Here is a 56,976-nt window from a genome sequence, read left to right as displayed (position 1 = left end):
CGGACATCTGCCCAGCAACTGCCTGTTCAACCTAGAACTGGAGTCACCCTTATTATTGATCCTTGTAGCCAAGTATAATAATTTCAAAGCAATTATTTAATCCTCCTCATTTTTTCTTTGTCTTCCTTTACCTTCCTGAATACACACAGAGTTTACTGTGGCATGTGTATTCCCATTGCAATGCCCTATTCTTAAATGAATGTCTTTTTCTTTTAGAGATCCTATTATTTAGATTGACAGCTTTAAAATAAAGCTTGTTTTTGTTTTGTTTTGTTTTTGAGGAAGAGGCTTGCTGTTGCCCAGGCTGGAGTGCAGTGGCACAATTATGGCTCATTGCAGCCTCCACCTCCTCGGCTCAAAGTGATCCTCCTGCCCCAGCCTCTTGAGTAGCTGGGACTATAGGTTCATGCCATCACAACTGGCTGACTTTGGTTTTTTTTTTTTTTTTTTTGGGTACAGATGGAGTTTTGCCATGTTGCCCAGACTGGTCTTGAACTCCAGGCTCAAGCAATCCACTTGCCTCAGCCTCCTGAAGTGCTGGGATCATAGGCATGGGCCACCGTGCCTAGTCTATAATAAAGCTTGTTATCTGGTAGCACAAGTTTTCCTCCTCCCACTCCTTCTCCTCTTCTTTTTTTTTCTTCCTCCTCTTCCTCATGAATGCTTGTCTTTGCTCTTCCATAAACATTTTAAATTAGCTTGTCAAGTTTCTCACACATACACAGAAATTTATTGAGATTTTGTTGGGAATTGCACTGGCCCTGTAATTAGGTTTGGAGAGACTTGGCATTTTTCAGTATTGACTCTTCCAATTTATGAACATGTTATATCTTTAGGTCTTCTTCAGTGTCTTTCAACGTTTTCTTCAGGCAGGTTTTGCATTTCTTTGATCGATTTATTCCTAGGTACTCGATATTTGTTTGGAGCTGTTGTAAATGGTATCTTTAAAAAACTTATCTTTTTTACTAGCATATATAAATAAATCTTGATTTTTTAAAATATGATTTTTGTATCTATTAACCTTGTTAAACTCTTTTATTGTTAAGTTTATCTGCAGATTGTTTTGAAGTGCCACAAACATAATTTTTTTTTTTTTTTTTGAGACAGAGTTCTGCTCTTGTTGCCCAGGCTGGAGTGCAGTGGCGCGATATCAGCTCACTGCAACCTCCGACTCTTGGGTTCAAGCAATTATCCCGCCTTAGCCCCCGGAGACGCTGGAATTACAGGCGTCTGCCACCTCGCCCTGCTAAATTCGTATCTGTAGTAGAGACGGGGTTTCATCATGTTGTCCAGGGTGGTCTCGAATTCCCGACCTCAGGTATCCTCCCGTCTTGGCCTCTCAAAGTGCTGGGATTACAGGCATGAGCAAACGGCGCCCGGCCTCCACGTACATAATTATATAATCTATGAAAAAATAATTTTGTTTCTTCCTATTTAATCTTCAATCCTTTTATTTTTCTTGCCTCACTCCACTGGCTAAGGACCTTCGGCTGCAATAATCGGTAGTCTCATCTGTAGAACACTTAATCATCACTAAGCTTTCCCAGCCTCAGGTCAATAGTATTAGGAGGTTGGTTCCCCCCTGGAGGGTCGGGAACAAGACGCCAGAGCCCTTCTTCCAGCGCCTGCAGCGAGTTAAGGCCGAGGGTATGCCTCTGGCGGGCTCATCTTCCAACACAGAAGTGCCCGCCGCCCTCTCTGGTTGCCGCGCAACGGCGTCATTCTGACCCAGGGTAGGTGCAGGGCGGCTGGAAGCACGTGCCGCCGCTTCCTCATTCTGGGACTACATCCTCCACAATGCCGCGCGCCGCGGGCGGCTGGCCCCAGAGTGCGGGAAGGGCCGGCCGGGAGGCGGAGCGGAAGCCGAGTGCGAGGGACGAGCGGAGTAAAATCTCCACAGGCTGGGAACAAACCTCGTCCCGACTCCCACCCACCGGCCTTTCTCCAGTCCCATCTGGAGGCTGCTTCGCCAGTGCGGGACGCAGCTGACGCCCGCTTATCAGCTCTCGCTGCGTCGCCCCGGCTCAGAAGCTCCGTGGCGGCGGCGACCGTGACGGGAAGCCCACGGCAAGGTAATGAGTAGGGGGCGAGTCCGCCAGCCGGGCCCGCACCTCTCGCGCAGCCCCTCAGCCTCCGCGGCCGCTCCTCCCCCGCCGCGCCTCTGTCCCCGGTCCCCGCCCCGCTAGGGCCGCTGCTGCGGAAACCCGGCTTAGAAACGGGCCGGCAGCCTCCGGCCGCGGCCGGGAAGGCTCTTTGTCCCTTCCTTTGGGCCGCGTCTCTGCCTCTCCGCTTCTGACAGCCGCGGCGTCTCGGCTCGGGCGGAGAACCGAGCGTGGCTGGGGCTGCGCGAGTCGAGCGGGGCGGGCTCGGTCCGGAGCTGCGGGATGGAGATCCCGGGCGGCACCGCACTCACTTCTTTTTCTGTTTTTGACAGCTCAGTTCTCTTCTACTTTGGGAGAGAGAGAAAGTCAGATGCCCCTTTTAAACTCCCTCTTCAAAACTCATCTCCTGGGTGACTGGTAAGGATGAACTTAAACTGCCGTGTTGATTGTTGACTGTGACGGCAATGAGAATGGCTCATCCAGCCAGGGTTCGAATCCTGCCTGGGTTTCTCTCACTGCCTGCCTTGGTGATCTTGGTTACTTAAAGGCTCTAAGCTTGAGTTTTCTCATCCATCAAAACACACACCTGTAAGTGGTTAGAATTAGGAATATAGACTTATAACGTCATTAGTTCTTCATTTGATGAAAAGATCCTTTGTGATACTTTCATTAGCTGTGACTGAAGTGACCGAAGTGGCCTCTGGACTTGAGTTTTGTGCTTTTGTTTGTTTAATCATCCTGGGTTGTGTGTTCTTCACTTTATCTTAAACCTAACCAAAGGATTCATTAAAATATGCCGTCTTCCTAATTTCTGCTGTTTTAAGATGGCTGAGAATGTTCTTAGGAAATTGATGACTCTGCTTTTCTGTGGATCAGCTTCAGAGATACAAGTATTTATTCACTTCTCCCCTCCCCCTCAGGTGTGTCCTTTGGGGATCCTTAGAGGCGCTTAAGTGTTTGTTTCGTCAGAGTAGGCATCCAGTTATTCTACAGTCCTGCCTCTGGGCTTCACCATGTTTAACCTGGGTCAACTTTTTTCTACTTCTGTCTGCATCTTCTCACTGATTAATAATTTCCCCAGTTTGGGATTTGTGTTTACGAGTTGTAGTTTTTGTTCACAAGACACCCTGAATGAACGCAATAAATTTCATCAGGAATGACTTGATAAATTTCACATTAGTACCTTTTCAGTTTCAGTTGTTCTTGCACTATTTTCTCCTGAATTTTACTGACGTTGGTTATGAGTTTTTCTTCAAGGAAATCTCTATGATCCTTAATTGAAGTTTATTTTTCACTTAAAATGTCTGCCCTGTACTACTTTGAGTTCAAACACTATTACACAATATGTGCAATAACAATCCTGAGTAAATGCTGTTTTAAAATACGCAGTTGTAGGGGGGAAAAGCCAGTGGGCCTGATGAATTGCTGGTGTTATTTCTTTAGTGACAGATTAATTTTTAAAATATATGTGAGGAAGAAAAGGAGAAATCTAATGATGTATTTTATAAGTATAACAGAGAGCCAGAGAATAAATAAGTGGAAAACTTATTTAAACTGTGGAAAAAGGCATATGCACATAAAATTTCTGACTCACTCTAAAATGTGTTGCAAAAATATTTATTTTGAGGAAAATGTTTCTATGTTGGTGTTATTTAGTGCAGTGTAGGACAGAGAGTAATGGCTACGGAAATAGGAGTCCTTAGTTTTGTCCTTGCTCTGTCACTGTCTGTGTAACCTTAGATTACTTTGTGGTCCTCAATTTCCTCATCTCTAAAATAGTGAATTGGTCTCATTCCAAGGACTCTTCTAGCTCAGACTCTCAATGATAAAGGTTTTTAGAGGTTTTTTAAATGTGGAAACAAAATTCGTGTAAACCCTTTTAGTCATTTGTGTTCTTAGTGTTTCTTCCTACTTCAGGTCATATGATTCTTTCAAACTACCTTGAAGGAAGGAATACATTTAAGAGAAACAAGAAAGCTGCCAGAAATCAGAATCTGTACCGGCCAGTTATCACTCTCGTGAGCTGCAGTTTCTCTGCATTTTTGACATGCTTTGTTCTCTTTCTCCCTACTCTGTATCTTTTGCTCATAGCCTCTATACCTATTGTGCCTGATTCTTCATAACTTTAGCTTGTCAGTCCCCTCACCCAACTTCATTATTTATTTTCATGACTTCTCCTTCAGCTCCTTCTGCCAACTGCCTGGTTTTCCCTGGGGCCTCTTTGTTTGAGGCCAGAGATGCTAGCCTAGTTGGCTTTGGAAGGGGAGGTGGGGTCATGTGGCACAAAACATGATTGGCCACGGCTGTGACAGGTCAAGCTCTGTGATTAAAGTATCTAGTGCTGCATAGTGTGTGTCTATGTATATGTATATATATAGATTTTTTTTTTTTTTTTTTTGAGACAGAGTCTCGCTCTGTCACCCAGGATGGAGTGCAGTGGTGCTGGCTCACTGCAACCTCTACCTGTTGGGTTCAAGCAATTCTTGTACCTTATGCCCGGCTAATTTTTGTAGTTTTAGTAGAGACAGGGTCTCAACATGTTGGCCAGGCTGGTCTTGAACTTCTGACCTCAAGTGATCTGCCTATGTCAGCTTCCCAAATGGTGGGATTATAGGTGTGAGCCATGGAGCCCGGCCTGCATAGTTTATTTTATTGCATATTTTAGTTTAGTTAGTTTAGTTTGAGACAGCCTTGCTCTTTCACTCAGCTTGGAGTGCAGTGGTGCGATCTCTGCACACTGCAACCTCTACCTCCCAGGTTCAAGCGATTCTTGTACCTCAGCCACCCAAGTAACTGGGTTTACAGGCATGCACCACCATGCCTGGCTAATTTTTGTATTTTTAGTAGAGATGGAGTTTCACCATGTTGACCAGGCTGGTCTCGAACGCCCAACCTCAAGTGATCTGCCCTCTTCAGTCTCCCAAGGTGCTGGGATCACAGGCATGAGCCACCACGCCAGGCCATATTTTAGATTAAACTTTTACTGTAACATAATGGTTAGTTTTCTTTTTGCCTTAACATTTTCTGTTTTTATCCCTGCCTCACTTTACCATTTTTCTTTTATCTGTTTTTGTAATATTCAGTGCTATTGTCTTCTCTTCCATCTCCCAAATGTGCCATCTAAAAATGATCTGATATCTTGACACTCATTTCCATATCTTAGCTGGAATTTTAGTGTAGCTTCTGTCAAGGCAGTGCATTTTAAATCTTAGACCTTATTATGGAGCGAATGGGCTGTGTTCTGTGTTAATCCCGCCCCCTGCCCCCCACCATATTAGCCTCAGGCAGTATTACATAGAGAAAATATTTTAGGAATGCCCCCTTTTTCCCTGAAATTACATTCTGGGATCAAGTCTGTGGAGGATTTTTTTTTGGTTCGTTTTTGGAGAGAACTATTTGAACCTCTGAGCTGTGGTGAACATACTGTGTCTTTTTGTAGTAAATCTATGCCTCTCTAGCTGAAATTCCTTTGGAGACTAATAGGCAGTAGTTCTTCTAGTACCTTTGGCTGAGTGAAAGCTTCTCTGCCTGCTAGTTGCTGCTATTGCTGTTGATAGTTACTTTAGCTACAGTTATAATGGCACAAAATGTAGAGCACTGAATAGATGCAAAAATGAGATTTGAATGAGAGATTTTAAGGTAGGATAGCCATCTATTTGTGTTTTTAATGTTGCTGTTGCTATGTTTGCATACAATACAAGGAATTACTTCATGACAGATGACAGGGATTGTGAAATGCAGTATTTTTTAAACTTTTTTGTTACAATTCATAGTAAGAGATCTTTTTGTAGCAAGACTCCATAGATGGCTGGGTATGGTTGTGTGTGCCTGCAGTCAGTCCTAGCTACTAGGGAGGTTGAGGTGGGAGAATCACGTGGGCCCAGGAGTTTGAGACTGGCCTGGGCAACATAGTTAGATCTCCTATCAATAATTAAAAAAAAAAAAAAAGACTCCATACATGTATAACTGTGTGTGCATAGGCTGGGCTCAGTGGCTCATGCCTGTAATCCCAGCACTTTGGGAAGCTGAGGCAGGAAGATTGCATGAGCTCAGGAGTTTGAGACCAGCCTGGGCAACATAGTGAGACCTTGTCGCTGCTAAAAATAAAATTTGTCAAGTGCAGTGGCACACACCTGTAGTCCCAGCTGCTTAGGAGGCTGAGGCAGGGGCAAGGGTGGGGGACCTCTTCAGTCTGGGAGATCAAGGCTTAGTGAGCTATGGCCACTGCATTCTATCCTGGGCAACAGAGCCAGACCTTATCTCAAACAGCAACAACTGTGTATGCATGCATGTGTCTGTATATGTAAAAATAAACTGGAAATTTAACAAATTTGGTAGTGTGTACAGTCTACTCTGATGGTTTCTATTTTGTCTTGTGTTTTGAAAAAGTGCTCATTGCAAACTGTTGGTTTTGTTCCCTGCTTTTGAAAAACAGTAGAGTCCTGCGCTGAAAATTTGGATGCCTAACGTTTCTCTGTATGTTTGACTTTGAGTAGTTATTAGTTCTCTTTGTGCTTCATTTTTCTTATCTTTATAATGAAGGTGTTCTAGTTTAAATATTTGCTGATTCTTTGTTTAATTAATTAATTAAATTTTGAGATAGAGTCTCACTCTGTCACCCATAGCTCATTGAAACCTGGCACTCCTGGGCTTGTGTAGTAGTCCTCCTGCTTGTGTAGTAGCCTCCAGAGTAGCTGGGACTACAGGTGCGCATCACCATGCCTGGCTAATTTTTAATTTTTTTTTTGTAGTGACTGCATCTTGCAGTGTTGCCCAGGATGGTCTTGTACTTCTGGCTTCAAGAAGTCCTCCCACCTCAACCTTGTAAAGTGCTGGGATTACAAGTGTGAACCACCATGCCCAGCCTGTTTTACTTTTCTCTGGAAATAATGTTGGACTAAAGACAAGCACATATCTTTATGTCTATGGCTAGGGAGAAACCACTGAAAAATGGCTTAAATATTTGGTTTACATATACATAGTGTGCTGTTTGGCAAGTAGCATAATAGAGCTTGGAATAGCACTTTTCTCCAAAGATCTTGTAAAGTGGAGTGCACATGTTAATGCCTGTAATAAATATAAAAATTTAGAAAACAAATTTATCCGTTTTCCTACTTTTGTGTTTCTTAACAGGGAATATTTTGGAGTTTGAAAAATTGTATTTAAAATGCTTAATACAAGTTTTAAGTAAATGCACTGACAGATTGCTACCTAGACCTTATTTCATACCTGATCTTGCCACTGCCCCTTTCAGATTAGAGAACACCAATAAGAATATATTTTTCTTTCTAAACACCACCGTATCAGATCATTACTATTCCTGTATATTACCAAACAGTGGAACTGCCATTTTCATAAGACAGGGGAACACTAAGCTTTCTTTGCTTGTGGGTTTCCTTCTGTTCACTTTGTATGATTTCTCTAGACCAGGCCGTTTCATGCTGTGCTTTGGGAGCCTTCTCATTCTCATTTGTTTGTATTGAGGAAAATAGGAATAAGGAATTTGTTGCCTGCTCCCGAGATTCTGGTAAAAGAAGAATACTAAAGGTTTTGTTGGAAGGAAATTGGAACCAGACTTTGTACTTCCTCCTCTTTCTCAAATCAGATATTACCCCCTCATTATTCCTTGACCTCACACCTCAGGTAGAAGATGTTCCAAGACATATCACCGTTTTTTTTTCTTCATAGCAGTTTATCACAAGCTGAGATAACTTTGTTTGTTTGCTTGTTTGATGTCCATTCCTATTAAAATAGTATCCAGAAAAACAGGAATCCTGTCTTTCATATCTTGCTTTACCTTTCACATCTCTGGTTCCTGGCACATGGTAGGTGCTTTGCTATTGTGAATGAATTAGTGAACAAATGAATGAGTAAACCAAGTTCTTTCATGCCTTAAATGGAACTGCATGTAGTAACGGTTGTGTTTGATCCTGGGCCTTTATGCACTGCCCCCCACCCTCTGCCTCCACTTCTTTTTTCTGGAAGTGTGTTATCACTATGTTTACTGATCATGGTGAAGGTCTCTACCTTTAGAAGACTTTGTATTTATCTTTGTTTTACTTCATATGTTTTTATCTTCTAGTTTTTTGCCTGTGTAAAAACTAACATATAAGACTTCTGAAATCCTTCTTGTAGCAACTTTATAATACTTTGATTTATGTGAATACAGTTTATTTGAAACTTTAAGAGCCAGCTTAATAATTTAGTGAATAGTTCAAATTAGGCATCTTCAGGATCATTGCCCTAAACTGCCATTACTATTTTCTGGTTACAGTCTTTTAAATCAAAAAAGAACAAAGCTTCATTTAATACAGTTTATTCCGTATTTACAAACATAGTCTTTCTAGGGGAAGTAAGGAAAGTAGTGTGGTGTAGAGAAAACCCTAGACAGTGAGTCAGGACCTGTATTCTGGATCAGTAGGATTTCTGCCATTAACTCCTTGTTTCATTTTTAGGCAAGACACTTAACATCTCTGGGCTTCGGTTTCTTTATCTGAAATGCGAGGGAAATGGATTAGGTTTCTTCTCAGGTTCTTCCAGTCTGGAAAAGGATAATTGAAGATACTTTACCCCCAAATTTCTATCCTCTGTTCCTCTACCCCAAAACTCATTGCAGGGAGGTCACATTGCTGTGTGGGAGAAGGTGGGGTTAGGTTCAGGGATGTGTTTTAAAGTAAACATAAGGCATTTCTCACTGATGGCTGATTGTTCACTAGGCTCTGTGGGGGATGTGGCAGCAGTGTAAGGCTTGTTGTTCTTGCCCATAAGGGACCTGGGACTTAATCAGGGAGACATGGCTTACACACATGCTTGGATGTGTGATATATAAAATTAATTGGTATGAAGTAACATGCTGTGGGAGTTAGAAGAAGATCAGTGTGGGGTAGAATAAGGTAAGGAGGTTTTGAAATCATTCTATCCGAGGTAAGATTTAAACAGGTATTTTACCTCGTCTCCTTTCAGACTACTTGGAAGATGAACTGTTCTCATCAGCAACATGCTATTATGTCATCTTTTAGGACTAGGTAATGCTCCAGTGACTTAATACCAATGACATTTTCATGTTGTCCACAAATTCTGAGTAGAAACCTTTTCAAGCCTGTAGCCTCTCTGAGAGCTGACTGTTATTAACTGAATGAGAGGATGTCAGGAAACAGGTAAGACACATGCTGGGTAAATAAAATTATCATATAAATGTAAGATATAATTATTACTATTGTATGAAGCAGAGAGAAGACTGGCTGGATTGGAGGAGATATTTTTGTGACTAATGAGAAATAAACTTGGTCTTTGGAGACTGGGTTGTGGAGGCCCATGAGAGCTAATCAGGAGTTTTATTTGAGTCTGTTAAGACATTTCGTATATTACCTAATGTTATTCAGATTACCAAGAATTAGTAGCATTGTTGCATAAATGCCTGATACTAATAATAAAGATTAATATTTATTGATTAGTGTGTCAGTTATTCTTTACCAGTATTAAATAGGTATTGTTGTCCCCATTATATAAGCAAGGATATCAGGCCTTAGGGAGATAAAATAACTTTTACAAGGTTTTAAAGGTATACTATAATTTCATATAGAAAATGATAGAGAGGGCTGGGTGCGGTGGCTTACGCCTATAATCCCAGCACTTTGGGAGGCTGAGGCTGGCAGATCACAAGGTCAGGAGATCGAGACCATCCTGGCTAACATGGTGAAACCCCATCTCTACTAAAAAAATACAAAAAATTAGCTGGGTGTGGTGGCGGGCACCTGTAGTCCCAGCTACTTGGGACGCTGAGGCAGGAGAATGGTGTGAACCCGGGAGGTGGAGCTTGCAGTGAGCTGAGATCGAGCCACTGCACTCCAGCCTGGGCGACAGAGCGAGACTTCGTCTCAAAAAAAAACGAACATGATAGAGAGTACCTTGTGGCTAGAGTGGGATAGGAATGGGAGTGCAACATTTTGAAAACATTTTGAAGCGATGACATTTGAACTAAGTACTAAAGGATGAAAAGGAACAGGTTGTAGGGAAAGTACTCCAAGCTAGGGAATAGCAATTGTATAGACCCTGAGGTCAGAAAGAATTTAATGTGTTTTCCCTAGCATGGGTATAGCACGGTGAGCAAGAGGAAAGTGGTATGAGATTAGGACAAAGAGAAATGGGTAGAAATCAGATTATGTAGGGCTTGTGGATTGCATGTTGTAAAGGTTGGTACTGAGTTTGCATGTTAGATTCTAAGTGCAGTGTGAAACTGTTGAAAGGTTTTTAAGCAGGAGAATGTGATATGCTTGTGTGTGTGTGTGGTAAAAAATACATAATCTAAAATTTATCATTTTAACATTTAAGTGTACAGTTCAGTGACATTAAGTACATTCACATCATTTTGCAACCATCACTACCATCCATCTCCAGAACTTCTTCATCATCCTCATCTGAAACTCTGTACCCATTAAATCATAACTTTCCATTCTCCTCTTCCATGTGGTAGCATGTATCAGAACATCTTACTTAGGGCTGAATAATATTCCATTGTATGTAGATACCACATTTTATGTATCTGTTTATCTATTGATGGACACTTGGGTTGTTTCCACCTTTTGGCTGTTATGAACAATGCTTCAATGAACACTGGCATACACATATCCCTTTGGGTTCCTGCTTTCATTTCTTTTGTGTATATATCCAGAAGTTCAATTACAGATTGTATGATAATCCTATGTTTAAGTTTTTGAGGAAATGCCATACTGTCTTCCCTAGTAGCCACACCATTTTATGTGCCCACCAGCAGAGCAGAAGAGTTTCAGTTTGTTCACATCCTTGCCAACACTTGTTTTCTTTTTTTTTTGGTGATAACTATCCTAATGGGTGTGAAGTGGTATTTCATAGTGGTTTTATTTATTTATTTATTTATGTTTTTGAGACCGAGTCTTGCTCTGTGGCCCAGGCTGGAGTGCAGTGGCATGATCTCTGCTCACTGCAAGCTCTGCCTCCCGGGTTCACGCCATTCTCCTGCCTCAGCCTCCCAAGTAGCTGGGACTACAGGTGCCCGCCACCACACCCAGCTAATTTTTTGTGTTTTTAGTAGAGACGGGGTTTCATCATGTTAGCCAGGATGGTCTCGATCTCCTGACCTCGTGATCTGCCCGCCTCCGCCTCCCAAAGTGCTGGGATTACAGGTGTGAGCCACCGTGCCTGGCCTCATAGTGGTTTTAATTTACATTTCCCTATGATTAATGAGGTTGAGCATTTTTTTATTGGCAAAATGTCTTCAAATTATGAGTTTTGTTTTTGAAAGAATATTTGACTGCTCTGAGAAGAATGGATTGAAGTAGGGTTGGAAAGGAGTTGACAAACCACTTGACAAGCAGCTATAGGAATCCACTTGAAGGTGGTGATAGTTGGATCACACTCTGCTGCCCTTCTTCAGGTCTAGTACTTTACTGATACTTCATTTTAAGTGTGTCCCCTCTCCTTAGTTATTCTACTTTTGTGCCATATAGACTAATTACTTTTGTGACTTCTGCAGTTGGTTGAGAACTTTCTCCTGGGAATCTTAAAAATATTCAAGAGTTTATCTTAGGCCAAAATAACAATGATGATGATTATTTTATTTTTTGCCTTAAAAACTCCAGGCCAGTCACAGTGGCTCACACCTGCCATCCCTTTGGAAAGGCTGAGGCAGGAGGATCACGTGAGGCCAGGAGTTCGAGACCAGACTGGGCAACGTAATGAGACCCCTCTAAAAAAAAATACAAAAATTAGCTAGGCCTGGTGGTGTGCACCTGTAGTTCCAGGCTATTCAGAAAGCTAAGATGGGAGGATTGCTTGGGCCCTGAAGGCCGAGCCTGCAGTGAGCTGAGCTCGTGCTCCTGTACTGCAAGGCTGGGCAACAGAGCGAGACCCTGTCTCAAAAGCAAAAAACAAAAAACAACTCTCTAGTTGTTAATTTGGTGAATTTCAAGTTTTGTTTTTTTTAAGTGATTAAAAGAAAATTAATATAGTGGCCTAGAAATTAAGATTTAAAAGTTTTTAGGTTGTAGACTGTTTTGATGGAGGAAGTACTCCAATAAGAACTATGCCAGATGGTAAAGCCGTAAGCCCTTGGCCTCAGTGTTGGCCTATCAGGTTTCTGGTTAGTGACTCTGTCCTTATCTAAGTGGCCTTCTGGGCTGGATCAGTACTTGAAACATAAAGAAAAATTGGGAGGTTCAAAGTTCCTCTGTTATTTGCAGCTTTGAACATTGCACAGAAAGAAGAGACATTGAATCTTTCCTTTTTTTTCTTTCCTAAGGATGGAGGCTAATAATCATTTTCCTTTCTAATCACTAAATTAAAAGTACATAAGTAAATTACCTTCAGTTGCTAAAGAAGTCAAAAATTCTTATCTTTTTTTATTTTTCTTGTGTGAAATCACAGACATAGTTCTCTGAGAATAGAACAGTGAGTGTATTCATATTGACCCTGGAGAATAAAGTAATACCGGTGGAAATTGTTTCCTCTTCACTTCTACTTTTGCCTTAAAAGTGTAGGGCCTAGCCTACCCTGGGGATAATGACTCAGGTTCCAGCAGAGGTCACCTATTTTCAATCCCCTTCACCCCTTCCCCTTCAAGGTCATCATGGTGTCAGCTGAAGAATGACAAGGTTCATAAATTTGGAAAGGAGAGCTTTATTTCTTATAAAAGGTTGTAGCCTGCAGGGTGGTCATTCTGACAGGCTGGGAAGCATAGCCTCCGGCCAGAAGCCAGAAACAGACACTTGGAGAGAGGGACAAGGGAACAGGAATTTATGCTGAGCAGGGTGGCCGAATATACATATTTAATAAGTTAAGGTGTCATGAATATTTATGAAAGGAGAAACACGTGCATGCACAATTGAGCTTCATACCCATTCCTAGGTCCTGCATATAAAAAAATTGTGGCATTAGCATGATTCCAGGGTGGACTTTTCAGCCCTCCGATGTCAAAAGGTAAAGCGGAGGACACAAAAACCCTTATTGTGCATCCTCTGTAGACTGGCCGGAACTACTCTGTGGCTGGTGATCTCTTATCAGGAAGAAATGCTTGTAGGTTGTTTTGTTGAAACTGCAGAATGGAGAGGCAACAGTCAGGCAGTTGATTGAGATCAGTGGTGGAGTCTTTTGAAAGGCCTGATTTCTGTTTAGCCCAAGCTTGTTCAACCTGCAACCCATGGGCCGCACGGGACGACTTTGAATGCGGCCCAACACAAATTCATAAACTTTCTTAAAACACTATGATTTTTTTTTGTGATTTTTAATTTTTTATTTTTTTTAGCTCATCAGCTGTCATTAGTATATTTTATGTGTGGTCAGAACAATTCTTCTTCCAGTGTGGCCCAGGGACACCCCTAAGTTAGCCCTTGGAGAATAATGCCTTAATGGCATGATGGTAATGGCAGTTATCAAGGGAGGGAAGTATAATGAAGTGTATCTGACTGCCCATCCTGTTATAACTGCCTAATGGCGGTTCTAATGGGTTCTCCTTGCCCGATGCCTAGACAGAAGCGATTTATCAAGATGGGAATTGCAATAGAGAAAGAGTTTAATTCATGCAGGGCCAGCTGTATGGGAAACCAGAATTTTATTATTACTCAAACCCATCTCACTGAAAACTCAGGGATTGGGGTTTTTAAGGATAATTTGGTAGGTAGGGGGTCAGGAAGTGGGGAGTGCTGATTGGCCAGATTGGAGGCAAAATCATAGAATTATGACTCTTCAAAGCTGTCCTCTTGCACCGAGTCACTTCCTAGGTGGGAGCCATAAGACCAGATGAGCCAGTTCATTGATCTGGGTGGTGTCAGCTGATCCACCTAGTTCAGGGTCTGCAGAATATCTCAAGCATTGATCTTCAGTTTGACAATAGTGGTATTACCTCCAGGAACAATTTGGGGAGGTTCAGAATTTTGCAGCCTCCAGCTGTATGACTTCTAAACCTTAATTTCTAATTTGTTTTTTTTTTTTTTTTTTTTGAGATGGAGTTTCACTCTTGTTGCCCAGGCTGGAGTGCAGTGATGCAATCTCAGCTCACTGCAACTTCTGCTTCCTGGGTTCAAGTGATTCTCCTGCCTCAGCCTCCCAAGTAGCTGGGATTACAGGCATGCGCCACCACGTCTGGCTAATTTTGTATTTTTAGTAGAGATGGGCTTTCACCATTTTGGTCAGGCTGGTCTCGAACTCCTGACCTCAGGTGATCCACCCACCTCGGCCTCCCAAAGTGCTGGGATTACAGGTGTGAGCCACCATGCCTGGCCAATTTCTAATTTTGTAGCTAATTTATTAGTCCTGCGAAGGTAGTCTAGTCCCCAGATAGGAAGGGGGTTTGTTTTGGGAAAGGTAAACGAAAAACTAAGTTAAACTATAAGCTAAGTTCCCGCCAGTACTGTGGCTTATGCCTCTAATCCCAGCACTTTGGGAGGCTGAGGCAGGTGGATAGCATGAGCTCAGGAGTTTGAGAGTAGCCTGGCAACATGGCAAAAGCCCTTCTCTACAAAAAAAAATTAGCCAGGTGTGGTGGCGCGTGCCTGTGGTCCCAGCTACTTGGGAGACTGAGGCCAGAGGATAGCTTGAGCCTGGGAGGTGGAGGCTGCAGTGAGCTGAGATTGCACCACTGTACTCCAGCCTGAGTGACAGACAGAGATCCTGTCTTAAAAAATAAATAAGTAAATAAATTTTTAAAAAAGTTCTTAAGGATTATTTTCAGTAAGCTGTGAAATATCTTTGTGAAATGCACTGTTCTGACTCGAGATACATTTCTATCTAAAGAATTTTGCTCCATTTGATGTAGTCAAAGAGTTTTTTTACTGGACACTTTGGTGATTCACACCTTTTTTACTCTCCTGGTTTTTCTAGATTCTGTGATTAGCACCTTTCTGTGTTTTAAAAACTTGAAGTATAACCTTTTAACTTTTTCTTAAATTACATAAATGCATACCTTTCTCATTTAAAATTTGGAATTGTAAATTTGGAAATATAGAAAAATGTTCCAACCTGTTTGTTTATTTATTTGTTTTTGAAACAAGGTCTTGCTCTGTCACCCAGGCTGGAGTACAGTGGAATGATCATGGTTCATTGTACCCTTGACCTCTCAGGCTCAAGCAGTCCTGCCGCCCCAGCTTCCTGGGTAGCTGGGACTACAGGTGCATGCCACCATGCCTGGCTAATTTTTAGAATTTTTGTATAGAGATGAGGTCTTCTATGTTGATCAGACTGGTCTCAAACTCCTGGGCTCTAGGGATACTCCCACCTTTGCCTCCCAAAGTGTTGGGCTTACAGGTGTAAGCCACTGCCTCTGGTTTCTAAGTGTTTTAGTACTTGCCATTAAAAATGATCATCATTCTTTATGTCTGGCATATTTTTGTATGATATCAACTTAGAAATTATAACTTATTTTTTTATCTTAGATTGCGTCTTGGATTGGATGCTTCCTAAGTTTACCTTATGCCCATTAGTAATAATTTCTGGTGACATTTTGAAATGTTGGCACACTCTGTTTATATTGTGGGAATTCTTTTTAGACAGGCATTTTGATTTTCCGATCCTTTTTCTTTCCTTCTTCCTAACTTTCGTTTTGATGTTTTTTCTTTTTTGGGGGGAAGAATAGATTTTAGGCATTTAGGTTGGTGACATGTATTTGAATAGACTGAGATCTCCTATATATCTCATTATAATGTCCATGGTTTCAGTTACAAATGAGAAACCATTTGAAGAGTTTTGTGACCATGGTTGCATTTTTTTCAGGTATTTTCAATGAATTGACATTTGTTTCTAGTTTAAACTTTGAAAAGATACGTAAGTGAGACTGATAAAAGACTAGAAAGCTTACTTAGTGGTGGAGAAAGTTGTCAAATATATGATATAGTTCCAAATAAAAATTATAGAATATTTTCTTTATAGTCGTCTGTTCTGTTACTGATACAGATTAAGACTAATACTGTTTCTCTTCTTCATTTTACAGAGTTAATAGAGTAGATACAACCTTGCTGAAGATGAAGAATATACAATATTGAGGAGATTTTTTTCTTTTTTCTTTCAAGTCTTGATTTGTGGCTTGCCTCAAGTTACCACTTTTCAGTCAAGTCTGTTTGCTTCTTCAGAAATGTTTTTTACAATCTCAAGAAAAAATATGTCCCAGAAATTGAGTTTACTGTTGCTTGTATTTGGACTCATTTGGGGATTGATGTTACTGCACTATACTTTTCAACAACCAAGACATCAAAGCAGTGTCAAGTTACGTGAGCAAATACTAGACTTAAGCAAAAGATATGTTAAAGCTCTAGCAGAGGAAAATAAGAACACAGTGGATGTCGAGAATGGTGCTTCTATGGCAGGATATGGTAAGATAACCGTAGAATATTTCTAGTCTCCTCTAATCCCCGTTTAAAGATGGTTGTGGAAATTGAACTTATTACTTCATGCATAGGTCTTTGCAAAGTAATTTTTTCTTGACTTTTTATTATGAAAATTTCAAATGTACTGAAAAATAGAGACACTATGATAAATACGTACATATTCATCATCCAGACTTAACAGTTATTAACATTTGGCAACATTTGTTTTATCTAATTGTTGAAGAATATTTAAATTATAGAAATTATGACATTTCACTGCCAGATATATATCGCTGAAAAAAATGTATCTTGGAGGCTGGGCGTGATGGCTCACGCCTGTAATCCCAGCACTTTGGGAGGCCAAGGCAGACGGATCACGAGGTCAGGAAATCGAGACCATCCTGGCTAACATGGTGAAACCCCGTCTCTACTGAAAATACAAAAACAAATTAGCCAGGCGTGGTAGCACGTGCTTGTAGTCCCCGCTACTCGGGAGGCTGAGGCAGGAGAATCATTTGAACCTGGGAGGCGGAGGTTGCAGTGAGCTGAGATTGCGCCACTGCACTCTATCCTGGGTGGCAGAGCAAGACTCCGTCTCAAAAAAAAAAACAAAAAAACAAAAATGTATCTTGGGCTGGTATTGATGGCTCCACCTGTAATTTCAGTACTTTGGGGAGCCAAGGTGGGATGATTGCTGGAGCCCAGGAGTTTGAGACTAGCCTAGTAGCCTAGGCAACATAGTGAGACCACTACTAAAAATACAAACAAAAAAATCAGCTGGGCCTGTAATCCCAGCTACTTGGGAGACTGAGGCAGGATGAGGCAGGAGATCGCTTGAACCCGGCAGGGGAAGGTTGCAGTGAGCTGAGATCGTGCCACTGAATTCCAGCTTGGGCAACAGAGTGAGACTCCATCTCAAAAAAAAAAAACACACACACACACACACACACACACACAAAGAAAAAAGAAAAAAAAATTAGCCAGGCACGGTGATACACACCTGTAGTCTTAGCTAGTCGGGAGGCTGAGGTGGGAAGATGGCTTGAGCCCAGGAGGTCAAGGATACAGTGAGCCATGTTTGCACCACTATACTCCAGCCTAGGCAAGAGAGTGAGACCTCATCTCTTAAAAAAAAAGTCTTAAAAAATGACCTTCTTGGACATAATACAATACCATTATCACACCTAGTTTATATTTAAATTTTCCTGATTATCCCAATATAAGCCATCAATTGTATAGCATTTATTGTTTCCTAAGGAGCAAGATGTGCCTGCATATCTCCAGTATTGTTTGTTGCTGTTCTCCCTTTCACATTACTGGGTCCTGCTGTGTTTTAAGTTTCTTATCATGACATGTTCTTTCTTTAAGAGTTAAAAAGGAGAGAGAACAGATAGTATGGTTCTGTCTGGAACAATGTATATACATGAATGTGTGGACATTTTCTCTATTTCAGTTTTGTTTGTTTAATTAAAAGTAATGGCTGGGCACAGTGGCTCACATCTGTAACCCCAGCATTTTGGGAGGCTGAGATAGGCGGATTGCTTGAGTCCAGGAGTTTGAGACCAGCCTGGGCAACATGGTGAAACCATTTCTCTACAGAAAATACAAAAGTTAGCAGGGCGTGGTGGCACGCACTTGTAGTTCCAGCTACTTGGGCGGTTCAGGTGGGACAACTGCTTAAGCCTGGGAGGTTGAGGCTGCAGCAAGGTGTGATCACACGCCACTGCACTTAAGCCTGGGTAACAGAGTGAGACCCTGTCTCAAAAAAAAAAAGTGATACATGCATGTATTTAAATAATCAAAGTGTGTTATGATTCCTGTAATGAAAAAGGGCAGTTTTTTCCACTCCCAAAAGTCCTCAAATTTCCTGTTCTTTAGAGCCACCCATTTTAAATTCTTTCATCTCATTTTTTTGGTGATTATTTCTGTATCTAAATAATATGCTCTGTGAGCTACTTTCCGATTTTTCAGTTATAGGTGTTATCTGTTAAGTTCTCATTATGCAAGGTGAGAGTTTAGCTTTCTTTCTCACCTAAAAATGCATTCCATCCACCCCCCCCCCCCAAGGCTGTTGTCACATCCATATCCTTCTTATCCTTTCATTTTCCCGTCATAATTTTGTTTGGAATAATATTCAGTATTTATACTATTATGACCATGTTGATGGTATTCATTACTAAGCCATGTAAATGCATACCTCAGAGATACTGTGGATTCTGTTCCAAACCACACAATAAAGTGAATGTCACAACAAGCAAGTCACACAGATCTTTTGGTTTCCCAGTGCCTATAAAAGTTAAGTTTACACTATACTGTAATCTCTTAAGCGTGCAGTAGCATTATGTCTTGAAAAACAATGTACATACCTTAATTGAAAATACTTTATTGCTAAAATATGCCAAAAATCATCTGGGCCTTCAGCAAGTCATAATCCTTTTGCTGGTGGAGGATCTTGCCTTGATGTCAAAGGTTGCCGACTCATCAGGGTGGTGGTTGCTGAAGGTTGGGGTGGCTGTGGCAATTTCATAAAATGAGACAATAATGAAGTTTGCCACATTGATGGACTCTTCTTTTCATGAAAGATTTTTTTTGTAGCATGGATTATTTGATAGGATTTTACCTACGGTAGAACTTCTTTCAAAATTGGAGTCAATCCACACAAATCCTACTACTGCTTTGTCAATAAAGTTTACATAATATTCTAAATCCTTTGTTGTCATTTCAACAGTGTCCACAGCATCTTCACCAGTAGATTCCATCTCAAAAAACTACTTTCTTTGCTCTTCCATAAGAGCAGCTCTTCATCTGTTCAAGTCTTATCATGAGATTGCAGCAATTCAGTCTCATTTTCAGGCTCCACTTCTAATTCTGCAGTTACTTCCTCCACTGAAGTCTTGAACCCCTCAAAGTCATCCATGAGGGTTGGAATCACTTTCTAATTCATTCATTTATTCTTGTAAATGTTGACATTTTTACCTCCTTTCATGAATCATGAATATTATTAATGGCATCCAGAATAGTGAATCCTTTGCAGAAGGCTTTCAGTTTACTTTGTCTATACCCATCAGCTCTGGCCTTATGGAATGTATTTCTTAAATAATAAGACTTAAAAGGCCAAATGACTCCTTTATCGATGGGCAGGAGAATGGATGTCGTGGTAGCAGCCATGAAAACATTAATCTCCTTGTTCATCTTCTTCAGAGCTGTTGGGTGACTGGGCACATTGTCAAGGAGCAGTAATATTTTGAAAGGAATCATTTTTTCTGAACAGCGAGTCTCAACAGTAGGTCTTAGTGGGCTCAAAATGTTCAGTAACTCATTTTATAAACATATGTTGTCACCCAGGCTTTCTTGTTCCATTTATAGAGCACAGGCAGAATAGATTTAGCATAATTCATAAGGGCACTAGGATTTTCAGCATGATAAATGAGCATTGGTTTCAACTTTAAGTCACCAGCTGCATTATCCCCTAAGAAGAAAGTCAGCCTGTCGTTTGAAGCTTTGAAGTCAGACATTGACTTCTCCTCACTAGCTATGAAAATCCTAGATGGCATCTTCTTCCTAGAGAAGACTGTTTTGTTTACACTGAAAATTTGTTACTTAGTGCAGCCACCTTCATCAATGATCTTAGCTAGGTCTTCTAGATAACTTACTGCAGGTTCTCTGTTAGCACTTGCTGCTTCACCTTGCACTTGAATCTTATGGAAATGGCTTTTTTCCTTAAACCTCAAAAGCAACCTCTGCTAGCTTCCAACTCTTCTTCTGCAGGTTCCTAACCTCTCTTAGCCTTCACAGAATTGAAGAGAGTTAGGGTCTTGCTCTGGATTAGGCTTTGGCTTAAGAGAATGTTGTGGCTGGTTTGATGTTTTATCCAGACCACTCAAACTTTCTTCATTTCAGCAGTAAAGCTGTTTTTCTTTCTTATTATTCATGTGTTCCCTGGAGTAGCACTTTTAATTCTCTTCAAGAACTTTTCCTTTGCAGTCACAACTTGGCTGTTTGGCACAAGGCCTAGCTTTCAGCCTATCTCAGCTTTCAACATGCCTTCCTCACTAAATTTAATCATTTCTGGCTTTTAGTTTAAAGTGAGAGAAAAGGGACTCTTCCTTACACTTGAACACTTAGAAGCCATTGTAGGGTTATTAATGGCCTAATTTCAATATTGTTATGTCTAAGGGAATAGGGAGGCCTGAAGAGAGGGAGAGAGACAGAGGAAAGGCCAGTCGATGCAGCAGTCAGAACACATGTAACATTTATGAATTAAGTCTGCTGTCTTATGTAGATACAATTCAAGGTGTCCCAAAACAGTTCCAATGGTAACATCAGCAATTGCTGATCAGCTCACCATGGCAGATACAAGAATAATGAAAAAGTCTGAAATATGATGACAATTACCAAAATGTGACAAAGACACAAAGTGAGCAGATATTGTTAGAAAGATGGCATCAATAGAATTGCTCCATGCAGAGTTGCTGCAAACATTCAATTGTAAAAACACAATATCTGTAAAGTGAATTGCAATAAAACAATGTATTCATCTATTACATTATGGTTACTTTCCTATAAACTTTTTCCCCTAGAGTTTAATAAGTATCGATTTTTGCCTCTTTGCCTAGTTTTCTACGCATCCCCCTACAGTTGTTTAAATATTCTCCTAGCGTATTCAGACACCTTAGGTATTTTAGTACTTTCTTTATATTGAAGAAATCTTTCCTGATGCCTTCCAATCAGCTCTGGCCTGGACTGTTTGCTCTAGGATTGCTGCAGTGAATTGTTTTAAGATCACAATTTGTCATCATCTTGTAGATTTCTTTTACTCCTCTATTATATTGGATCTCCTATTTTCTAGAATTTTTAAGCTTCCTCTTTACTGGTTATCCCCTGATTTTAAGGGAACAGATCTTCTAGTAGATTCCTGAGAAAGATGCAGATAGGTAAAAGTTTTGAGTTCTTGTATATCTTGAAAAGATCTTTTTCCCCTCAACCCTCATGCTTCATTGTAAGTCTGGCTGGGTATAGAAATAATTTTCCTTGAGATGGAAATAATTTTCCTTGAGATTTTGAAGGCTCTGCTCTGTTCTGTTTTACTCCTCATCCCCCTAGGTTCCAGTGTTCTTTTTGAGAAGCTGATGCTCTTCTTTATCCTTTTTATGTTACTTAATTTTTGGAAGCTTGTAAGGTCTTTGTTCCACACCATTCTAAAATTTCTCAATGATGTGACTGGGTATGGGTCTCTTTCATACATGTGTTGGGCCTTCAGTGGGACATCCTGCAATTTATGTCATTCAATTCTGGGATATTTTCTTAATTTCTTAACTTGATTTCTATGTTTTTCATTCACTCTTTCTGACATTCTGTTATTCAGCATTTGGGCTCTCTGGACTGTTGTCCTCCAGTTTTCCCTTATTTATTTTCCGTTTCTGTCTTTTTACTTCATTTTTTGAGACGATTTCCTTAGCTTAATTTCCAGATCTTTATGGAGTTTTTAATCTCATCTAATATTTTTAATTTCTAAGAGCTATCTTTTGGGCTGGGCGTGGTGGCTCACCCCTGTAATCCTAGCACTTTGGGAGGCCGGGCAGGTGGATCACTTGAGGTTAGGAGTTCGAGACCAGCCTGGCCAACATGGTGAAACCCCATCTCTACTAAAAATACGAAAATTAGCTGGATGTGGTGGCACACACTTGTAATCCTAGCTACTTGGGAGGCTGAGGCAGGAGAATCACTTGAATCCAGGAGATGGAGGTTGCAGTGACCAAAGATTACACCACTGCACTCTAATCTGGGGAGCAGAGTGAGATGCCGTCTCCAAAAAAAAGAAAAGAAAAGAAAAAAAAAGCTGTCTTTTGTTACATTTCTGAGGTTATCAATGGTAGCTTTCCTGAAGTGTGTTTATGTTTCTTCCAAATATATCTGGTGATCCTTATTCTTCGTCTGTATTTGAGAAATGAGGCACTAAAAGGTTGATGGCAAATGCTGAGCTTTTGTGTGGTATTCACTATAGGATGATCTGGCTGGGACATTTCTTTGGGTATATCCTTAATATTTACAATGACTTCTCATACCAACTACCTGCAGTTAGGCCTGCAGTAAGGGCACAGTGCTCCACAAGACTGCCCTCACTTCAGACACCAGCCACTAGTTAGGGTATTCCCAGGCCACTTTCACTTCCAATCAAGTGGCTGCAAATTTGTGGGTTATTACCTCCTCATGTTTGACAATTCACTAGATTGACCCATAAAACTCACTGAAAAGTACTATGGATCACTTTTGATATAAATACTTTATTTTCAATCTGTAATTGATTGAATTTGTGGATGCAGAACCCACAGATACAGAGATCTAACTAAGGGACATGAAAATCCATGGATTTTGGTATCCATGGTGGGTCCTAGAACCAATTCCCTACAGACACAGAGAGCCAAGTATACTTACTATTACAGTTTTAGTATAGAAGAAGGATAGATGCTAGAGCCAGCCAAAGGGAGATACCCATAGGACAAGGTCTGGGAGGGTACGAGATGCAGTTTCTGTTATCCTCTCTTCATAGAACCAGGACACATTACCCTCCTGGCATATCCAACACACATCAGTGTGTGATAATATGCAGAATATTGCCAACTAGGGAAGCTTACCTGAACTTCAATGTACAGTTGTATTGGGGTCTCATTATGTAGGCATGATTGAATCATTGCCTATGTGATTGAACTTAATCTCCACCCCTCCTCTCCTCCCTGGAAGTCAGCTGAAAATCCCCAACTCTCTAATCACGTGTCCTTTCTGACATGGCCAGCTCCCCAACCCCCCATTCTGGGTCTTCCCATTAGCACAAAATATCTAGGGCCCCACTCTGAGTTGCCTCCTTAAGGTAAACTAACAGATGTGGTCCCAGGGGCCTACCATGACTAATAAAGACATTTGTCACTCAGGAAATTCCAGGCACTTAGTGGCTACCTTCCAAGAACTGGAGACAAAGATCAGCTAAATTTTTTTTTTTTTTTTTTAATTCGAGATAGAGTCTTGCTCTGTTGCTCAGGCTGGAGTGCAGTGGTGCAATCTCGGCTCACTGCAACATCCACCTCCTGGGTTCAAGTGACTCTCCTGCCTCAGCTTCCCGAGAACCTGGGACTAGAGGCACGCACCACCACGCCCAGCTAATTTTTATGTTTTTTAGTAGAGATGAGGTTTCACCATGTTCAAGGCCAGGTTGGCCTTGAACTCCCGACCTCATGTGATCCACCTGTCGCCACCTCCCAGAGTGTTGGGATTACAGGGGTGAGCCACCGCGCTTGGCCTAAATTTTTTATTACAGAGTATCAATGTATTTTATTCCTTTGAGATGATCTCTGATATCAGTATATTTAGGTCTCTCCTGTTTAGCTGGTCAGACACCCTAGAGAAGCACTTCCTGTCTGTTGCTGAAGAGTATAGGCCTGTAAGTGTTTTGGGATCTGAGTGAGAGAAAAAGGCTGGGCAAGGAAGAGTGATCTCAGCACTCACTACTTTCATTTACTCTTCCAGTTTCCAGTGTAAACTCAGGCCCTCAACTGCTCTATCCCCTTAAGAAAATACATCTCAGATCTTCTGCAGTGGGGAAGGTTTTGGAGTGGTGCACAGAATTTAAGGATGAAATTGCTTCATAGAAAATAGCTAATGCATGCTGGGCTTAATACCTACCTAGGTGATGGATTGATAGGTGCAGCAAATCACTATGGCGCATGTTTACCTATGTAACAAACCTGCACATCTGAAGAAACAGGAGTGTGGCGTGACCATGGGGAAGCAAAAGAAAACAAGGAAGTATGCAACCATGAAGCGCATGCTTAAACTCAGAGATCAGAGGCTTAAAGAAAAGAATAGATTAAAACCTAAAAAGAAAGAAAAAAAGGATCCTAGCGAGTTAGAGGAAAGAGAAGTTCCCCAACACCCTTCCTGCTTATTGTTCCAATGTAGTGCACAACTGGTACCACCTTACTACATCCTTGTTGACACCAACTGTATTTATTTTTTCTTTTCTTTAAAAAAAAAAATATTTTTATTGTACTTTAAGTTCTAGGGTACACGTGCACAATGTGCAGGTTTGTTACATATGTATACATGTGCCATGTTGGTGTGCTGCACCCATTAACTTGTCATTTACATTACGTATATCTCCTAATGCTATCCCTCCCCCCTCCCCCCACCCCACAACAGTCCCTGGTGTGTGATATTCCCCTTCCTCTGTCCAAGTGTTCTCATTGTTCAGTTCTCACCTATGAGTGAGAACATGTGGTGTTCGGTTTTCTGTCCTTGTGATGGTTTGCTGAGAATGATGGTTTCCAGCTTCATCCATGTCCCTACAAAGGACATGAACTCATCCATTTTTATGGCTGCATAGTATTCCATGGTGTATATGTGCCACCTTTTCTTAATCCAGTCTATCATGATTGCACATTTGGGTTGGTTCCAAGTCTTTGCTATTGTGAATCGTGCCGCAATAAACATACGTGTGCATGTGTCTTTATAGCAGCATGATTTATAATCCTTTGGGTATATACCCATTAATGGGATGGTTGGATCAAATGGTATTTTTAGTTCTAGATCCCTGAGGAATCGCCACACTGACTTCCACAATGGTTGAACTAGTTTACAGTCCCACCAACAGTGTAAAAGTGTTCCTATTTCTCCGCATCCTCTCCAGCACCTGTTGTTTCCTGACTTTTGAATGATGGCCATTCTAACTGGTGTGAGATGGTATCTCATTGTGGTTTTGATTTGCATTTCTCTGATGGCCAGTGATGATGAGCATTTTTTCATGTGTTTTTTGGCTGCATAAATGTCTTCTTTTGAGAAGTGTCTGTTCATATCCTTTGCCCACTTTTTGATGGGGTTGTTTGTTTTTTTCTTGTAAATTTGTTTGAGTTCTTTGTAGATTCTGGATATTAGCCTTTTGTCAGATGAGTAGATTGCAAAAATTTTCTCCCATTCTGTAGGTTGCCTGTTCACTCTGATGGTAGTTTCTTTTGCTGTGCAGAAGCTCTTTAGTTTAATGAGATCCCATTTGTCAATTTTGGCTTTTGTTGCCATTGTTTTTGGTGTTTTAGACATGAAGTCCTTGCCCACGCCTATGTCCTGAATGGTATTGCCTAGGCTTTCTTCTAGGGTTTTTATGGTTTTGGGTCTAACATTTAAGTCTTTAATCCATCTTGAATTAATTTTTATATAAGGTGTAAGGAAGGGATCCAGTTTCAGCTTTCTCCATATGGCTAGCCAGTTTTCCCAGCACCATTTATTAAATAGGGAATCCTTTCCCCATTGCTTGTTTTTGTCAGGTTTGTCAAAGATCAGATAGTTGTAGATGTGTGATATTATTTCTGAGGGCTCTGTTCTGTTCCATTGATCTATGTCTCTGTTGTGGTACCAGTACCATGCTGTTTTGGTTACTGTAGCCTTGTAGTATAGTTTGAAGTCAGGTAGCGTGATGCCTCCAGCTTTGTTCTTTTGGCTTAGGATTGACTTGGCGATGTGGGCTCTTTTTTGGTTCCATATGAACTTTAAAGTAGTTTTTTCCAATTCTGTGAAGAAAGTCATTGATAGCTTGATGGGGATGGCATTGAATCTCTAAATTACCTTGGGTAGTATGGCCATTTTCACAATATTGATTCTTCCAACCTATGAGCGTGGAATGTTCTTCCATTTGTTTGTATCCTCTTTTATTTCATTGAGCAGTGGTTTGTAGTTCTCCTTGAAGAGGTCCTTCACATCCCTTGTAAGTTGGATTCCTAGGTATTTTATTCTCTTTGAAGGAATTGTGAATGGGAGTTCACTCATGATTTGGCTCTCTTTTTGTCTGTGATTGGTGTAAAGAATGCTTGTGATTTTTGTACATTGATTTTGTATCCTGAGACTTTGCTGAAGTTGCTCATCAGCTTGAGATTTTGGGCTGAGACAATGGGGTTTTCTAGATATACAATCATGTCATCTGCAAACAGGGACAATTTGACTTCCTCTTTTCCTAATTGAATACCCTTTATTTCCTTCTCCTGCCTGATTGCCCTGGCCAGAACTTCCAGCACTATGTTGAATAGGAGTGGTGAGAGAGGGCATCCCTGTCTTGTGCCAGTTTTCAAAGGAAATGCTTCCAGTTTTTGCCCATTCAGTATGATATTGGCTGTGGGTTTGTCATAGATAGCTCTTATTATTTTGAGATACGTCCCATCAGTACCTAATTTACTGAGAGTTTTTAGCATGAAGGGTTATTGAATTTTGTCAAAGGCCTTTTCTGCATCTATTGAGATAATCATGTGGTTTTTGTCTTTGGTTCTGTTTATATGCTGGATTACATTTATTGATTTTCATATGTTGAACCAGCCTTACATCCCAGGGATGAAGCCCACTTGATCATGGTGGATAAGCTTTTTGATGTGCTGCTGGATTTGGTTTGCCAGTATTTTATTGAGGATTTTTGCATGAATGTTCATCAAGGATATTGGTCTGAAATTCTCTTTTTTGGTTATGTCTCTGCCAGGCTTTGGTATCAGGATGATGCTGGCCTCATAAAATGTGTTAGGGAGGATTCCCTCTTCTTCTGTTGATTGGAATAGTTTCAGAAGGAATGGTACCAGCTCCTCCTTGTAGCTCTGGTAGAATTTGGCTGTGAATCCATCAGGTCCTGGACTCTTTTTGGTTGGTAAGCTATTGATTATTGCCACAATTTCAGAGCCTGTTATTGGTCTATTCAGAGATTCAACTTCTTCCTGGTTTAGTCTTGGGAGGGTGTATTTGTCAAGGAATTTATCCATTTCTTCTAGATTTTCTAGTTTATTTGCATAGAGGTGTTTGTAGTATTCTCTGATGGTAGATTGTATTTCTGTGGGATCAGTGGCGATAACCCCTTTTTCATTTTTTATTGCGTCTATTTGATTCTTCTGTCTTCTTTATTAGTCTTGCTAGTGGTCTATCAATTTCGTTGATCTTTTCAAAAAACCAGCTCCTGGATTCATGAATTTTTTGAAGGGTTTTTTGTGTCTCTATTTCCTTCAGTTCTGCTCTGATTTTAGTTATTTCTAGCCTTCTGCTAGCTTTTGAATGTGTTTGCTCTTGCTTTTCTAGTTCTTTTAATTGTGATGTTAGCGTGTCAATTTTGGATCTTTCCTGCTTTCTCTTGTGGGCATTTAGTGCTATAAGTTTCCCTCTCCACACTGCTTTGAATGTGTCCCAGAGATTCTGGTATGTTGTGTCTTTGTTCTCGTTGGTTTCAAAGAACATCTTTATTTCTGCCTTCATTTCATTATGTACCCAGTAGTCATTCAGGAGCAGGTTGTTCAGTTTCCATGTAGTTGAGCGGTTTTGAGTGAGTTTCTTAATCCTGAGTTGTAGTTTGATTGCACTGTGGTCTGAGCGACAGTTTGTTATAATTTCTGTTCTTTTACATTTGCTGAGGAGAGCTTTACTTCCAACTATGTGGTCAATTTTGGAATAGGTGTGGTGTGGTGCTGAAAAAAATGTATATTCTGTTGATTTGGGGTGGAGAGTTCTATAGATGTCTATTAGGTCCACTTTGTGCAGAGCTGAGTTCAATTCCTGGGTATCCTTGTTAACTTTCTGTCTCGTTGGTCTGTCTAATGTTGAGAGTGGGGTGTTAAAATCTCCCATTATTATTGTGTGGGAGTCTAAGTCTCTTTGTAGGTCACTCAGGACTTGCTTTATGAATCTGGGTGCTCCTGTATTGGGTGCATATATATTTAGGATAGTTAGCTCTTCTTGTTGAATTGATCCCTTTACCATTATGTAATGGCCTTCTTTGTCTCTTTTGATCTTTGTTGGTTTAAAGTCTATTTTATCAGAGACTAGGATTGCAACCCCTGCCTTTTTTTGTTTTCCATTTGCTTGATAGATCTTCCTCCATCCCGTTATTTTGAGTCTATGTGTGTCTCTGCACGTGAGATGGGTTTCCTGAATACAGCACACTGATGGGTCTTGACTCCTTATCCAATTTGCCAGTCTGTGTCTTTTAATTGGAGCATTTAGCCCATTTACATTTAAATTAATATTGTTATGTGTGAATTTGATCCTCTCATTATGATATTAGTTGGTTATTTTGCTCGTTAGTTGATGCAGTTTCTTCCTAGCGTCGATGGTCTTTACAATTTGGCATGTTTTTGCAGTGGCTGGTACCGGTTGTTCCTTTCCATGTTTAGTGCTTCCTTCAGGAGCTCTTTTAAGGCAGGCCTGGTGGTGACAAAATCACTCAGTATTTGCTTGTCTGTGAAGTATTTTATTTCTCCTTCACTTATGAAGCTTAGTTTGGCTGGATATGAAATTCTGGGTTGAAAATTCTTTTCTTTAAGAATGTTGAATATCGGCCCCCACTCTCTTCTGGCTTGTAGAGTTTCTGCCGAGAGATCAGCTGTTAGTCTGATGGGCTTCCCTTTGTGGGTAACCTGACCTTTCTCTCTGGCTGCCCTTAACATTTTTTCCTTCATTTCAACTTTGGTGAATCTGACAATTATGTATCTTGGAGTTGCTCTTCTCCAGGCGTATCTTTGTGGCGTTCTGTGTATTTCCTGAATCTGAATGTTGGCCTGCCTTGCTAGACTGGGGAAGTTCTCCTTGATAATATCTTGCAGAGTGTTTTCCAACTTGGTTCCATTCTCCCCGTCTTTTTCAGGTACACCAATCAGACGTAGATTTGATCTTTTCACATAGTCTCAAATTTCTTGGAGGCTTTGTTCATTTCTTTTTATTCTTTTTTCTCTAAACTTCCCTTCTCGCTTCAGTTCATTCATTTCATCTTCCATCACTGATACCCTTTCTTCCAGTTGATCGCGTCGGCTCCCGAGGCTTCTGCAATCTTCCCGTAGTTCTTGAAACTTGGCTTTCAGCTCCATCAGCTCCTTTAAGCCCTTCTCTCCATTGGTTATTCTAGTTATCCATTCGTCTAATTTTTTTTCAAAGTTTTTAACTTCTTTGTTATTGTTTTGAATTTCCTCCCGTAGCTCAGAGTAGTTTGATTGTCTGAAGCCTTCTTCTCTCAACTCGTCAAAGTCATTCTCCATCCAGCTTTGTTCTGTTGCTGGTGAGGAACTGTGTTCCTTTGGAGGAGGAGAGGTGCACTGCTTTTTAGAGTTTCCAGTTTTTCTGCTCTGTTTTTTTCCCCATCTTTGTGGTTTTATCTAGTTTTGGTCTTTGATGATGGTGATGTACAGATGGGTTTTTGGTGTGGATGTCCTTTTTGTTTGTTAGTTTTCCTTCTACCAGACAGGACCCTCAGCTGCAGGTCTGTTGGAGTTTGCTAGAGGTCCACTCCAGACCCTGTTTGGCTGAGTGTCAGCAGCGGTGGCTGCCGAACAGTGGATTTTCGTGAGACCACAAATTCAGCTGTCTGATAGTTCCTCTGGAAGTTTTGTCTCAGAGGAGTACCTGGCCTAGTGAGGTGTCAGTCTGTCCCTACTGGGGGGTGCCTCCCAGTTAGGCTGCTCGGGGGTCAGGGACCCACTTTAGGAGGCAGTCTGTCCGTTCTCAGATCTCCAGCTGCGTGCTGGGAGAACCACTACTCTCTTCAAAGCTGTCAGACAGGGACATTTAAGTCTGCAGAGGTTCCTGCTGAATTTTTGTTTGTCTGTGCCCTGCCCCCAGAGGTGGAGCCTACAGAGGCAGGCAGGCCTCCTTGAGCTGTGGTGGGCTCCACCCAGTTCGAGCTTCCTGGCTGCTTTGTTTACCTAAGCAAGCCTGGGCAATGGTGGGCGCCCCTCCCCTAGCCTCGCTGCTGCCTTGCAGTTTGATCTCAGACTGCTGTGCTAGCAATCAGCGAGATTCCGTGGGCATAGGACCCTCTGAGCCAGGTGCGGGACACAATCTCCTGGTGTGCCATTTTCCAAGCCCGTTGGAAAAGCGCAGTATTAGGGTGGGACTGACCCGATTTTCCAGGTGCCATCTGTTACCCCTTTCTTTGACTAGGAAAGGAACTCCCTGACCCCTTGCGCTTCCCGAGTGAGGCAATGCCTTGTCCTGCTTCGGCTCGCACGCAGTGCACTGCACCAACTGTCCTGCACCCACTCTTTGGCACTCCCTAGTGAGATGAACCTGGTACCTCAAACGGAAATGCAGAAATCACCCGTCTTCTGTGCCGCTCACGCTGGGAGCTGTAGACCGGAGCTGTTCCTATTCGGCCATCTTGGCTCCACCCCCCCATATGAACTTTAAAGTAGTTTTTTCCAATTCTGTGAAGAAAGTCATTGGTAGCTTGATGGGGATGGCATTCAATCTATAAATTACCTTGGGCAGTATGGCCATTTTCACGATATTGATTCTTCCTCTCCATGAGCATGGAGTTTGTATCCATTTGTTTGTATCCTCCTTTATTTCATTGAACAATGGTTTGTAGTTCTCCTGGAAGAGGTCCTTCACATCCCTTGTAAGTTGGATTCCTAGGTATTTTATTCTCTTTGAAGCAATTGTGAATGGAAGTTCATTCATGATTTGGCTCTCTGTTTGTGTGTTTTTGGTGTATAAGAATGCTTGTGATTTTTGCACAATGATTTTGTATCCTGAGACTTTGCTGAAGTTGCTTCTCAGCTTAAGGAGATTTTGGGCTGAGACGATGGGGTTTTCTAAATATACAATCATGTCATCTGCAAACAGGGACAATTTGACTTCCTCTTTTCCTAATTGAATACCCTTTATTTATTTCTCCTGCCTGATTGCCCTGGCCAGAACTTCCAGCACTATGTTGAATAGGAGTAGTGAGAGAGGGCATCCCTGTCTTGTGCCACTTTTCAAAGGGAATGCTTCCAGTTTTTGCCCATTCAGTATGATATTGGCCATGGTTTTGTCATAAATAGCTCTTACTGTTTTGAGATACGTTCCATCAGTAACTAGTTTATTGAGAGTTTTTAGCATGAAGTGTTGTTGAATTTTGTCAAGGGCCTTTTCTGCATCTATTAAGATAATCATGTGGTTTTTGTCTTTGGTTCTGTTTATATGCTGGATTATGTTTATTGTTTTGCATATGTTGAACCAGCCTTGCATCCCAGGGATGAAGCCCACTTGATCAAGGTGGATAAGCTTTTTGATGTGCTGCTGGATTCGGTTTGCCTGTATTTTATTGAGGATTTTTACGTGGTTGTTCATCAGGGATATTGGTTTAAAATTCTCTTTTTTTTTGTTGTGTCTCTGCCAGGCTTTGGTATCAGGATGATGCTGGCCTCATAAAATGAATTAGGGAGGATTCCCTCTTTTTCTATTGATTGGAATAGTTTTAGAAGGAATGGTACCAGCTCCTCCTTGTACCTCTGGTAGAATTCGGCTGTGAATCCATCTGGTCCTGGACTGTTTTTGGTTGGTAAGCTATTAATTACTGCCTCAATTTCAGAGCCTGTTATCGATCTGTTCAGAGATTCAAGTTCTTCCTGGTTTAGTCTTGGGAGGGTGTATATGTCGAGGAATTTATCCATTTCTTCTAGATTTTCTAGTTTATTTGTGTAGAGGTGTTTAGAGTATTCTCTGGTGGTAGTTTGTATTTCTGTGGGATCGGTGGTGATCTCCCCTTTATCATTTTTTATTTCGTCTATTTGATTCTTCTCTGATACCAACTTTATCAACTTTTCCTTAAAAGTGAAACTGGATTTAGTGCAGTCAAGGATGGACTGTCTGTATGCCAGGTGTATCCCTTGTATAACTGATTGTGTAATGGCTGAAATTGAGAAATTGGGGCAGAAGTACTGAGTGGCTCTAAGGATCACCAAGGATCCAAGATTTGTACCGTGTACACACAAAGGACCCTATACAGATGACTGCTTAATACAGAGAGTAACTCAGCATAAATGTTACATTGTGGCCACAGTTGACCCTTAGGATTCCTGGAGTTCCTGTCATGTACATTTCTAACCATAGATACAACATTGAATGGTTGCCAGAGGATTATGGAGCCCCTCCGTTCTAAATCTTACAAGACACAGTTCCTCTGCCTTTCTGCAATCAGTGTTCTCTTGTTGCGAGTTCATTACACATGCCATAGCATGAATTATTATTCTGTTGACCTATTTGCTCTACTATGAGCTGAGGATGGTTAAATATGCTCACTCTTTTTTTTTAAGATGAAGTTTTGCTCTTGTTGCCCACGCTGGAGTGCAGTGGCACAATCTCAGCACACTGCAGCCTCTGCCTCCCGGGTTCAGGCGGTTCACCTGCCTCAGCCTCCCAAGTGGCTGGGATTGCAGGCTCGCGCCACTATGCCCAGCTGATTTTTTTTTTTCTGGTATTTTTAGTAGAGACAAAAAGTTTTGTATTTTTAGTACAGAAAAATATGCCTCAGCCTCCCAAGGTGCTGGGATTGCAGGCATGAGCCACTGTGCCTGGCCTGCTCACTTTTTGATGCGTTTTGAAATTGATATTTTGTCTCATAAAAATTTTAGACCAGGCATGGTGGCTCATGCCTGTGGTACAGCACTTTGAGAGGCCGAGGTGGGCGGATCACCTGAGGTCAGGAGTTTGAGACCAGCCACGACAACATGGTGAAACCCCATCTCTACTAAGAATACAAAGAAAGATGGCCAGGTGTGGTGTTGCTTGCGTATAGTCCCTGCTGCTGTGGAGGCTGAGGCAGGAGAGTCACTTGAACCCAGAAGGCAGAGGTTGCGGTGGGCCGAAGTTGTGCCACTGCATTCCAGCCTGGGTGACAGAGTGAGACTGTCTCAAAAAAAAAAAAAAAAAAAAAATTTAATGATGGTCAAAGGGTACAAAATCTCAGACAGGAAGAATATGTTTTATACTTTATTGAGTTCTGTTGTACAGTGTGGTGCATATACTTAATAATGGGGGTATTATACATTTCAAAATTGATGTTCTCATCACAGAAATATATTTGAAGTATTGGATATGTTAACTAGCTTGATTTAATTATTCCATATTGTATCCACAATTTATGACATCACTTCATAACCCATAAATTTATACAATTATAAATTGTCAATTTACAATAAAAAATTTTTGTTGCATCTTTTTAGGAATAAAAAACCCCTGCACATCCTGCACATATATCCCAGAACTTTGCACCTAGTCTAGGTTTTTAGTCCTTTCTTTACCTCTCTTTTCAATAGTACATGGTGTAAAATTTCTAGGACCTTTCAGGGTAGGATTCTGTGGAGAAAACAGGATTGCTTCTTGGCTTTTCTTACTTCTCATTAAAGATTTAGCTTTCTCAGGTCTGCTAAGTCAGCTATCATTCATCCCTGGAGTTTTGTTACTATGGTCTCCTTTCTTGTTTGTTATCTTTAGCCTTGTGGATTTGTGCTTAAAAACAAAAAGAGGAAAACAGTTTACTGTTTTTGTGGGTACCTAGAGTAAGCTTAGGCTAAATGCCTGTGTTCACTTTACCATCTTTATCTGGGAACGCCCTGGACACATATTTTTCTTTCTTTCCTTCATGATGATTTTCCTGAAATAATGATGGTTAGTCTGGTCTCAAACTCCTGGCCTCATGTCGTCCTTCCACCTCGGCCTCTCAAAGTGCTGGGATTACAGGCATGAGCCACCCTGGCCAGCCAGATATTATAGAAATAGATAATATAAATAAGCAGAAGTAGAGCAGAGGTAATTTCAGTTAATTTGGTATATATCAGCATTTGGCTATATATTTTCTTAAAGGGCTATGTCATAACTATTTTCAGTTTTGTGGGTTGTATATGGTATCTGTTATAATAAATGAGCGTGCCTATTTCCTAATAAAACTTCATTTTCAAAGGTAGGTGGCCATTCAGCTGTAGTTTTCCAACCTGTGGTACATATGCATGCATATTCCAACACATTGCTTTATTTTGAACAAAAATGGCATTGTACTGTACATGTTGGTTTTGCAACTTATTTATTTTCACTGTTACTGTAAATATACTTCCATTTTATACACATAGGTCTATTTTATCCTTTTTAATGACAGTATTATTTCATTTTATTTTATTTTTTGAGACAGGATCTCACGCTCTTGCCCAGACAGGAGTGTAGTGGTGTGATCGTAGCTCAGTATAACCTCAAATTCCTGGGATCAGGTGATCCTCCCACCTTAGCCACGCAAGTAGCTGAGACTGCAGGTGTGCGCCACCTTGCCGGGCTAATTTTCTGTTGTTGTTGTTGAGTCAGGGTCTCACTGTGTTGCCCAGCATATTCTCAGACTTCTGGAATCAAGCGATCCTCCCACCTTGGCTTCCCAAAGTGCTGGGATTACAGATGTGAGCTACTATGCCTGGCCTATTATCTCATTTTATAAATGTCTTTCATTTACTTCTCTAATGATGAATAATTTGGTGCTGACCTTTTTTCGTGTGTTTTATTTAGTGCTGTGGTGTATTTGTGTGTATGAAATATATGTGTGTGTATATGTATTTCATATTTGTGTGAATTTTTAAGAATAGATTACCTAATTGTGGAATTTTGGGGTCAAGGATGTGCACATGTTAAATTTAATAGACATTTGTCAGATTGCCCTCCAGAATGGTTCTACCAGTTTACATTCTTACTATACCACTTTCCCATCAGTGGGAAGGTGACCATTTATATACAGACTTTGACCAATTCTATTTAATTTTAAATGGCATTTAGTTGTTTGCTTTTGGATTTATTTGCTTTCAGGGGAGGTTAAAAGATTTTTTAAAATGTTCATTGGCTGTTTGTATTTCTTTGACATTTGAGAATGTGAATTATTTGAGTCACTTGACAATTTTTCTGCTGGGAAATTTGTTTATTTCTTATTTGACTGATTTTTTTTTTTTTTTTTTTGAGGCGGAGTCTCGCTCTGTCGCCCAGGCTGGAGTGCAATGGCGCTATCACGGCTCACTGCAAGCTCCGCCTCCCAGGTTCGTGCCATTCTCCTGCCTCAGCCTCCTGAGTAGCTGGGATTACAAGGCACCCGCCACCACACCCAGCTAATTTTTTTTGTTTTTTTAGTAGAGACGGGGTTTCACCGTGTTAGCCAGGATGGTCTCGACCTCCTGACCTTGTAATCCACCCACCTTGGCCTCCCAAAGTTCTGGGATTACAGGCGTGAGCCACCTTGACCTGCCTTGACTGATTCTTTGTAAAGATGCTAATGCTGTCATGTGTTACAGAGGTTTTTCTTTTGATTTTCAGTTGCCTAATAACTGGGTATGCTGTTTTTAAATTTTATTTAGTAAAATATATTTTTTATGATTTAGTTTTGTGCTGAAAATTTTTTTCTCCATAACTTATATTCTAATGTATTATGCTTTTAGTTGTTTTTTGTTTGTTTTACATTTATAGTTGTAATACAGTTGGGACTTCTGGTATAGGCAGTAAGATGCAGCTTCTTTTCTCCAGATGAGTTAGCCAGTTATTGTAGTTTCATTATTTGAATTTCTTCCTTGGCTCCATTAATTTGAAATAGGAGTACAAATTATAATAAGATTAGAATTCTACAGTAACTTAAACCTTTAGCCATCTATAGAAACCATTTATCCATAGCCTTTCATTACTATACAAATAAGCTAGTCAATCACAAATATTTATTGAATGGGCCTCTTTTGAGCTGTTTATCCTATTTTTTCCAGCTGGTAAAATAAACATAAGCTAATATATTTTTTAATAGAAATTAAAAAAATATTTATTTTAGGTTTGGGGGTACATGTAAAGATTTGTTATACAGATAAACCCATGTCATGGGGGTTCATTGTACATATTATTACATCATCCAGGTACTGAGCTTGGTACCCAATAGTTATCTTTTCTGCTCCTCTCCCTCCTTCCAACCTCCCCACTCAAGTAGACCCAGTGTCTGTTGTTTACTTCTTTGTGTTCATAAGTTCTTATCATTTAGCTCCCACTTAGAAGTGAGAACATGCAGTATTTGGTTTTCTGTTTCTGTGTTAGCTAATATTTTTTAAAAATGCTAGTCTATAATAAATTGTTACTGTTTTGAAGGCTGTGGACAGATTAATTCAACTTTATAATGAGCCGTACATTTTGAACAGTTAATGTGTGCTTTCTCTTTAATCTATAATCATTTCCATCCGCCTTATATCTTTTCCTCCACATTCTTAGTCCTCTGTGATGGAATTTTGTTTTCTTCCTGTGTAATATTCTCTCTGTTGGATTCTGTGATTTGCCTAGAACAATGAATTGGGAATACTTGCTCCAGCTTCACACTGACTGCTCTGGAACACCTTGCAGTTGGTGCATGGTTTCCTACACCTGGTTCTGAATCTCCAGCAACACCAGTCCTTAACCACATCAGGCTTTCTGACTGACCCTGCTTTCTTTAAGGGTTTTGGCTTTCCTCTTTATCAGTGTGGCTGAACACTTTAAAAAAAAAATAGATGCCAGCCAGGTGCAGTGGCTCACGTCTGTAATCCCACCACTCTGGGGGACTGAGGCAGGAGGATCACTTGAGGCCAGGAGTTTGAGACCAACTTGGGCAACATAGCGAGACCCTGCCTCTAAAAAAAAAAAAAAAGGCCAGTTGCGGTGGCTCACCTGTAATCCCAGCACTTTAGGAGGCCCAGGTGGGTGGATCACTTGAGGTAGGCAGCAGGCACCTGTAGTCCCAGCTACTTGGGAGGCTGAAGCACAAGAATCACTTGAACCCAGGAGGTGGAGGTTACAGTGAGCTGAGATCGCACCACTGCACTCCAGCCTGGGTGACAGAGTGAGACTCTGTCTCACAAAAAAAAAAAAAAAAAAAAAAAGACTGCACAAATATTTTAGGAGAATAATTTTTGATAGGGTCTTGCTCTGTCACCCAGGATAGAGTGCAGTGGCGCGATCATGGCTCACTGCAGCCTCGACCTCCTGGGCTCAAGTGATCCTCCTGCTTCAGCCTCCCTAGAAGCTAGGACTACAGGTGTGCACCAAAACACACAGCCAATTTTTTTTTAAGAGATGGGGTCTTGCTCTGTTGCCCAGGCTGATCTCAAACTCCTGGGCTCAAGCAGTCCTACTTCGGACTCCCAAAGTTCTGGGATTGCAGGTGTGAGCTACCACTCCCAGCCAGGAGAATAATTTAATGTTAATATTTAAATGTTCTTCAGAAAATAATAGTTTAAAAATTATTGCTCTTGCACACAAACCCAGCAAAAATTTTCCTTAGTAAAATGACCAAGATTAAAATTTCTTTAATTCATTTTTAAAATATATAAATTATTGTATAAGTAATGAATGGAAAACAATGTTATAAGCATTTTCAGAAGCAGGCTATTGGAGATTATCTTTTATAGTTTGAAGAAAACCAGTTTTAAAAATTTCTCACACCAGGGACTTCTGGGAAAATGGAGATCCGTCCTCATCTATGTTATGCATCTCTCCCCTGTTCTTTCCAACCAAATACAACTAAAAGCCTTGGACATTTTATATAAGACTCTGGAGGAGAAAAAGTCATACAGTCTAGGGACCTCAGGAGACCAGGAATGACACAGTGGTATGTTCCCTGTGTGTATTTCAGAGTTGGAGCTGAAGAAGTCAGCAACCTAGATACTGCCAACAGGCAAAGACAGAAAAAGCCCCAACAAAAGCCTGTTCTCTCTAGCCAAGAAAAGGCAGCCTAGCAAGTTAGAAAACTTGTAGACAATAACAGCTCTCCTCTAGCCAAACATCACAGAAAAAAACTGTTGCTGCACTGCCAGCTACCTGATCAAAGGCCAAGTGATAAGCCTAGACTTTTATCCTTGCGAGGCTACAGTGAGGCATACAACATTCCTGCCATGGAGGTGTTAGAGAAGGCAGTAGGAGCCGGAAATGTCTCCCCTGCCAGCCAGGAGTGAGAACTGTCCCCACTGTACTCATGGGACCAGTAGAGACCACATGGAGAATCAGGACTTTACCTCCATATGGCAGTAATGAACTGTTCATCTCCCTTACCTGTGGTGTGATGTCAGGGGAAGCCTGTGGAGAGTCAGGACACTCATTGTCCCCCAGTGAGTATGAGGCCATCCCCACCACACTGTCAGTGGAGAGTACATGGGGACCTGGAACTCCCATCTCCACTCAGCAGGAGTGAGGAGCCCACTACCCTTGAGTATCGTGGAAGCTGAATGGGGCACCTGGACTTCTGCCTCTGCCTGGCAGTAACAAGGTGGCACCCCTCCCCTGCCAGAGTGGTGTTAGAGAAAACCACCTAAAACAGGAGGTTTAAATAAGATCCAGAGTCTCATAATATGAAAATGTCCAAATTTCAAACACAAATCACTTATACCAAGAACCTGGAAGATCTCAGACTGAATGAAAAATGACAGTGACTGCTATGGTTTGAATGTATGTGTCCCTCCAAAATTCATATGTTGAAACCTGATTTGGTGGTATTAGAAGGTGGTGTCTTTGGGAGGTGTTTATGTCATGAGGACTCTACCCTTATGAATGGGATTAATACCCTTTATAATAAACAGGCTTCAGAGAGCTGCCTTGTCTCTTCCACCCCTCTGCCATGTCAGGACACCTAGAAGACACCATCTGTGAGGAACAGCCTCTCAGCAGATACCAAATCTGCCGGCCCCGTGATAGTGTATACTTTCCAGCCTCCAGAACTGCGAGAAATCAATTTCTATTAATTACCTAATCTATGGTGTTTTGTGATGGCAGCCCGAATAGGCTAAGACAATGATATATTAGAATTATCTGAAAAAGATTTTAAAGCTGCTATGATAAAATTTCTCCAATGAGCATTTAATGAATATGAAGCAAATGAAAAAGACACCTTCAAAAAAAGTATAGGAAGTCTCAGGAGAAAAATAGAACATATAAACAAAAACCAAATGGAAATGTTAGAAGTGAAAAATACAATTAACAGGTTCAGCAAATGGACTCAACAACAGAATGGAGGGGACAGAGGAAAGAATCGGTAAACTGGAAGATAGAACAATGTAATTACCCAATCCAAATAACAGGGAGAAAAACAGACAAAAATAAATAAAAAGAATAGAGCTTCCAGAACCTATGGGACCATAACTAAAAATCTAACATTTGTGTCATCAGAATTTCAGGAGAAGAGAATGAGAGCAGAGCTGGAAAAGCAATTGAAGAAATGCTGTAAAATTTCCATATTTGGCAAAAGACAGAGTCCTCAGATTTAAGAAGCTGAGCAAACCCCAAGCAGGATAAACCCATGCTAAGAACTTCATGCCAACATAACATAATAATTGAAATTTGGAAAAGATAAAAAAAAAAGGAAAGTGACCAGCCTTACCTATGAAAGACAAGTTTTAAAATTTGTACATAAAAAGTTTACATATTGACATATGTAGAATGCTCTGTTTATCCAATTTACATATACGTATATGACATTCCAACAATGGTGGAATACACATTTTTCAAGAGTGCATGGAGGCAGGGCATGGTGGTTCTCGCCTGTAATCCCAGCACTTTGGGAGGCCGAGGCAGGCAGATCATTTGAGGTCAGGAGTTCAAGACCAGCCTGGCCAAAAAGGTGAAACCCCATGTCTACTAAAAATACAAAAATTAGCTCGTTGTGGTTGCACACGCCTGTAATTCCAGCTACTCAGGAGGCTGAGGTATGAGAATTGCTTGAACGGGGAGGCAGAGCTTGCAGTGAGCTGAGATTGTGCCACTGCATTCCAGCCTGGGTGACAAAGTGAAACTGTTTCAATCAGTTAATCAATCGTCCATGAAGGCTGGGTGTGGTGGCTCACACATGTAACCCCAACACTTTGGGAGGCCAAGGTGGGCAGATTGCTTGAGAACAGAAGCTCTTAACTAGAGAGACTGAGGTGGGAGGATCCCTTGAGCCCAGGAAGTTGAGGCTGCAATGAGCCATGAGCGTGCTGCTGCATTCTAGCCTAGGTGACAGAGCAAAACCCTATCTCAAAAAAAAAAAAAAAAAAAAGTCCATAGAATATTTACCAAAGTAGACCTTGTTCTGGGCCATAAAACAAGCCTTACAAACTTAAAAGAATTGAAATCATTCTGAGTATATTCTCTGACCACAGTGTAGAAATCAATAATGGAAAGATGATAGGAAAATCTCTAATAGTTGGAAACTGGACAACATACTTCTAAATATGAATCAAAGAGGAAATCTCAAGGGAAATGAATACAAATGAAAATGCAACGTAAAAAATTGTGGGACACAGCTAAAGCAGTGCTGAGAGGGAAATTTAGATTTATGCACTAAGTGCATAAATCAGAAAAGAGGAAAAGTCTCAAATCCATAATCTAAGCTATTAGAGAACCTAGAAAAAGAAAAGCAAACTAAATCCAAAGCAAGCAGAAAAAAGGAAATGGTGAAGATAAAAGCAGAAATCAATGAAATTGAAAACAGAAAAACAGTAGAGAAAATCAATGAAACAAAAAGCTTGTCCTTTAATAGGGTCAAAAAAAAAGGACAAACTTATCATAAGACTGAAAAAGAAAAAAGACATAAATTACCAACATCAGGAATGAAAAAATGAATATCACGGCAGACCCTGCAGATATCAAAAGGATAATAAAGGAACACTGAACAGCTCTAAGACACATACATTTGATAACTTGGATGAAATGGATCAGTTTCTCAAAAAACAAATTGCCACAATCCACCCAGTATGAAATAGATAATTTGAATAGCTCTATAACTGTTAAGGAAATTTGGCCAGGTGCGGTGGCTCACGCCTGTAATCCCAGCACTTTGGGAGGCTGAGGTGGATCACGAGGTCAGGAGTTCAAGACCAGCCTTACCAACATGCTGAAACCCTGTCTCTACTAAAAACAAAAAAATTAGCTGGGCGTGGTGGCGTGCACCTGTAATCCCAGCTACTCAGGAGGCTGAGGCAGGAGAATTGCCTGAACCCTAGAGGCAGAGGTTGCAGTGAGCAGAGATGGAGCCACTGCACTCCAGCCTGGGTGACAGAGGGAGACCTTGTCTCAAAAAAAAAAAAAAAAAAGAAATTTAATTTATAATTTAAAAGGCCCCCCCCCAAAAAAAAATCTGTAGGCCCAGATGGTTTTGCTGGAGAATTCTCTCTGCAATTTAAAGAAGAATTAGCATACTTTAATGCAATCTTTTCCAGCAAATAGAAGGGGAAGGAGCAATTCCTGGTTCATTTTATAAAGCTAGTTTTATCCTTACACCCAACTAGGCAGCAAATACAGTATAAAAAATAAAAACTGCAGATCAAAATTCCCCCGAATATAGATGTGAGCATTCTTAAGAAAATATTAGCAAACAATTCAGCAGCATATAAAAAAAATTAAACACCAAGTGGTTTTTTTGTTTTTTTTTTTTGAGATGGAATTTCACTCTGTTTCCCAGGCTAGACTGCAGTGGTGTGATCTCAGCTCACTGAAACCTCTGCCTCCCAGGTTCAAGCGATTCTCCCACCTCAGCCTTCCAAGTAGCTTGGATTACAGGTGCCTGCCACCATGCCTGGCTAATTTTTGTGTTTTTAGTAAAGACAGGGTTTCACCATGTTGGCCAGGCTGGTCTTGGAACTCCTGACCTCAAGTGATCCGCCCGCCTTGGCCTTCCAAAGTGCTGGGATTACCAGTATGAGCCACCACGCCTGGCCACAAAGTGGCATTTATTCCAAAGATGCAAAGCTGTTCAGTATTTGAAGATCAATCATTGTAATACCATATACCAAATAAACAGATTAATGGGAGGGAAGTGGGTTTTACTGTAAAAGGGCAACATAGGGATCCTAGTGGTGATAGAAATATTCTGCATCTTAACTCTTATCAATGTCAGCATTCTTGTTGTGATATTGTATACAGTTTTGCAAGATGTTACCATTGTAGGGAAACTGGGCAAAGGGTGTTGGAATGTTTGTATTTATTATTTCTTACAACTCTTTGTAAATCTACAGTCATCTCAAAACAAAAAGTTAATTTAACAATTAAGGAAAAAACCCAAAGCCAAACCTGTAAAATGCGTGGTCCTTGTATTCCAGATATGTTAAAGGAAAGTCAATCTCAGAATTCCTATTAGATATGATTTTGATGTAGCTATTTAAAACGTAGTCTATTTATGGTGATTTGTATCATTTAGGCAAAGCCATTATCTAGCATTTCTTAGGAAAAATTAGGCTTATTTTAGGAACTGAGGTATTTGTATTTAATGTTTGATGAGAACTTATCTTAGTTCACTCATGTGATCTAAACTGCCTTGCAATCTTTTTGTTTTTTGAGACGGAGTTTCGCTCTTGTTGCCCAGGCTGGAGTGCAATGGCGCGATCTCGGCTCACCACAACCTCCACGTCCTGGGTTCAAGCGATTTTCCTGACAGCCTCCTGAGTAGCTGGGATTACAGGCATGGGTCACCACACTCAGCTAATTTTGTATTTTTAGTGGGGAAGGGTTTTCTCCATGTTGGTCGGGCTGGTCTCGAACTCCCAACCTCAGGTGATCCACCTGCCTCGGCCTCCCAAAGTGCTGGGATTACAGGCGTGAGCCACTGTGCCTGGCCCTGCCTTGCAATCTTAAGAAGAGAAGTAATAAAGTAATTGTTGAGTGACATAATTCGTTAAGCACCCAGTGGGAGAAGGTAGCTATATTAAAAATACAAAAGATTAAACAATGAATGTACACTTAATCATAGAATTGATGAGGTCTTTGGAAGCACTTTTACCTAACAGTGTTCTCTTTGCTATGATATTTAGTTTGTATTTCTTTGGAAGCATTCTTTCTTTACTGCTAGTAGCTTCATAGTAAAACTTTACACTGGGTAACTCACTTTGATAACCAAGAAGCGACTTCTGGCTGGGTGTGGTGACTCATGCCTGTAATCTTAGCACTTTGGGAAGCCAAGGAGGGAGGATCACTTGAGATCAGGAGTTCGATACCAGCCTGGCAACATGGCGAAACCTTGACTCTACAGAAAATTAGCTGAGTGTGGTGGTGGGCACCTGTAATCCCAGCTACTTGGTAGGCTGAGGTGGGAGAGGACCTCCTGAGCCCAGAGGTGGAGGCTGCAATGAGCCGAGATTGCACCACAGCACTCCAGCCTGGGCAGAGACAGTGAGACCCTGTATCCAAAAAAAAGAAAGAAAAAGGAAAAGAAGTGATTTCTAAATTTTCTTGCTTGCACCATTAAGCTGATATTTAGTGGTGGTAAAGTATTGATTTGAATTTGAAAAATATTAAGGAAAAGTGTTTGACTTGTACAATGTATATTAAACACTTCTGTGTCATTTTACGTTTTACAACAGTTTTATTCCTTCTATGTGTACATACAGGTTTATCTATTTAGACCTGCCTCTCTACAAAATAGATTTGAGGCAGCTGACATTAAGAGTACAAACTAGGAAACAATGTTTAGGTATAAAAAGATAAAATACGGCCAGGCCTGATGGCTCACGCCTGTAATCCCAGCACTTTGGGAGGCTGAGGTGGATGGATTGCTTGAGTCCAGGAGTTCGAGAGTAGTCCAGGCAACATGGTGAAACCCTATGTCTACAAAAATTATTAGCCCAGCATGGTGGTGTGTGCCTGTAGTCCCAGCTATTTGGCAGGGGGTGGGGAGGGGGTTCTGAGGTGGGAGGAAATCACTTGAATCCAGGAGGTTGAGGCTCCAGTGAGCCATGATTGTGCTATTGCGCTCCAGCCTGGGCGATAGAGCAAGTGGAGCAAGACCGTGTCTCAAAAAACAAACAAACAAAAAAACAAAACATAAATTAAGAGACATGTGACATAAGTAGGGGGTCTGCAAGAGCGTGTGTGCTTATATGTTTGTGCCAGTCCTGTGGCTGGTTGCCCTCAGATTTATTCCTTACCCTTTCTCTGTTCTGTTTTATTTCTCAAGGAAGAGTGAGCAATTCCAGTAGGTGGCATTTTCCAAGTTCCCAAATCAGCTGGCTTCTGCCTGGGTTCAGCCAGTGGGAGGTATGGGAGGAATTTGGAAAGTGGGAGGAAGGGAAGGTATTTTTTTCCCTTCCCTCTCTGCTTCAGGTGGGGTCTCTAGCGGCACCTATGATTGTTTTGTAGTGTTACCTTCTGCCAGACAGCCTGCCTTGGTTCTGTTTTTCCACGAGGTGACCTTGGACTTGGCCTCTGGTAAATCACTGCGTTTTCCCTCTGTTCCATAGTTAAAGGGATGATAGTGGCTTCCTGCTGTGCCTTATAATCACTGATTATGTTTAGCATAGTTAGAATCTTTTTATACCCATTATCTTTAGCATACTTAATAGCATCATATACCCTTCTTTTGATTTTTGTGTGCTATGAAATAATCAGGCTAGGTCTATGTTTTTATGTGATTTTTTTTCGCTTCTTAAACTGTTTGATCTTCTCCCAGAATAAGGAAGTTAAAGTAGAAACAGAGCAACCTTAAAGTGGTTTATTTTCTAAATTGGATCCTTCATTTCTGTCTCAGTGATGATGCCACCTACCAAACATGTGAATTAGACCTTCAGCAAATGTTCATTTCAAACATTTGTCGAGTGTCTACTGTGTGATGAAGCACCAAGCTGGGTGAGCTGAGAGTAAAAGGATAGATAGGATAGGATCTCTATTTCCAAGTTGCTTTTAGGGGTTCAAGGTCTAAGATAGGGAGGGGTTCTTACTGCTAGCACCTTCAGTGACAGAGCTTTATGGGGGAAAGTGTTATGGATGCACATATAATATTAATACAAGCATAGAATTCCCTTAAAGATGTCGTCTCATGACATGTAAACATAAAATTGTATTGTGAATATAGAGAAAGGAAGATGTTTGGTGTATTTGAAAGAACTTCAAGAAATAAGAGTTTTGTTCTGATATTCAACGAAGTGATTTTATATCATGGAGGAAGGTAGATCTAATCTCTTAGTCTCTTTTTTTGTAATATTAAACAGTTGATTTTTAAAAGCTCTATATTTAATAATAATTTAGAACATTGTAAAGTTATCATATAGTTGTTTCTCATTTATCCTAACTTTTTCTTTAATTGCCAATTTCTAACCCTGACTGAAATAAGTGATTAGACTGCACCTTTATAATTCTCACACCTCAGTTTAATGTCAAACCTCCTAGGCTTTTAGCTTCATTTTGTTAATGTGTTAAGACTGTCCCCTGCCCATTTTAGGTTGCTACTTCTTTTAATATTATAAAGGAGGTGATTGCAATGGAAAAGGAGATCCAGTATTTATGATTTAGTCTTACTGCTGAAGGGTTTTAAAAAATATGATTATCTCCTGTTTACCAAATACTGTTGCAACTCTTGATTGAAAGGTATTAATAAATAACTGTCCCCTCTCCCAATGTTTTATTTTGAAAATTTTCAACTCTACAGAAAAAATTTAAAAATTGTGTGGTAAACGTCGTATATCTTTCATCTAAACTCACAATTGGCTAACATTTTTTTTATGTCTGCTTTTTCTTTTTTTTGAGATGGAGTCTCGCCCTGTCGCCCAGGCTGGAATGCAGTGGCACGATCTCAGCTCACTGCAACCTCCACCTCCCAGGTTCAAGCAGTTCTTCTGCTTCAGCCTCCCGAGTAGCTGGGACTACAGAAATGTGCCACCACGCCTGGGCTAATTTTTTTGTATTTTTAGTAGAGACAGGGTTTCACCATGTTGGCCATGGTGGCCAGGCTGGTCTCAAATGCCTGACCTCAAGTGATCCACCCCACCTCGGCCGCCCAAAGTGCTGGGATTACAGGCATGAGCCACTGCGCCCAGTCCTCTTTATATATGCAAATATCTATGTTTATTTCTTTTTGGTACGATCTGAAAGAAGTATATGTCATGATATTTCATTCCTGGGTACTTCTTGCTGAAAGATTTTGGTAAATGTTTTTCTTGTATATTCCCTTTAAACTAGAATGTTGAGGTGTTCATGATGAATGATGCCAGAGATGCACTGCTTGGAAAATCTCATTTTACCATAAGACTTGCTCCAAATAGTTTCCCCCTCACTTTATATTACATTTCTATTTTTTTGATAAGTATTTTTTGATCACCCTCTATCACAACCACTACGGTAGTACTACTCCTTTCTGATACCTTTTATTCCCACTTCTAAACAATTGTAAAGTATCGATAATAACATTTGCCATTAAAATAAGTTTTTTTTTTTTGAGACAGAGTCTCGCCCTGTCGCCCAGGCTGGAGTGCAGTGGCGTGATCTCGGCTCACTGCAAGCTCCGCTTCCTGGGTTCATGCCATTCTCCTGCCTCAGCCTCCCAAGTAGCTGGGACTGCAGGTGCCCACCACCACACCTGGCTAATTTTTTGCATTTTTAGTAGAGACAGAGTTTCACCATGTTAGCCAGGATGGTCTCGATCTCCTGACCTCACGATCCGCCTGCCTCAGCCTCCCAAAGTGCTGGGATTACAGCATTAAAATAATTTTTAAGGCTGGCTGCGGTGGCTCACGCCTGTAATCCCAGCACTCTGGGAGGCCGAGGTGGGCAGATCACCTGAAGTCAGGAGTTCGAGACCAGAGACCAGCCTGGTCAACATGGTGAAACCCCGTCTCTACTAAAAATACAAAAATTAGCTGGGTGTGGTGGCGCACTGCACGCCTGTAATCCCAGCTACTCGGGAGGCTGAGGCAGGAGAATCGCTTGAACCTGGGAGGTGGAGGTTGCAGTGATCCGAAATTGCTCCAGTGCACTCCAGCCTGGGTGATAGGGTGAGACTCTGTCTCAAAAAAATAAAATAAAATAAAATTTGGGGGCCAGGCACAGTGGCTCACATCCCAGCACTTTGGGAGGCCAAGGTGGGCGGATCACCTGAGGTCGGGAGTTCAAGACCAACCTGACCAACATGGAGAAAGCCCACGTCTACTGAAAATACAAAATTAGCCAGGCATGGTGGCGCATGCCTGTAATCCCAGCTACTCGGGAGGCTGAGGCGGGAGAATCACTTGTACCTGGGAGGTGGAGGTTGCAATGAGCCGCGATCGCACCATTTGCAATCCAGCCTGGGCAACAAGAGTGAAACTCTGTCTCAAAAAAAAAATTTTTTTTTAAATTTGCAGTTCATCAGTATTCATTATATTCACAGTGTTGTGCAGCCATCACTAGTGTATCTTTCCAAAACTTGTACCACTCCAAACAAGAAATCTATAAAATTTGAGCAGTAAATCTTTATTCCTTCCTTCCCCCGATCCTTGATAATCTGTAGTCTACTTTCTGTCTGTATAGATATGCCTATTCTACGTATTCTATATAAGTGGAATTGTACAATATTTTATTTGATTGATGTCTGGCTTATTTCACTTAGCATAAAGTTTTCAAGGTTCATCTGTGTTGTAGCATGTATCAGAATGTCATTCCTTTTTCTGGCTGAATAATATTCCATTGTATTTACATATATACCACATTTTGTTTATCTGTTGATGGACACTTGAGTTGTTTCTATCTTTTGACTGTTGTGAATAAACCTGAAATGAACATTGGTATAAGTATCCCTCTGAGCTCTGAATCCTTTTTTTTTTTTTTTGGTATATATACCTAGGAGTGGAATTCCTGGGTCATATGGCAATTTTATGTTTAAGTTTTTGAGGAGCTGACAAACTCTTTTCCACAGCAGCTGCACCATTTTATATTCCTGCCACTAATGTATGAGGGTTTCAGTTTCTCTGCATCCTTGCCAACACTTATTTTCCATGTCTTTGATGATAGCTGTCCTAGTAAGTATGAAAGGGTATCTCATTGAGTTTTGGTTTGTATTTCCGTAGTGGCCAGTGATATTGAACATCTTTTCATGTACTTACTGGCCATTTGCATATCTTCTTTAGAGAGTATCTATTCAAGTCCTTTGCCCATTTTAAAAATTGATTTATCTTTTTATTCATGAATTGTAAGAGATCTTTTTATATTCTGGATAGTAGATCTTTATCACACATATGGTTTGCAAATGTTTTCTCCCATTCTATAGGTTCTTTTCATTTTCTTGATTAATGTCCTTTTATGCACAAAAGTTTTAAATGTCGATGAAGTCCAGTTTATCTATTTTCTCTTTTGTTGCTTGTGCTTTTCTGACAGAACCATCAGCGCATTTATCAGTTGCTAGATAATTTATCTCCTGGTGATCCCGGATTAGGGCTTGGGCTAATTTTTTGATCCAGGATCAACAAAAATAACAGTATTCGTTGTCACTAACTGAGTACCTAATATATGCTAGATGATTCTGGGAAACCTGAGAAAGAGAATTCTAAGGCAGAAGAAAAGCCTCATAATTTTATTCTTGTCAAGTAAAGTTTACTAAAACTCCATAATATTACAAAGAGGTTAGAAGATATAGTCTTTCCCACCATTTTTCTGTAGGAAATTTAAGTCAGAACTACTGCTAGTGTCCTACTGCACTGAACAGGTCACTGGCATTTGCGCTGGACCCTAGGCTCCCCCACAACTCTGCCCCTGTGGAGGTTCTCGATTTCTGTATTTCATGGACTCTCTTACTTAGCTAGCTTTTTAGTTTACCGGCTTAGTCTGTGTTTTTTTTGTTTTTCTGTTTTTTTGTTTTTTTTGAGACGGAGTCTCGCTCTGTCGCCCAGGCTGGAGTGCAGTGGCGCGATCTCCACTCACTGCAAGCTCTGCCTCCCGGGTTCAAGGGATTCTCCTGCCTCAGCCTCCCAAGTAGCTGGGACCACAGGCGCATGCCACCACGCCCAGCTAATTTTTTATGTTTTTAGTAGAGACAGGGTTTCACCGTGTTAGCCAGGATGGTCTCAATCTCCTGACCTTGTGATCCGCCCGCCTCGGCCTCCCAAAATGCTGGGATTACAGGTCTGTGGTAGTTTTTACAAAATGCTTAAGAAACTCAAGGTAAATGAGTTACTCACAGCGGGACTAACATTTTGAACCAGACTTTAAAATCCATTATATTGCACTAGAAAAGTGAGTTTCCCCCACATTTACAACTCTGAAATTCCTTTTGGAAACTTTGTAAAGGATGCTGTTGATTTAAAAATTAGAGCCAGGAGCAGTGGCTCACACCTGTAATCCTAGCACTTTGGGAGGCCGAGCAATGCGGATCACCTGAGGTCAGGAGTTCAAGAGCAGCCCGGCCAACATGGTAAAATCCTGTCTCCACTAAAAATACAAAAATTAGCTGGGCGTGGTGGTGGGCGCCTGTAATCCCAGCTACTCAGGAGGCTGAGGCAGGAGAATCGCTGGAACCCAGCCGAGATCATGCCACTGCACTCCAGCCTGGGTGACAGAGGGAAACTCCATCTCGAAAAAAAAAAAAAAAAAAAAAATTAGGCTTTTCCTATTTGTAGTATGAGTGCATTCTCTCTAGTACATTTTCCCTCAGATGACCCAGTAGTTGTTCACCTTTTTCCTTCAAACTGTAAAAACACAAAAGAGCTCTATTAATGTTTATTTTATTCTGATTTATTCCCCTAGCGGATCTGAAAAGAACAATTGCTGTCCTTCTGGATGACATTTTGCAACGATTGGTGAAGCTGGAGAACAAAGTTGACTATATTGTTGTGAATGGCTCAGCAACCAACACCACCAATGGTACTAGTGGGAATTTGGTGCCAGTAACCACAAATAAAAGAACGAATGTCTCAGGCAGTATCAGATAGCAGTTGAAAATCACCTTGTGCCGCTCCATCCACTGTGGATTATATCCTATGGCAGAAAAGCTTTATAATCGCTGGCTTAGGACAGAGCAATACTTTACAATAAAAGCTCTACACATTTTCAAGGAGTATGCTGGATTCATGGAACTCTAATTCTGTACATAAAAATTTTAAAGTTATTTGTTTGCTTTCAGGCAAGTCTGTTCAATGCTGTACTATGTCCTTAACGGGAATTCAGTAATTTGGTTGATGTGGTAAGCAGGTAGGTGAGTTTTGTATAAATCTTTTGTGTTTGAGATCAAGCTGAAATGAAAACACTGAGAAACATGGATTCATTTCTATAACATATTTATTTAAGTATATAACATGTTTTTTGGACAAGTGAAGAATGTTTAATCATTCTGTCATTTGTTCTCAATAGATGTAACTGTTAGACTAAGGCTATTTGAAAAAATGTGCTTATTTCTAGTACTATATTTTGTTATTCCAATTATGAGCAGAGAAAGGAAATATAATGTTGAAAATAATGTTTTGAAATCATGACCCAAAGAATGTATTGATTTGCACTATCCTTCAGAATAACTGAAGGTTAATTATTGTATATTTTTAAAAATTACACTTATAAGAGTATAATCTTGAAATGGGTAGCAGCCACTGTCCATTACCTATCGTAAACATTGGGGCAATTTAATAACAGCATTAAAATAGTTGTAAACTAATCTCATACTTAAATTTTTCTCATATTCTGAAGAATAAAAGATATTTTTATGATGAGAGTAATAATAACTAAACTATTCATGATTTTTCACATACATGAATGTTCATTTAAAAGTTTAACCCTTTGAGTGTCTTTGCTATCAGGAAAGTACATTATTTCCATATTTGGGTTAATTTTGCTTTTATTATATTGGTCCAAGAGGAAGGGACTTGGGAGACTGGAACTCTTGACTTAACCAGATGTATATAGTAAAGGTACTTTTGTGCTGCATTAAATTGCTTGGAAAATGTTAACATTATATTATATAAGAGTATCCTTTATGAAATTTTGAATTTGTATAACAGATACATTAGATACTCATTTTATATAATGGCCACTTAAAATAATTAAGAACATTTAAAATATAAACTATGAAGATTGACTATCTTTTCAGGAAAAAGGCTGTATATAGCACAGGGAACCCTAGTCTTGGGTAATTCTAGTATAAAACAAATTATACTTTTATTTAAATTTCCCTTGTAGCAAATCTAATTGCCACATGGTGCCCTATATTTCATAGTATTTATTCTCTATGATAACTGCTTAAGTGCAGCTAGCTTCTAGATTTAGACTATATAGAAGTTTAGATATTGTATTGTTCATCATTACAATATGCTACCACATGTAGTAGCAATAATTATAATATTTTATTAAAATAAATATGTGAAATATTGTTTCATGAAAGACAGATTTCCAAATCTCTGTTCTCTTCTCTGTACTCTCTACCTTTATGTGAAGAAATTAATTATATACCATTGCCAGGTAGAAGTTCGGAATAATTGTTTAGTCTCTTCTATTAGATGTGGACATTTTTGTTTTTGTTTTTTTTTCAGGGATGAAATAAAATATATTATTTCTACCTACAAAGTATTACAGGCTTTTTTCTTTAATGTTGGTTGGGCATTTAATAAATGATAAATGGTTAAAAGGAATCTTAATAAAATTTTGGTTTTGTTTCAATTCCAGATAACTTTTTCAAAAGAGAAAAATTGAAGGTTACCCAATAGTGCCTCTCATTTGATACCTAGGGTAGGAGAGTCTGAGTGCAGAGATAGATTGGAGAACTAAGGCTTGACTTGTTAAAAATCAACAGTAAACTGATAATCTGAAATGGGTAGCAGCCACATTTAAAAATCAACAGTAGACTGTTGATTTTTAAGAAGTCAAGTCTTAGTATTTATATCTTCAGTTAATCTTAATTTGGACATTAGCATGGAGGGCATCACTAAAGGTACTAAAAACTTGCACACTTGTATCAGGGTGTCTTTGGGTTTACTTTAAGCAAATATATGAATTAAAAAGTAATTTAAACATTATTTCAGGTAGTTAATGAAAACTTAGGTCTCAGTTTTCAAGAAACACGATTTTGACTCTGGAGTTACATAGACTGTAGAGACTCAAGTCTGCTTTTTAATGACCATATTACTTTTTTTGAATTTATAGAAATTTGTCTCATCTCATTTAGTTATGCCTTGGAAACCTAAAGTGTTAGCAACTTACATAGGAACCACACTCACAGTTTTGGTTTAAATGTAAACAATGTTCTGTTTTTTTTTGTTTTTTTTTTTATTATACTTTAGGTTTTAGGGTACATGTGCACAATGTGCAGGTTTGTTACATATGTATCCATGTGCCATGTTGTTTTGCTGCACCCATTAACTCATCATTTAGCATTAGGTATATCTCCTAATGCTGTCCCTCCCCACTCCCCCCACCCCACAACAGTCCCCGGAGTGTGATGTTCCCCTTCCTGTGTCCATGTGTTCTCATTGTTCAATTCCCACCTATGAGTGAGAACATGCTGTGTTTGGTTTTTTGTCCTTGCGATAGTTTACTGAGAATGATGTTTTCCAGTTTCATCCATGTCCCTACAAAGGACATGAACTCATCATTTTTTATGGCTGCATAGTATTCCATGGTGTATATGTGCCACATTTTCTTAATCCAGTCTATCGTTGTTGGACATTTGGGTTGGTTCCAACTCTTTGCTATTGTGAATAGTGCCGCAATAAACATATGTGTGCATGTGTCTTTATAGCAGCATGATTTATAGTCCTTTGGGTATATACCCAGTAATGGGATGGCTGGGTCAAATGGTATTTCTAGTTCTAGATCCCTGAGGAATCGCCACACTGACTTCCACAATGGTTGAACTAGTTTACAGTCCCACCAACAGTGTAAAAGTGTTCCTATTTCTCCACATCCTCTCCAGCACCTGTTGTTTCCTGACTTTTGAATGATGGCTATTCTAACTGGTGTGAGATGGTATCTCACTGTGGTTTTGATTTGCATTTCTCTGATGGCCAGTGATGATGAGCATTTTTTCATGTGTTTTTTGGCTGCATAAATGTCTTCTTTTGAGAAGTGTCTGTTCATGTCCTTTGCCCACTTTTTGATGGGGTTGTTTGTTTTTTTCTTGTAAATTTGTTTGAGTTCATTGTAGGTTCTGGATATTAGCCCTTTGTCAGATGAGTAGATTGCAAAACTTTTCTCCCATTCTGTAGGTTGCCTGTTCACTCTGATGGTAGTTTCTTTTGCTGTGCAGAAGCTCTTTAGTTTAATTAGATCCCATTTGTCAATTTTGGCTTTTGTTGCCATTGCAAACAATGTTCTGTTTTTAACCAAACACTTTGAGCTGAGTAGCTATTAATATAGTTACCATTTTTTCCCCCTTTCTCTTATAGAAGTATCTACCTGAAAAGGGAGCATGATGTAATGAAACAGACCAAAAAAATATAGTTAATTGAAACCATTTTTCTCCCATAATTGAAAGCGCTGAATGATTCTTAAGAACTTTTTGTTTAGGGGACTGGTATTGCTCATGTAGTCTCAGCTACTCAGGAGCTGAGGCAGGAGGACTGCTTGAGCCTGGGAAGTGGAGGCTGCAGTGAGCCATGATTGCACTACTGCACTCCAGCCTGGGCGACAGAGCAAGATCCTGTCTCAAACAGTAACAACAACAACAAACCAGGAGAAACAATGAGAATATAGAGAAGCACAATGGGAAAAAGTGAAATGTTTCTACCCAGGGATAACTACTGTTGATATTTTAGTAAATAAATGTGAATCTGATCTACCCTCCCCACACTCTCTATTGACTTCCCATTTCTACTTAAAATCCAAAGTTCCCACTGTGGCCTTCAAAGCCCTAATATGCCCCTGGATGCCTCCTGACCTCATTTCTTACCACCCTCCTCCTTCCCAATTCCTCTTCAGTCATACTGACTTGTCCTTCCTAGGACATACCAAGCATGCTTTTGCCTCAGTAACTTCAAACGTGATATTCCTCTACCTGCCACCACTCTCACCCCCAGATAACTTCATGCTTCCCTCCCAAACAGCATTCAGGTGTTCATTCAAATGTTACTTCTTAAGGGAAGTCATCTTTGACCACCTTCCTAAAATACTAGGCCTCAGCATGCTTAGCCATTTTACTTTTCTTTGTAGTTCTGATATACTCGACTTTAAATGGTATATTAACTTATTTTGTTTTCTCATGTTTCTTAGAATATAAACTCCATGGAGGCAAGGACTTCATTTTGTTCATTTATGTAACCTGGGCATTTACAACTGTATCTAGCTCATAATAGGTACCCAATTAATATTTGTTAAAACAATGAGTTACTAAACCCATTCTATACTTTTTTTGCTTTGTGCATATATACATATGTTTTAAAAATAATATACTTTTTTTGTACAATGTAGGATGAATTTCTAAGTCAGCAAGTAAATAACTTTCATAGTTATTCCATTGTGTGGCTATATCACGTTGGTATATCTTACACTTAATTATTAAGCATGTTGGTTGCAGAGAAAAGATTTAGCCTGAGGTGTGAGACAGGTCTAAAGAGAAGTGGGAAGTCAATAGAGTGTGGGGAGGGGAAATTAGACTCACATTCACACTCTTTTTATTGCTTCATGCTGTTACTGTTATTTTAGATGTTGGAGGTAACATAACAAAATATGATTAATACCCATATGGGGGAGACAAAGTGGAGAAATATCTCCACTTGTATCAATATATAAAGACATAGAAAATCCAAAATAGGTGTTCATCCTCAGACTTTGTTTTATATCAAGAGCAGCAGGCTAGAAGCATTTTGCAGCATAGGGAGAAGACTGGGAATAAAATGTACAATGGCTAATTCATAATTTTGTTTGAGAGTGGGGAGGAGATTGAGTGGTGGTCAGACTTTTGCTTGAATCAGATTGAGTTTGTCGCTTTTGGCTTAAATGAATCAATAATATTAGTGTGCCTTTAAGTAAGGAAGTTAGGACATGAAGATTTGAAAAAAAATTATTGTTCTTCAGTTGTTATCAGTATCAGTACGTTTCGCATATCTTTTCAGATGAGTTTCGGACCTCCATTGAGTCCTTCGTAGGGCAAGTGTCACTTCACACTGCTTTTAAGTGTTGGTTAGCAGCGTAATCTATTTGAGTAAATCACTGTTTTTAACTTAACCTTCTTTGATGCTTAATTCATCCACCCACCCTCCCACCCTTTCTTTACTAATTATTCAGGCCAAGAAATAAACTTTCTGAGGAATCTATGGAGGGGAGAGGGTGATACAGTTGATGTGATATCAAGGCTCGGGGAGAGGAAACATTTTTGTGATTGTTTCTATGCAAAAAGGGCATTATTTTAATATAGAAAATATTATTTTGAAGTTGTTTTAAAATACCTTAGATTTTTAGAATGGAGGTTGGGAAAATTTGGTTCTTCCATCAATTTAATGGTATGACTGTGGGCAAGTATGTATGTGCTTTCTTTTCTTTGTTTTTTCTGAGATAGGTTCTTGCTCAATTGCCCAGGCTAGAGTAGAGTGGCGCAATTGGCTCACTGCAGCCTGGACCTCCTGGGCTCAAGCAGTCCTCCCACCTCAGCCCCCAGAGTAGTTGGGACTACAGGCATGCATCACCATGGCCAGATATTTAATAATTTTTTATGTTTTTTTTTTTTTTTTTTTTGAGACGGAGTCTTGCTCTGTTGCCCAGGCTAGAGTGCAGTGGCGCAATCTCAGCTCACTGCAAACTCTGCCTCCCAGGTTCAAACAATTCTCCTGCCTCAGCCTCCTGAGTAGCTGGGATTACAGGCACATGCCACCACACCTGGCTAATTTTTTGTAGTTTTAGTAGAGACAGGATTTCGCTATGTTAGCCAGGATGGTCTCAATCTCCTGACCTCGTGATCCACCCACCTCAGCCTCCCAAAGTGCTGGGATTACAGGCGTGAGCCACTGCGCCCGGCCTTTTTTTTTGAGACGGAGTCTCACTCTGTCGCCCAGGCTGGAGGGCGACACCTGGGTCTGCAAGCCCCACTACCTGGGTTCACACCATTCTCCTGCCTCAGCCTCCCGAGTAGCTGGGACTACAGGCGCCCGCCACCACGCCTGGCTAATTTTTTGTGTTTTTACTAGAGACGGGGTTTCACCGCATCAGCCAGGATGGTCTCAATCTCCTGACCTTGTGATCCACCCACCTCGGCCTCCGAAAGTGCTGGGATTACAGGTGTGAGCCATCGTGCCAGCCGATTTATGTTTTGTAGAGATGGGGTCTTGCTATTTTGCTCAGGTCGGTTTTGAACTCCTGGGGTCAAGCAATCCTCCCTCCTCCCACCTCTGCTTCCCAAAGTGTTGGGATTACAGGTATGAACCACCACACCTGGCCATGTGTGTACTTTCTGATTTGGTGTCTCCAGCTCCAAATCATTGATAATGTCTATCCTATGTGACTACATGGAGTTTTGGTAACATAAGCATATGTGTTTAAAACCCTTTGAATTCTTAAGAAGAAAATACATAGAAGAATTATCAGATTGTTCACCTCAAGTTTCTAGTATGAGGCCTTGCACAAATAGGTGTTCAATATATATTTGTTATATGAGAAAAGGTATCTTTGGAATAGCAAATATAAATCAATATAAAGATATTTCATGGTCCTACAGTTCTTAGACTGTATCACAATACAGTCCAAATCCAGTATTTCTAAAAAATCTTAAGGACTGCATAGTACTTTGTTTGAAATGGTATGTTACAATCCATTAGATGTTATCAATTTAGTGGGTTATGGTTAGCATTTTAAAGCAATGGAATGTGAAATATCATGAGCTTTAAGTTGGGGCCAGTAAGAGAAAAGAAAAATTCAATTATAAGTAAAAAGGGTAAATGTTTCCTGAAGTTTCAGTTCAACTGTGTGTGTGTGTGTGTGTGTGTGTGTGTGTGTACTGGGTCATGATATAAAATGTATTCCTTAGATAAGTTAAAGTTTTATAAGCCATTGGCCCAGTATAGTTATACAGATTATAATTTACACAGTGCTGTTCTCATTTTGCTTGATTTAAGAAAACAAAATAATGGATGTAGAAG

The 56,976-nt window shown here is 40.4% G+C and overlaps 1 protein-coding gene and 1 pseudogene across 5 annotated transcripts; both read left to right on the top strand.

Annotated features, from left to right (window-relative positions):
- The first annotated feature begins 1,743 nt into the window (after positions 1 to 1,743).
- Positions 1,744 to 51,478, top strand: CCDC126 (coiled-coil domain containing 126). 5 transcript variants are annotated; one of them, XM_055272442.2, is made up of 5 exons: positions 1,744 to 2,072; positions 2,435 to 2,519; positions 9,066 to 9,259; positions 16,060 to 16,438; positions 49,673 to 51,478. In XM_055272442.2, the coding sequence occupies exons 4-5, from the start codon at positions 16,201 to 16,203 to the stop codon at positions 49,855 to 49,857; spliced, it is 423 nt and encodes a 140-aa protein (XP_055128417.1). In that variant the 5' UTR covers positions 1,744 to 2,072; positions 2,435 to 2,519; positions 9,066 to 9,259; positions 16,060 to 16,200; the 3' UTR covers positions 49,858 to 51,478. The 5 variants fall into 5 exon arrangements, with proteins under 5 accessions (XP_055128417.1, XP_063492396.1, XP_055128416.1 ...); XM_063636326.1 differs by lacking the exon at positions 9,066 to 9,259 and having other exon boundaries at positions 2,440 to 2,519; XM_055272441.2 differs by lacking the exon at positions 9,066 to 9,259.
- On the top strand, positions 24,130 to 32,464 carry LOC129479401 (rRNA-processing protein FCF1 homolog; annotated as a pseudogene).
- Positions 51,479 to 56,976: the final 5,498 nt, after the last annotated feature.

The sequence above is a fragment of the Symphalangus syndactylus genome, chromosome 3 (genome assembly GCF_028878055.3).
Source record: "Symphalangus syndactylus isolate Jambi chromosome 3, NHGRI_mSymSyn1-v2.1_pri, whole genome shotgun sequence".
NCBI classification, from domain to species: Eukaryota; Metazoa; Chordata; class Mammalia; order Primates; family Hylobatidae; genus Symphalangus; species Symphalangus syndactylus.
This window is presented reverse-complemented; position numbering and strand designations above follow the sequence as displayed.

Coding starts and splice junctions, on each gene's coding strand:
- CCDC126 (XM_055272446.2), top strand. CDS start 16,201: ATGTTTTTTACAATCTCAAGAAAAAATATGTCCCAGAAATTGAGTTTA. Junction 16,439..49,672: donor TGCTTCTATGGCAGGATATG/GTAAGATAACCG, acceptor TTATTCCCCTAG/CGGATCTGAAAAGAACAATT.